Below are 70,607 nucleotides of genomic sequence, written 5' to 3'. Positions count from 1 at the left end.
GGAACATGTTTCACTATCAAATTCTCTTAATCTTTGGACCGCTGCATATTTGATCACTGACCAAAACAGAGTGACCATGAACACACACATTGCACGGTATCCAGTTCCAGGTCGCTGCTAAGACGTTCGTACACAACAAATGCAATTGTGAAATTTGATACCACCATTCGTATGATGTAACAGCAAGGGCACATCACATAAGATTAATGGATTCATAGCATGAAGTGTCTTACCTGACTTTTTAATAGGTTAAGTGAGTCCAGTCATCATTTTTTCTGAGAAAGCTATTCAATCGATCATAGTGAGTGTAGCTACTTTCATAGTATTGATAAAGAGTGCAGTTATCTATTGTGCAGTATGTGGCCTACTTTGACTCATGACTCACGAGGTTTCAAGAAAAAAGGGAGAGGTCTGGTCTTCTGTGAAAGCATTTAAGCCAACAACCTGCTGAACTGGAGAGCTCTCCAGACATTTTGCAGAGTGATAGTTGTTAAGAGCCACAGGGCAGATAACATACCTCACAAAAGACAAGAGGAAAAAAAGCCTCTGTTAAGATTCCATACACACCTAGTGCCTTCAGAAAGTAATCACACCCTTTAATTTTTCCACATTTTATTGTTTTACAGCCTGAATTTAAAATGGATTAAATTTAGATTTGTCATTGACCTACACACAATAGCCCATAATGTCAAAAGTATAATTATGTTTTTAGAAATGTTTCCAATTTAATTAGAAATGAAAAGCTGAAATGTCTTGAGTCAATAAGTATTCAGACCCTTTGTTATGGCAAGCCTAAATAAGTTCAGGGGTACAAATGTGCTTAACAAGTCACATAGGAAGTTGCAGGGACTCACTGTGTGCAATAATAATGTTTAACATGATTTTTGAATGACTACCTCATATCTGTACTCCACACATATAATTATCGGTAATGTCTCTGAGTCGAGCAATGAATTTCAAACAGATTCAACCTCAAAGACCAGGGAGGTTTTCAAATGCCTCACAAAGAAGGGCACCTATTGGTGGATGGGTCAATATAAAAATAAGCAGATATCGAATTTCTCTTAGAGCATGGTGAAGTTATTAATTACACTTTACATGGTATATCACTACAAAGATAGGCATCCTTCCTAACTCAGTTGCCGGAGAGGAAGGAAACCACTCAGGGATTTCACCATGAGGCCAATGTGACTTGTTTAAAACAGTTAGTTTAATGGCTGTGATAGGAGAAAACTGAGGATGGATCAACAACATTGTAGTTACTCCACAATACTTACCAAATTGATAAAGTGAAAAGAAGGAAGCCTGTACAGAATACAAATATTCCAAAACATGCATCCTGTTTGCTATAAGGCACTAATGTAAAACTGGAAAAAAAAATGTGACGAAGAAATTAACTTTATGTCCTGAATAAAAAGTGTTATGTTTGGGGCAAATCCAACACATCACTGAGTACCACTCTTCCTATTTTCAAGCATGGTGGTGGCTGCATCATGTTATGGGTATGCTTGTCATTGGCAAGGACTAAAATGAAACAGGAGAGCTAAGCACAGGCAAAATCCTAGAGGAAAACCTGGTTCAGTCTGCTTTCCAACAGACACAGAGACAAATTCACCTTTTAGCAGGACAATAACTTAAAACAGAAGGCCAAATATACACCTTAGTTGCTTACCAAGACGGCATTGAATGTTCCTGAGTGGATTCAGGCTGTAACATAACAAAGTGTGGAATAAGTCAAGGGGTATGAATACTTTCTGAAGCCATTGTAGACAATTTAGACCCTTGTTTCAGTATGACCATGGGGAGAAATTAGGTTTACTTTGAAGCTGTACAGTAGGCATGTACAGTATAAGAAGTCTGTCTCTGACATCAACAGTTACCTACATGACCTGTTTACACCAGATGAATGCATAACATAAACAATCTTCACTGACGGCAAGCATGTTATATAATCTGAAAGGCTAATAATAATGACCATCCCTCCCCACAGAAAAGGAAGCAAAATAATTGCGTGAAGCAGCACTAAAGAGAAATGTTCACAGCATCACAGATCATTTTTTAACAGCAAGAACTCTTCAGTATGTGAGCTTATTTTGGCAAAAAGTAAAACATGCATTTGAGGATGTGTTGAAACAGCACCCACAGTCTGATGGTTGAACTCATGTCGTGGTTACATAGTTTCCTGGTTACAAATGCTGCAACCATAGGATAATCCAGAAGTCTATCAGTTTGCTTGTGGTGCCATATGCTGCTGTCATTTCCTGAGTGTTGAAATAACAAAATGTTCATATCAGATGGCTAAATATACCAAAATACTGCAAAACTTGCATAACTTTGAGTATTAATAACTATTCCCATGTAAAATAAAAGAAAGGAATGTATTCCCAAAATGTCTTCGCTACAGAAGCCAAATCTCTGGTTTGTATGTGATGTGGACAGAAAGGGGACATCCTTGTTATATGGCAACATAATTCAAGAGTTCAGGACTATAAGGTTCTATCTGCACTTGTCAAAATGTTATTGACATAGCCTTGTTCGGTTCAATGTTCTCTACTCTAAATACCACAATTCATGTTTTTAAATTCAAAAGAATACAAGATAAAAAAAAATTGCTAACACACTTCAAACCAAAGAGGGTTCAGAACTTTAAAGCCAAGTATCTCAGAATATTATTTTGGCAGATAGAACTTTATAGTCCCAAACCCTCAATATTAAAATCTTACATAGGACCAATCACTATATGTCTAACTACATACATCCAGGCACTGAGAAGAAGACCTATGCATACCCCTGCATCCCAATAAGGCACACACATTCAAAGCAAAATAACATAGGCATGAATTAGTAATATATTTTAACAGAAATAATCAGGAAAACAAAAAATATGACTGAGAATTGTCCTCCCTCTATATAGAAATAATGACATTATGTCAGATGATTATTTCTTTTAAGAGTTGGGAGAAAGCAGTAGACAATAGTGTCTTAATTTTGTTTGTTAGTGTTGTCAATACAGTGTGTCAAGAGATGACTGTGGTTTAGTGCTAAACAGAGTGCAAACTGGGAAACATCAGAGCACTAAATAATATTCTCCATTCAAGTCAATGATTTGTCCGTTCTATTCATTCTATGTATATTCATTTAATCTTATCTGATAGGTAAAATCCAGATAAATAACTTTTGGGGGTCCAAGCTTCAATATATTACACAAACGTGTGTTTTAAAACACCCTTTTCCAATATACTATTTGGACATTTTACAAAACTCTTCATGTTCTCAGGAAAACCCTCAATTCAAATATAAATCCAAAAATGTCATGTGACAATGTACTGAAATTCACAAGTACAACTAACCAAGGGGGATATTTTTTCTCTCTGCATTGTTGGGAAGGGCCCGTAAGTAAGCATTTCACTGTATAGTCTACACCTGTTGTTTTACGAAGGATGTGACAAATAACACTTTATTTTGATTTGAGGGATCCCTAATTAATATAAGACAATGAGTGAGAGATGGAAAGACTGATATGGGAAAAGGAAAATGAAAGGTGGGGAAAAAAAGAAGTGCAACAGAAAAAGACAGACAGACAGAGACAGAGGAGGAAGAGAGAGAGGAAGAGAGAGACCCATGCCTGCTCAGGTGGTATTTTCAGCACCACAGTGCGAGTGTGTATATAAATAGACGTGAGGACGGAAATCAATAGGCTCATTAGGTCCTCACGGTATGAACAGTTTGATAGAATCACACAGCTCCCAGCTGTTTGTTTCCAAGCGGTTGTCAAGCCTCCTTCTGTCTCGCAAATAGTTGAGAGATGTTCAGTTCCGCAAAGCAGCCAACCTGCAATGTAAATAAAAGTGTAATTGTTGGTTTATATGAAAATCTTTGGTCTATGTGCATGTTGATCATTGGAATATCACTATGCATAATTAAAAAGGGGATCTATCATAGCACCAACACATCCAGACAGAATCTACACTACTTTACAGTCAAATAATTTGAGAATAGTTTGTCAACACATTTCCTTAATTTAGAAAACAAGCCAAATGTCCCACAGTAACCAGTGAATGCTGCATTGTTAGGGTACCTGCGAGACAGCTGGTCCTCCTTCTCCTGCTGTGAGCGTGAGGAGCTCTCTCCCAATGAGGTGGCTCCTGCAGGCAGCTGGCTGAGCTGGTCCATCACCTCCAGACCACTCTCTTCTGCTATCTGGACGATGAGGTCATCCACCTGGTCCTGGGGCGTGGTCAGTGTGGTGGCCGAGCTCATAGAGTCCTCCATCACCTATAGGCGAGTGGGTTTATGTTGTTTCACAATTAATGCAATTATCCAGAAGGGTACAGTAATGCATGTTGAGATAAAGGGTTTAGTGAACTAGGAAAACTAGAACTAGGAACTAAGAAATTAAATTGATTAGGAGTACAACCATTATGTATACTGAACAAAAATGTAAATGCAACATGTAAAGTGTTGGTCCCATGTTTCATACGCACAAAAAGCTTTTTTCTCTACATTCTTTTTGCACAAAATCTTTTACATCCCTGTTAGTGAGCATTTATCCTTTGTCAAGATAATCCATCCACCTGAAAGGTGTGGCATATTAAGAAACTGATTAAACAGCATGATCATTACATAAGGCGCGCACATTGTGCTGGGGACAATAAAAGGCCACTCCAAAATGTGCAGTTTTGCCACACAACATAATGCCACAGATGTCTCAAGTTGAGGGAGCGTGCAGTTGTCATGCTGACTGCAGGAATGTCCACCAGAGCTGTTGTTCATTTCTCTACCATAAGTTGAGAAATTAAAACGTTTTAGAGAATATGGCAGTACGTCCAACCGGCCTCAAATCAAAATAAAGTTTATTTGTCACGTGCGCCAAATACAACAGTGAAATGCTTACTTACAGGCTCTAACCAATAGCGCAAAAAAGGTATTAGGTGAACAATAGGTAAGTAAAGAAATAAAACAACAGTAAAAAGACAGGCTATATACAGTAGTGAGGCTACATACAGACACCGGTTAGTCAGGCTGATTGAGGTAGTATGTACATGTAGATATGGATATGTAGATATGGTTAAAGTGACTATGCATATATGATGATCAGAGAGTAGCAGTAGCGTAAAAAGAGGGGGTGGCGGGTGGGACACAATACAGATAGCCCGGTTAGCCAATGGGTGGGGGCACTGGTTGGTCGGCCTAATTGAGGTAGTATGTACATTAATGTATAGTTAAAGTGACAATGCATACATGATAAACAGAGAGTAGCAGCAGCGTAAAAAAATAGGTTTGGGGGGGGGTTGGGCACACAATGCAAATAGTCCCGGTAGCCATTTGATTATCTGTTCAGGAGTCTTATGGCTTGGGAGTAAAAACTGTTGAGAAGCCTTTTTGTCCTAGACTTGGCACTCCGGTACCGCTTGCCATGCGATAGTAGAGAAAACAGTCTATGACTGGGGTGGCTGGGATCGTTGACCATTTTTAGGGCCTTCCTCTGACACCGCCTGGTGTAGAGGTCCTGGATGGCAGGCAGCTTAGCCCCAGTGATGTACTGGGCGTACACACTACCCTCCGTAGTGCATTGCGGTCAGAGGCCGAGTAATTGCCGTACCAGGCAGTGATGCAACCAGTCAGGATGCTCTCGATGTTGCAGCTGTAGAACCTTTTGAGGATCTCAGGACCCATGCCAAATCTTTTTAGTTTCCTGAGGGGGAATAGGCTTTGTCGTGCACTCTTCCCGACTGTCTTGGTGTGTTTCGATCATTCTAGTTTGTTGATGACGTGGACACCGAGGAACTTGAAGCTCTCAACCTGCTCCACTACAGCCCCGTCGATGAGAATGGGGGCGTGCTCGGTCCTCCTTTTCCTGTAGTCCACAAGCATCTCCTTAGCCTTGGCTACGTTGAGGGATAGGTTGTTTTTCGTGACACCACACAGCCAGGTCTCTGATCTCCTCCCTATAGGCTGTCTCGTCGTTGTTTGTGATCAGACCTACCACTGTTGTGTCGTCTGCAAACGACACAACAGAGGGAGGTGTTTAGTTCCAGGATCCTTAGCTTAGTGATGAACTTTGAGGGTACTATGGTGTTGAGCTATAGTCAATGAATAGCATTTTCACATAAGTGTTCCTTTTGTCCAGGTGGGAAAGGGCAGTGTGGAGTGCAATAGAGATTGCATCATCTGTGGATCTGTTTGGGCTGTATGCAAATTGGAGAGGGTCTAGGATTTATTGGATAATGGTGTTGATGTGAGCCATAACCAACCTTTCAAAGCACTTCATGGCTACGGCCGTGAGTGCTCCGGGTCTGTATCATTTAGGCAGGTTGTGTTCTTGGGCACAGGGACTATGGTGGTCTGCTTGAAACATGTAATCCGTCTGGCCCCGCAGCCTTGTGTATGTTGACCTGTTTAAAGGTCATCCTCACGTCAGCTATGGAGAGCGTGATCACACAGTCAAACCGGAACAGCTGATGCTCTCGTGATTGTCTCAGCGTTGCTTGCCTCGAAGCGAGAATATAAATGATTTAGCTCGTCTGGTAGGCTCGTGTCACTGGGCAGCTCACAGCTGTGCTTCCCTTTGTAGTCTGTAATAGTTTGCAAGCCCTGCCACACAAGACGAGCATCGGAGCCGATGTAGTATCGACGCTTTGCCTGTTTGATGGTTCGTCGCAGGGCATAGCATGATTTCTTGTAAACTTCCGGGTTAGAGTCCCGCACCTTGAAAGCGGCAGCTCTACCCTTTAGTTCAGTGCGAATGTTGGCTGTAATCCATGGCTTCTGGTTGGGGTATGTACGTACAGTCACTGTGGGGACGACATCCTCAATGCACTTATTGATAAAGCCAGTGACTGATGTGGTGTACTCCTCAATGCCATCGGAAGAATCGCGGAACATATTCTAGTCTGTGATAGCAAAACAGTCCTGTAGTTTAGCATCTGCATCATCTGACCACTTTTTTATAGACCGAGTCACTGGTGCTTCCTGCTTTAATTTGTGCTTGTAAGCAGGAATCAGGAGGATAGAGTTGTGGTCGGATTTACCAAATGGAGGGCGAGGGAGAGCTTTATACACGTCTCTGTGTGTGGTGTACACAACCGCAGACCATGTGTAACCACACCAGCCCAGGACCTCCACATCTGGCTTCTTCACTTGTAGGTTCTGTCTGTAATAAAGCCCTTCTGTGGGAAAGAACTAATTCTGATTGGGTAGGCCTGGCACCCCAGTGGGTGGACCTGACTCTCAAGTGGGTGGACGTATGCCCTCCCAGGCCCATCCATGAATGCGCCCCTGTCTATTTGTTTAACCCATAGATTAGGGCCTGATTAATTTATTTCAATTGACTAATTTCCTTCTATGAACCTTAACTCAGTAAAATCTTTGAAATTGTTGCATGTTGCATTTATATTTTTGTTTAGTATTGATGAGGAACATTTTCTATAAACTTGTGCCACTCACTGAGGTGTGAACATCCAGGTTCTGGACCTGTGTCTCAAACTTGTCCATAACAGCAGACACCTTCTGCAGGTCCATGGAACCCAGCGCTTTGTCCAGTGCCTTGGTGACCTGCGTCATATTCTTTGTGACCTAGGGATATAAAACACAGGAGTGCTACACACAAAGGTAGGACAGAGAGTGCATCTCTATGAAAGTAGCCAGTAGCGAGGATGGCTGAGATTGGGGGTCAAGAGAAAAGATGACAATGACTAATGTGAGACACACAATTGGATGATATTAACATATGATTATGATTAGGCAGAGGGAATAGACTCACCGCTTTCATAGTGACAGCAGTCTGGACCTTGGAGGCAACAGCATCAACACGGGATGCCATGCGCAGACAATTAAGGCCCTCGTTCTTCTTACGGATGGCATTCTCTGCATATACTCTGGCAACTTCCACATTCTTCTGCTGAAGAGCCTGGTGAGACAAACATACACACTAAAAGTCAGTTCAGTTGCCTATGAAAACAAGTTCAGGGGCTGCATGTGTAACAGTAGGAATACTGATCTAGGATCAGGTCCCCCCCCCCCTGTCCATGTAATCGTATTCATTGTGATCTAAAAGGCTAAACTGATCCTAAATAAGCAATCTCTGCTCTGAGACGTTTGATACATATGGCCCCTGGTCGTCTGTTTAAATCCTTAGGGCAGTAATGGACTGGTGGAGCCTCAACCATGATCTTCCACTGCCACCTACTGGTTAATGTGCTGCACACATCTTTAGTCGACCTGTCCAGTCAGACACCAACTGAACATGTAAGGCATATGCCTAATAATTATTCAGTTAAATTAACTATTTAATGACACGAATTTCAACAATAATGTTGTTTATACGCTATTGGGATAGACTGACTGCTGATCCTGTATTACCACAGGAGGATTATGGCACCTTAATTGGGGAGGATGGGCTTGTGGTAATGGCTGAAGCGGAATGGTATCAAATACATCAAACATGGTTTCCATGTGTTTGATGCCATTCCATTTGCTCCATTCCAGACATTATTATGAGCAGTCCTCCACTCGACAGCCTCCACTGAACAATAAATACCACACCCTGTATACCCGTAACCCGAGTCCCGTTCAGTAGGGCCCAGTGTACACCATACATATAGCTAAATGTTTTGCATCAGAAAACAAAAATCTACTACACACAACCATGTTCAAGCCTACATTCTTTCTCAGAAAGCCCTCCCTTTACTCACCTTTTTAACTTTGGCTTGCTCGGATTTTGAATCTTTCTCTGCCTTTTTGGCAAGTTTTTCGAGCTGTTTTGCTGTAAACTGTTAGAGAAGTATAAGCAGACATTTTAAAGTGTAAAATGTTTATTAACTATGTTTAAGCTCTACAAAGACAATGGCTAATTTCTTATATACCTTCAGTTGGAAGAGTGTGTCTGAAAGAAAGAAAGAAATAATAAAATTAGATGAAAGGGGTGATAGATACACAGATACAGCCCAGTGCATTGGGCCTGGAATACTTTGCACTGACAGTGTGCAATGACGACTATGACAGACTGAGGGCAACTAGCTAGTGATCTCGGAGTCTGAATCAAAATCATATAATTGTATAAGTTGTCCACGCGTTCTGATAATTTCAAACTCTACACTACTCCAATGGCGATAACACGCGTAATGCTAGCCACCTAACTACAAATAAATGAAAACGGGAAGTTAGCTATCTATCTAGGCATCCAGACAGTTTAGAAAAATCATCTCTTCAATCCCCATGTTGCTAACCTTACTCGTCTAAACCTTTTTTTGAATACTCGTCTAGCTTCTGGTGACATCTGACATTGCAGTGAGATTTTAATAGCTAGCTACAAAACGTGTATATTTGGTCAAATCTAATATAAACTAATATTAGGCTAGTAGCAAGCTATCATAACATTTATCTTATCGACTGGCTGCCAAGCTTTTCCTTTATGCTAGTTTATGTCGGCTAACTAGCGTTATAACGCACGACATAGATCAAAGTAAATTGACAATCTCGTCAAATAAAAAGTCGAAAACGACTTACCATCCATATCAGCGTGCCTTCACTTGACCCAAAACATGTGTTTTAGTTTGACAACGAGCTAATTTCCTTAATGTTTTTGATATTCTGTTTTTGTGATGAGTCTTTCTTTCCCCAAATGAGGTTAGCCAAAGCCACGCCCCTTTCCGCTAGCGGCGTATTCCAGCCTAAATACGTCCACGTCATTGGTCAAGCGCATGAGAGCGGTGATTGGATAGATTCAGAGAACCTCAGCCAGGCGCTTACAGTCAAAAGCGTGCTGTCAAAAAGCACTAGTTACCGTTGCTAACAACAACATATGAGAAGAATGAACATCAATATCGCCACAGCCAGTAGCGATATTAGGATGTAAATATTGGTGGGGCAAACTAAAAAATACAATTTTAGATGCATGACAGCAAAGCCACAACACAACACTAAAAAAACATGAATTTCACTGTAACGGTGACAAACGGTTAGTGCCTACATAAAGCTGTCCCTAAAGCACAGATTTCTTTTCAGCACGATGGAGGGAATCCTTACCACTGGTACACCAGGCCGTCAGTAGGGTCTTGTCTGGCAGCGAAACAATTTATTCAGCCTCATTTACTGCCTTTTTTAAAAACATAGCTGATATGGCTGACTTTGTTAAATAAATGTGGTTTCTACTGACAACTGAGATGTACTATGGCATAAGGCCCTGGGGATGACGAGAAGATAAAAGGCAATCCCTCATTTCGATTAAGACATTAATGAGAGAGCTAGGATGGACGTAGTCAATATAACTATTTCTTCAGCACTTTTGAAATGTACAGCAACAGAATTCAGAACATGGATTCAGAACATGGGCGTTCTTACAGTATTCTCCTTGTACACCAAGTCAGAACCGTGGGATAAATAAAGGAGGCATGTAAGCAGACAATGAAACGCCTTACAATATTTGATGATTACATTTCTCTAAAACAGACTATAGGATACATGTGCAGCACCAAGTCATAACAGTAGGCTACGTTATGAGGGGAAAGGGGACCAAATTATTAGGGTGAGTGAGGCACATGGGCTACTAACAGCTACACAACATACACTTAGTACTACTTTCTTAGCCATAGTATACATATCTCCCTGGCATATTACATAATTTATGCCGCAGCATACAAGACATTTCTGGACTCACCGTTGTTGTGCTGTGCTCACTTGAACAAGAAGGCGGCACGGTGGTCCAAGTTGTGGGCAAATTTTGAAATTCAACTTTGTCATCAAAGTCTGACATTCTCTGGATTTCTGGTGCGTTTAAGACAACTGGGAACTCTGGGGGAAAACAAGGTTGAATCATGACGTCAGTGATCTTCTCATATGTATATAGTGTATTCTATTCTACTGTATTTTAGTCAATCCCACTCCGATATTGCTCAATCTAATATTTATATATTTCTTAATTCTATTCTTTTACTTTTAGATTTGTGTGTATTGTTGTTAATCGTTTTAAGATACTACTGCACTGTCAGATACTACTGCACTGTTGGAGCTAGGAACACAAGCATTTCGCTACACCCGCAATAACATCTGCTAAATATGTGTATATGATCAATAATATTTGATTTGATTTGATTTAGAAAGAAGCCCGAGTTCCCGACTTGGAATTCCAAGTTGGATGACAGTTCAAAACATATTTTCCCAGCCAGAGCTCGTATTTTTTCAGAGTTTCCGGTTGTCTTCAACTCACTGAAATCTGAGATTTCCCAGTTCCAATTTTCCAGTTGTTTTGAATGCAGCAGAAGTCATGCAGGATTGACAGCATGGACAATTTATTAAACATTTACTGACCCATGGTGTTGCGTGTGAATGTTTATTATTTTAAGCTTGGAAAAGAGACTCTTTCAGACAGATGTTTTAAATTCTTAAACCCAGACTTGGACCACACACCCTCTCCACTGAATAGCAAGCAGTGGAAGCAAAATAGTAATTGCTCTGCATTGCTTGCAGTTAGCCACCGATTCCTTCCAAACCACTCACTGTTGAATTTGCGATTTCCGACTTGTTGTGTAATGTTTATGTCCAATGGCCAATGAGCTCCGATATGTTTTATCTATAATTTCTCTTCATGTGACAAGGATTGAAAAGGATTTGCCAGTAGATTGTCAAGATTGTCATGATGATGACTGCATATCTAGCTTCCTAGATAAGATTTTAAAAGAATGATGTTGACATGATCAGTCCAATCAAAGCGATGGTAGATATAACGTAATTTGACGTCATTTTATCTGTGGCTAATGACCTTGAGCCTTCTTGGATGGGTACTTCTAATGTAAATCTATGGCAGCACCCAAGGGGGCTTGAACTGCCTAGCTCTCCCTTTAAATAAAATAAAATGTTATTAGTCACATACACATGGTTAGCAGATGTTATTGCGAGTGTTGCAAAATGCTTGTGCTTGTAGTTCCGACAGTGCAGCAATATCTAACATGTAATCTAACAATTCCACAACTACCTAATACACACAAATCTAAGTAAAGGGATGGAATAAGAATATGTACATATAAATATATGGATGGGCCATGACCGCCCGGCATAGACGAGATGCAATAGATGGTAGAAAATACAGTATATAATATCTGGGATGAGTAATGCAAGATATGTAAACATCATTATTAAAGTGGCATTAGTAAAGGGACTAGTGATCCATTTGTTAGTGGCCAATTATTTCAAGTCTGTATGTAGGTAGCAGCCTCACTGTGTTAGTGAAGGCTGTTTAACAGTCTTATGGCCTTGAGATATAAGTTTTTTTTCAGTCTCTCAGTCCCAGCTTTGATGCACCTGTACTGACCTCGCCTTTTGGATGGTAGCGGGGTGAACAGGCAGTTGCTTGGGTTGTTGTTGTCCTTGATGATCTTTTTGGCCTTCCTGTGACATCGGGTGCTGTAGGTGTCCTGGAGGGCAGGCAGTTTGCCCCCGACGATGCGTTGTGCAGACCGCACCACTCTCTGGAGAGCCCTGCGGTTGTGGGATACTGTATTTTCACTGCACTCACCTGATTTTCTCTTCTTTTTAAATGTTTTTTTTTTACATTTTTATTAACAACAAATCAATACAGGAAGTACATGAGGGAACACAAGTATATATAAATCATATACAAAGGACAATTGGTCTAGGGGGTACAATATCACATTACACAAGGACCTTAAGGGACATACATACACTTATAATTCTAACAGCTTTTTTGTTAGTAGAGTATTTAATTGTCTTAAAATATAGTTCAATTTATTTTTGTAAGTAAATTTACATTTGTGAATATGAAATTTGGCCAAAAGAATAATGAAATTAATTACATAAAATTGTTTCAGCTTATTTCTATATCTCTCCACAATAGAGTAAAAATCTTCATAAATGTGTTCAATTATAAATCTACTGATGTCTTGCCACAGTTTCCTTACATGAATACAATGCCAAAAAAGATCCAACACAGTTTCTGGGTGGTCATTACAAAAGGTACAATTTGAGTTTATGTTTTCCTTAAACTTCTTCATATAGTGGTTGACAGGAAAATATGTATGGACAATTTTAACGGAAACTTCCAAAGTTTTTTCCAACAGATATTATCAATAAATCCGTTCCAATAAGGCATGACATAAGGTATAGATAGATACAACATTCTGCTGAAACATGGTTCGTATCGCTCTGTTGTTGAATGGAACAACATAAACAAATCCCTGATCTTCTCTTGTCTTTTAACGGCGCGTGCCTGGCTGAGGCTCCCCGAATCCATCCAATCACGGCTCTAATGATGTTGACTAATGACGTGGCGTATGTCGGCTGGGATACGCCCCTATCTAAAAACTGACGAGGCTTTGGCTAACCTCGATTGAGGGAAAAAAAGACGCGCAAAGGGTACTCTGCTTGTTCAGAACAGGTCACGTGAGAGAGGCTTTTCTGTTGCTGAAGTTTAATGGAAGAGGCCATTATTGTTAGTCACATGACATGATGCTTACTTTAACCCTTTGTCCTCCACTTTCCAAAATACACGATCAACCTTCCCAAATCATAAACATAAATTATTATTTAAAGGTATGCTCTGAGAAGGCTCATAGAAGACAGGCTATGTACACACTGCCCACAAAATGAGGTGGAAACTGAGCTGCACTTCCTAACCTCCTGCCAAGTGTATTACCATATTGGAGCCACATATTTACCTCAGATTACACACAAAGAATAAGAACACAAATCCAATTTTGATAAACTCCCATATCTATTGGTTGAAATACCACAGTGTGCAATCACAACATTGTCAATTATTTCCCCTTTTGTACTTTAACTATTTGCACATCATTACAACACTGTATGAACTTTGACATGTCTTTATTCTTTTGTGAGTGTAATGTTTACTGTAAATGTTTTATTGTTTATTTCACTTTTGTTTACGATCTGTTTCACTTGCTTTGGCAGTGTAGACATATATTGCCAATGAAGCCCCTTGAATTGAAATTGAGACAGAGAGAGAGAGAGAGAGAGAGAGAGAGAGAGAGAGAGAGAGAGAGAGAGAGAGAGAGAGAGAGAGAGAGAGAGAGAGGGAGGTGTCCTGTCTGAGTAATGCTCCAGGCATTGACAGACACACCAATAGACAAAGCATGGATACTTGCAGGTTGTGTTGACCAAATGTCAGATGGGGTCTGCAGTGAGCCAGCAAGCAAATGAGGGTAAGCAACCAGGCTTAAGCTCTTTATGGTAGTTATTTGTCTTGATTATTGCAAATTGCACAATCATTAATTAATTATGTCTATGATAAATCTGTATTAAAATAATTACATACATTGAGAGAGAACAAATATTTTGAACATCATTGTTTACTGTCAGTGGCCAATAAACAGATTATAAAGTACTCTTGGGAGCAGATAGCCTACCAGTGTGAACATATGTTCAGTGTTTTCAATGCAAACCCATCCACCTTAAGTGTACACATCTTCTTTTTGATTCACTATTTTCTTGTAAGCTTTCAGAAAGACTTTTGAGTCAGAAAGCTTATGAGCACTATGAAAATATTATACAAAGTTACAGTTTAGACTACCTTTTTGGTTGTTGCTAGGGGACAAAGACATTACTATTCTATTGGTTTTCCTTAAGTTGAAAACAAAAGCATAAATCCCTGCACATTTTATTTTTTTTGGTAATGCTCAAGTAAAAAAATAACTGTAGTATTTCAGGTTTACAAATATTTCAACAGTTAAAATGACTAATACATGAATGAGTAGATAGCAGCTGTTGTTACGAGGTTAATCTTTATTGTTCCTTGAATGATGCTCCCTCTAACACTCTTAAGAAATTAGCACAATCCAATTTAAAGGTGCTTGCATTACACTGATCGATCCTCAAGAACAAAACAGAGTGACACTATTGAGGCACGATATTCCATTGGTATTATTATAACAACCCTAATCACCCTTACTCATATCTACAAATGAAGACAACTCACTCAGATTCCTCACGATTGTGAAACCGTTGAGTGATACTTGAATTGGCTACATATGATACAGGAAATGCTGAAAGTAGAAGTATTTTAGATTGAATTGCTACATTAAAGGCTGCCACATGTTGGTTATTTCACTTTCTGAAGAATATAACTTATAAATGCCTTAATTAGCTTTGAGAAACTAAATGATATGACAATGTTCACTTCTTCATCTTCTAGTTATAGAGCCAAGTAAGCCAACCCCCTCTCCAGCAGAGATTTTGGTTGGTGAAACTTCCTCCCCCTCTTCATTCATACCCCCTGCCATAATTGTCACTGCCCCATCCAAAGAGGACCTCTATGCTCAGCCACCCACCAAAACTATAGAGGAGGCAAACAAGGAGCCACGACCTAGAAGGCAACCAATCTGTGTTGGTAGAGCCATCACTAACAAGGCATAACGATTTTGGAAAAAGTAAGGTCACATAAATACTACAGGCCTGCCATCCCCTTGAGCCATTGATTCCCTATTGATCTGTGCTATATGAGTGCTAGATGTACCAATTGCAGTAATCCATTATAAGTGGTATTAGATATGTACAGATTTGAGGAACAAAGTCATTTCTGGTGCTTTTTGGATGCATTACATATTTGTTGTAATTTTTCCCCCGGCCTCAGAAAAAGTGGGGATATTATTGTACTATTTCGTTTATATGAGGAATGATTCAAGTGGATATCGTCATATGGCTGGGGGGAAAGCAATTTCTAAATAGATGTAAATAAACAAAGTAATTTAAGCGGATCTCACCATCTTGAACCCCGGGAAAGCTTGTAGTCGTCCATTTAATAGACAAAGCACCGAGTGTGTGGTTTCCTGCCAATCATACTGTTTTGAATGTTTCTGGACGTATATTCGCGTACTGGTCGCATTTTCTGTCATCACAGTACAGCAAAGGGCGAATGAACCATCATCTTGGGCGTCCAAATAACAATGGAGAACGCTGCAGATACTGACCCGGACCCCATAAAGCTGAAGTCGATCAAGAACAACAGAACGTTCACAGTACCGCAAAAACACAGGGTAAGCAACATGCATACAGTAGCTACTAGCTAGTGGGCATTTTATTGTTATGTGGGCCACGTATTCTTTAATAAATTACCGGCACCCTGATGGTCAGCAAGGATACATCAAATGACGCCACTTCATTTAGTCGGAATGTATTTAAGACGATTTTATAAGCTGGACACAAGTACGTTGATACGATTGCAAGTCGGGTGCTTTGTCAGTTTAATTTGGAACGTCACTCTCGCAAACCCTGACACGCAGTGACGTTACCGGCCCAAAGGTTTTGTTTTGATGTCCATTCACACCGTCAATGGAATGTCCTGTACTTAGAACTATGTGACCTTAGACAAAGCTGCCTGGGATATCCCTATAAATCCCAGCCAGGTTAATTTGGGCTGTATCAAACGGCACAGTGCTGAGAAAGTGATATGGGGCAATTCCAAGTTAACAGTGACGCTGAGACTCACCTTTTAACTTTAAAATGAATGCCAAGCTAATGCCATTGTTAGTAAAGTTTAACAAACAATACACCTATATGCAGAAGTGAACATTTAACTCAAATACATTTACTTGAGAAACAGTGCAGATCCACATTTTGTAACATAATGACAGTAAAATCTCCTTCAGTTGTTTATGTGACCACGTTTTCCAAAAACTCTTAACTATCTCATTCGAATAAAGATTCAAATATGTCTGCAGAAAGAATGGGATGTCTGCTATGATATGACACCTCGAGTTTGAAAAACTGTATTTTGGTTATTGAACTACTGTAAGTGAAGTGGATCAAAACCCCTTAACATAATTTTTGTTCTTAACTGGCTTGCCTGGTTAAATAAAGGTTAAATAAAACCAATTTACTACAGAAGGCAAATCATTTCTACAAAACCTTATATAAATGTTGATATTAGTTGGCATTTACTTCAACATGATTGTGTTGTGATTTATTTCTAATACCTTTTATATTTCTAAGACTTTGTCTCGTAGATTAACACCCCTTTTCCATCTGTGTGGCCAGATCTTTTGGGGGGAGATGTATATTGGTTGAGATATATATATATAAGTGTACATACACTTAGGTTGGAGTCATTTAAACTTGTTTTTCAACCACTCCACAAATTTCTTGTTAACAAACTATAGTTTTGGCAAGTCGGTTAGGACATCTACTTTGTGCATGACACAAGTAATTTTTCCAACAATTGTTTACACAGACAGATTATTTCACTTAAGATTCATTGTATCACAATTCCAGTGGGTCAACAGTTTACTGTGACTGTGCCTTTAAACAGCTTGGAAAAATATAAATGATGTCATGGCTTTAGAAGATTCTGTTAGGCTAATTGACATCATTTGAGTCAATTTGAGGTGTACCTGTGGATATATTTCAAGGCCTACCTTCAAACTCAGTGCCTCTCTGCTTGACATCATGGGAAAATCAAAAGAAATCAGCCAAGATGTCAGAAAACTAATTGTAGACCTCCACAAGTCTGGTTCATCCTTGGGAGCAATTTCCAAACGCCTGAAGGTACCACGTTCATCTGTACAAACAATAGTACGCAAGTATAAACACCACGGGACCACGCAGCCGTCATACCGCTCAGGAAGGAGACGCGTTCTGTCTCCTAGAGATGAACGTATTTGGTACAAAAAGTGCAAATCAATCCCAGAACAACAGCAAAGGGCCTTGTGAAGATGCTGGAGGAAATGTATCTATATACTCTCTACTATTATTCTGACATTTCACATTCTTAAAATAAAGTGTTGATCCTAACTGACCTAAAACAGGGAATTTTTACTTGGATTAAATGTCAGGCATTGTGAGAAACTGAGTTTAAATGTATTTGGTTAAGGTGTTCAGTGGGGGAAAAAAGTATTTAGTCAGCCACCAATTGTGCAAGTTCTCCCACTTAAAAAGATGAGAGGCCTGTAATTTTCATTATAGGTACACTTCAACTATGACAGACAAAATGAGAAAACAAAATCCAGAAAATCACATTGAAGGATTTTTAATGAATTTATTTGCAAATTATGTTGGAAAATAAGTATTTGGTCACCTACAAACAAGCAAGATTTCTGGCTCTCACAGACCTGTAACTTCTTCTTTAAGAGGCTCCTCTGTCCTCCACACGTTACCTGTATTAATGGCACCTGTTTGAACTTGTTATCAGTATAAAAGACACCTGTCCACAACCTCAAACAGTCACACTCCAAACTCCGCTATGGCCAAGACCAACGAGCTGTCAAAGGACACCAGAAACAAAAGTGTAGACCTGCACCAGGCTGGGAAGACTGAATCTTCAATAGGTAAGCAGCTTGGTTTGAAGAAATCAACTGTGGGAGCAATTATTAGGAAATGGAAGACATACAAGACCACTGATAATCTCCCTCGATCTGGGGCTCCACGCAAGATCTCACCCCGTGGGGTCAAAATGATCACAAGAACGGTGAGCAAAAATCCCAGAACCACACGGGGGGACCTAGTGAATGACCTGCAGAGAGCTGGGACCAAAGTAACAAAGCCTACCATCAGTAACGCACTACGCCGCCATGGACTCAAATCCTGCAGTGCCAGACGTGTCCCCCTGCTTAAGCCAGTACATGTCCAGGCCCGTCTGAAGTTTGTTAGAGAGCATTTGGGGGATCAAGAAGAAGATTGGGAGAATGTCAGATGAAACCAAAATATAACTTTTTGGTAAAAACTCAACTCGTCATGTTTGGAGGACAAAGAATGCTGAGTTGCATCCAAAGAACACCATACCTACTATGAAGCATGGGGGTGGAAACATCATGCTTTTGGGCTGTTTTTCTGCAAAGGGACCAGGACGACTGATCCGTGTAAAGGAAAGAATGAATGGGGCCATGAATCGTGAGATTTTGAGTGAAAACCTCCTTCCATCAGCAAGGGCATTGAAGATGAAACGTGGCTGGGTCTTGACAATGATCCCAAACACACCGCCCGGGCAACGAAGGAGTGGCTTTGTAAGAAGAATTTCAAGGTCCTGGAGTGGCCTAGCCAGTCTCCAGATCTCAACCCCATAGAAAATCTTTGGAGGGAGTTGAAAGTCCGTGTTGCTCAGCAACAGCCCCAAAACATCACTGCTCTAGAGGAGATCTGCATGGAGGAATGGGCCAAAATACCAGCAACAGTGTGTGAAACCTTGTGAAGACTTACAGAAAAGGTTTGACCTCTGTCATTGCCAACAAAGGGTATAGAACAAAGTATTGAGAAACTTTTGTTATTGACCAAATACTTATTTTCCACCATAATTTGCAAATAAATTCATTAAAAATCCTACAATGTGATTTTCTGGATTTTTTTTCTCATTTTGTCTGTCATAGTTGAAGTGTACCTATGATGAAAATTACAGGCCTCTCATCTTTTTAAGTGGGAGAACTTGCACAATTGGTGGCTGACTAAATACTTTTTTTTCCCCACTATGTATGTATGTATGTATGTATGTATGTATGTATGTATGTATGTATGTATGTATGTACACTGCTCAAAAAAATAAAGGGAACACTTAAACAACACAATGTAACTCCAAGTCAATCACACTTCTGTGTTATCAAACTGTCCACTTCGGAAGCAACACTGATTGACAAATTTCACATGCTGTTGTGCAAATGGAATAGACAACAGGTGGAAATTATAGGCAATTAGCAAGACACCCCCAATAAAGGAGTAGTTCTGCAGGTGATAACCACAGACCACTTCTCAGTTCCTATGCTTCCTGCCTGATGTTTTGGTCACTTTTGAATGCTGGCGGTGCTTTCACTCTAGTGGTAGCATGAGACGGAGTCTACAACACACACAAGTGGCTCAGGTAGTGCAGCTCATCCAGGATGGAACATCAATGTGAGCTGTGGCAAGAAGGTTTGCTGTGTCTGTCAGCGTAGTGTCCAGAGCATGGAGGCGCTACCAGGAGACAGGCCAGTACATCAGGAGACGTGGAGGAGGCCGTAGAGGGCAACAACCCTGCAGCAGGACCGCTACCTCCGCCTTTGTGCAAGGAGGGGCAGGAGGAGCACTGCCAGAGCCCTGCAAAATGACCTCCAGCAGGCCACAAATGTGCATGTGTCTGCTCAAACGGTCAGGAACGGACTCCATGAGGGTGGTATGAGGGCCCGACGTCCACAGGTGGGGGTTGTGCTTACAGCCCAACACTGTGCAGGACGTTTGGCATTTGCCAGAGAACACCAAGATTGGCAAATTCGCCACTGGCGCCCTGTGCTCTTCACAGATGAAAGCAGGTTCACACTGAGTACATGTGACAGACGTGACAGTCTGGAGAACGTTCTGCTGCCTGCAACATCCTCCAGCATGACCGGTTTGGCGGTGGGTCAGTCATGGTTTGGGGTGGCATTTCTTTGGGGGGCCGCACAGCCCTCCATGTGCTCACCAGAGGTAGCCTGACTGCCATTAGGTACCGAGATGAGATCCTCAGACACCTTGTGAGACCATATGCTGGTGTGGTTGGCCCTGGGTTCCTCCTAATGCAAGACAATGCTAGACCTCATGTGGCTGGAGTGTGTCAGCAGTTCCTGCAAGAGGAAGGCATTGATGCTATGGACTGGCCCGCCCGTTCCCCAGACCTGAATCCAATTGAGCACATCTGGGACATCATGTCTCGCTCCATCCACCAACGCCACTTTGCACCACAGACTGTCCAGGAGTTGGCAGATGCTTTAGTCCAGGTCTGGGAGGAGATCCCTCAGGAGACCATCCGCCACCGCATCAGGAGCATGCCCAGGCGTTGTAGGGAAGTCATACAGGCACGTGGAGGCCACACACACTACTGAGCCTCATTTTGACTTGTTTTAAGGACATTACATTAAAGTTGGATCAGCCTGTAGTGTGGTTTTCCACTTTCATTTTGAGTGTGACTCCCAATCCAGACCTCCATGGGTTGATAAATTTGATTTCCATTGATAATTTATGTGTGATTTTGTTGTCAGCACATTCAACTATGTAAAGAAAAAAGTATTTAATAAGAATATTTCATTCATTCAGATCTAGGATGTGTTATTTTAGTGTTCCCTTTATTTTTTTGAGCAGTGTGTATATATATATATGTATGTGTGTGTGTGTGTGTATTTATGCATGTGTATATGCATAATATATGAATGTTAAAGAAGAAAAACACATCTATGCCTAAAATATTAACTTTCAGTTTTCATTTGACACCAAATTTGATATGCTCCTCCTATAAACTGCACATGTTGGTGCTCATGGGTCCTTTACAAGGAAATTACCTCTGTTGAGTTGCCAAAATGATAAAGCTTTATAGCAAAACTTTAAAAGCTACATTGTCACACCTTTCCCCACATTTATGTATAAAGAAATGTTGCAATGTCATTAGCAATAATTGCAAAGGAATTGATCCATTATTGAAAAAGCATGCATTTCCTCTCTTCTGTCAGTTTGGGAACTGTAGGAGTGTGAAAGAATTTGAGAAACTGAACCGAATCGGCGAGGGAACATATGGAATTGTGTGTAAGTTAACCTTGATCTGTTAACACAGGATTGGCGGCTGTTCTTAGAAAGAGATTATTAGATGGTGTAATTCACAGTACTGTCCAGAGCAACACAGATTAGGCCTACGCATAGGCCTTATTTAATTACCGGTAAGAACACTTCATACTGTACAACTGTCCAAGTGCCTGTAAGCCTAGGTTAAAACACTGTATCCCATTCACAGACAGAGCTCGAGACACCAGGTCGGATGATATTGTAGCACTGAAGAAGGTCCGGATGGACAAGGAAAAGGATGGTAGGCTTACAGCTGGGTTCTCAGCCACTTGCCTTGCTTCAGTTGCTTTTAGCAAAGTATACAATAGTTTTCAGACATTTCCATCATATTATTAGGTTATCTCTGTTATTTATGGCCTTTGTTATGTTCTGTGTTTGTTTGACTTGGTGTTGTTCTACACACAGGGATCCCTATCAGTAGTCTGAGAGAGATTACCCTGTTGCTCAAACTCAGACACCCCAACATAGTGGAGTTAAAGGAGGTGGTGGTGGGAAGTCACCTGGAGAGGTGACAGCGTATACTCCTCACAGTACACTCCTCACAGTACACTCCTCACAGTACACTCCTCACAGTACACTCCTCACAGTACACTCCTCACAGTACACTCCTCACAGTATACTCCTCACAGTACACTCCTCACAGTACACTCCTCACAGTACACTCCTCACAGTACACTCCTCACAGTACACACACACATTCCCTCTAATTATACTGGAACCCTTATTCAATATGCAATGATAACATCTTCAGAAATGATTAAGCCTAGACCTACTCTTTCTTAACAGATAAAAACATTTGTTCACTTACTTTTATTTAATGCTTGTGTAACAGTTTACACTTTTACATTAAGTTGTCATTTCTACAGTAACTCAACTTTGTTGTTCCATAGTATTTTAGTTTGGGTGTATTCAGTATTTACCTGTCCCATCTTGGTTGACTGTATTCAGTAGCCTACTCATCAGTAATTGACCTGTGTGTCTCTGCTCAGTCTCTTCCTAGTTATGAGTTACTGTGAGCAGGACCTGGCCAGTCTGCTGGAAAACATGCCAACACCGTTCTCAGAGGCACAGGTACAACAGTGAGAAGTATTATGTATTAATGTCCTCTTGTCTTGTTTTTCTACTGTCTTGACATTACACAACATTGATTATTTTAGAGAACTGTGTGTTGAAATGTCTCACTTTCTTTTCTCCTTCAGGTGAAGTGTATAGCTCTGCAGCTGCTGAGAGGTCTGGATTATCTTCACCTCAACTTTATTCTGCACAGGTCAGAGACGTTCACTGTCAGGCTCCATATCTCAGACTTGTGCTGTTATTTAGGATGGAATCTCCAGGATGGAATATCCAGTCTGTTGTGGGATATATTTATTTGATTGTAATAATGGATCTGAATTCTGTAATGAATTTGTAATGTGTACTCTTGAGTGCAATTTTTCAATGCTTAGACGGTTGTGGTCTTTTAGTTTGCTGTGATTCGTATGGTTACTTTATTAAATGTCATGACTATGTGGCAGGGATCTGAAGGTGTCCAATCTGCTGATGACAGACAAAGGCTGTGTAAAGATTGGTGAGTCATCACCATACAACCGCTGTGCTCCTGGATTACGTCTGTATGCATGTACTGTACTACGCATGTCCTTTCCCTGAACAACAATACCTCAATGATTTTAAATTTGTACTGTTGTAAACAAAATGCTTTAATTGTACTGTTTTCACTTCTGATAGTGAATGTTTTACATACTGTAACATGCATAACAATTAGCAATGTGCAGAACAATTATTTTGACATAGTTTATAACCAGTTTACAGCATTATTCAACAGCTGTCGGTTATTGTGTGTGTAAAAACATGCTTCTGTCGATGGTTGATTGTGCTAATGTTTCCCTCTCTGTCCAGCTGACTTTGGCTTGGCTCGTTGCTACGGTATCCCCCTACAGCCTATGACGCCCCGGGTGGTGACATTGTGGTGAGTCAGTCCTTTAACCTCAACTTTCTCCTCAGGCACTGATCCCTAACCCTCCCTGAGCCTCATCAGCTCCTGTTATTTCTCTCGCTCCAGGTATAGAGCCCCAGAGCTCCTCCTAGGGACCAAGACTCAGACCACAGCCTTAGACATGTGGTAATTTGTTTTAAGTCTCTACTTGGTCCATACACAAAAGATACATGGGTCACAGATCCTTTTAAACGTATTTAGAGTTGTGTCACTATCACAGAGCTCCCTCTTCCAAACAAGTTTTAACATATAGAGTTGTCTACTTTCAGTTAGTGAACTTTACTCTGTTCCAAATGGGATCCTGTCTGTTCTAAATATGATCCAATCCTCTGTTCTAGCAGAGAATCTCCCATCCCATCTGTACATCAACCCTCCAGAGAGTATTTTCATGGCACAGTCACCAATGTTTATTACCATACCATTTGTATGAACATACTGTATCTCGTATTTATCCAGGGCGGTGGGCTGCATCCTGGCTGAGCTGCTTGCACATAAACCTCTGCTGCCAGGGGGTTCTGAGATCCAACAAGTGGACCTCATAGTGCAACTGTTAGGTACCCCTAATGAAAACATCTGGCCGGTAATGAAGGTCTCCTAGTGCTGAGCGATAAACCAAAATGTTGTTTCTTTGTTGTATTTTTATAGACTAATTGACCTACATGCGTTCAATTTGAATTCCATTTAATTCAGGGGTTTTCTGTGAGCTCAATGCGCACATTGCGCTGCAGTTTCTCTAGAGATAAATCAGATCATGCCCAAACTGTGTGACGTAGTAGGGAGTTGTAGTTTCCAACAGGCCAATATTCTACATAGTTTAGTGCAGAAAACTTGATAATTAACTACAATGACCATAATCCATTACATGGCTACTTGTCCGGTCTGTTTCTTTTATGCCTGCTACATAAAAGACAGAAGAATGCACGATCAAGAAGGGATACATAGAGAGCAGTTGCTTCGCGAGGTATTGCCTTATTTACTTTGAAGAACTACTAAAATAGTGATTTTGTCAGACAGCATAGGCAACAGATCTATAGAGATGAGATGATGACTTGGAATGAAATAAGTCATCAAATAAAACAAATGTAATATACACAACAACTGAAATATTTGATTAAAGTAATGTTTATAATGATGGTTAATAAGTGATAAGCAGTGGTGAGCAGTCACTACCATGATAATGTTTTTATTCATTGTTTTATTCTGTGTTGTTATAGCATTCAACCCGTATAATGCATAGGGAATTTAATGTCTAAAAAACATTTTCAAATTGAAATTTGTTGTTTTATAATCTAACCAAAACCGACCCCAAATCAAACCAATCACTCAGTACTACTTTCTCCTAAACAATCGCAGAATTTAGGATTTTACCATTCCATAAGTTTAATTTGAGTCACTTCAATGTTGATTAATTTTACAATATGCAACAACCAATGATAGTTTCTCCTCAAAAAAGGATATTGTTGGTTAACCCCCGTCTGTTGTGTTAAAATTTTGAAGGGCTTCACTCGTCTTCCCCTAGTTGGACAGTACAGTTTGAGGAAACAACCATACAACAATTTGAAGAATAAGTTCACCTGGTTGTCTGATGCAGGGCTGCGTTTACTCAACCTTCTCTTCATGTACAATCCTCTACGCAGGTAACTACCAAAGAACAAACCTGCTCAGCATTATAAATACATACATCATACATGAAGAGACCTGTATACAGTTCTACACATTGCGTCATTCACATATTTACACAGAAACCTTCCATTAACACATGTGCAGTATACTTCCTTTCACTCCTCCATGGCTCACAAGTGTTTCTCTCTTAGGGCCACAGCTAAGGACTGCTTGGAGAGTTCCTACTTTAAGGAGAAACCTTTGCGTAAGTGTGGCCTCAGGATTATATGACAGAAATGATTGGATCAGTGTTTGTGAAATTAAAGAAGTGATTAAGGTCTCTCTCTTTTTAGCTTGTGAGGCTGACCTGATGCCAACCTTCCCTCATCATCGCAATAAAAGGGCAGCCCCAGCTGTAGAGAGCCAATCAAAACGCAATAAAGTGTAACTTCATTAACATCCTTGATCGCAGTTTAAATAAATGAATGAATATCTTAATGTTTACTACTACACAGATTATGCACCTGGTTGTAAAAATGTGTTGTCATAGAATGCATGTACCTGGCAGTAATTATCCAAATCAATGGGGTGATGGTAAGCTTTCAAGTATTCCACAGTTCAGTCCTCAGTTACTGCATGCAAAATCCTATTTCTTTCACTGTGTCTGATGAATATCCAAAAGTATGTGATTAACATGCATAAGTTCAATTTAATTCACCAATGTTGCTTTTTTTTAAAATGGATGTTGGTTAACCTTTGGCAGGTTCACGTAACCAATAGGATTTGGTTTGCTGTATGTACATAGACATTTTTTATCCCATGAAATTCAATGAATATTGTAGCTTTAGTTTTTAATAAACTGCTTTTTCAAATGAATGTGCGTGGAAAGTTTAGTTACATCAATTGGAAAGGCAGCACATGTATCTGTTTAAATTACCTGATTCAAAACTTGTGGACAAAAATATGGGTAGAAATGAATAAAGGTTGTAGTCTTTATTAGCCAGTGATCTGCTATATACAGTCAAGGTCAGAAGTTTACATACACTCAGAAAAACAAGTTTTTCAACCACTCTACAAATTTCTTATTAACTACAGTTTTGGCAAGTCGGTAAGGACATTTACTTTGTGCATGACACAAGTAATTTTTCCAACAATTGTTTACAGATAATTTCACTATCACAATTCCAGTGGGTCAAGTTTACTGTGACTGCCTTTAAACAGCTTGGAAAATTATAAAATTATGTCATGGCTATAGATTCTGATAGGCTAATTGACATGAGTCAATGAGAGGTGTACCTGTGGATGTATTTCAAGGCCTACCTTCAAACTCAGTGCCTCTTTGCTTGACATCATGGGAAAATTAAAAGAAATCAGCCAAGACCTCAGAAAACAAATTGTAGACCTCCACAAGTCTGGTTCATCCTTGGGAGCAATTTCCAAACGCCTGAAGGTACCACGTTCATCTGTACAAACAATAGTACGCAAGTATAAACACCATGGGCCCACGCAGCCATCATACCGCTCACGAAGGAGATGCGTTCTGTCTCCTAGAGATGAATGTACTTTGGTGCGAAAAGTGCAAATCAATCCCAGAACAACAGCAAAGAACCTTGTGAAGATGCTGGAGGAAACCGGTACAGAAGTATCTATAGCCACAGTAAAACGAGTCCTCTGGTCTGATGAAACAAAAATAGAACTGCTTGGCCGTAATGCCCATCGTTATGTTTGGAGAAAAAGGGGGTGACTCGCAAGCCGAAGAACACCATCCCAACTGTGATGCACGGGTAGGCGGCGCTTTGCTGCAGAAGAGACTGGTGCACTTCTCAAAATAGATGGCATCATGAGGAATGAAAATGATCTGGAAATATTGAAGCAACATCTCAAGACATCAGTCAGGAAGTTAAAGCTTGGTTGCAAATGGGTCTTCCAAATGGACAATGACCCCAAGCATACTTCCAAAGTTGTGGCAAAATAGCTTAAGGACAACAAAGTCAAGGTATTGGAGTGCCATCACAAAGCCCTGACCTCAGTCCCATAGAAAATGTGTGGGCAGAACTGAAAAAGCGTGTGCAAGCAAGGAGGCCTACAAACCTGACTCAGTTACACCAGCTCTGTCAGGAGGAATGGGCCAAAATTCACCAAATTTGTGGGAAGCTTGTGGAAGGCTACCTGAAACATTTGACCCAAGTTAAACAATTAAGACAATGCTACCAAATACTAATTGAGTGTATGTAAACCTCTAACCCACTAGGAATGTGATGAAAGAAACAAAAGCTGAAATAAATCACTATTATTCTGACATTTCACATTAAAATAAAGTGGTGATCCTAACTGACCTAAAATAGGGAATTTTTACTAGGATTAAATGTCAGGAATTGTGAAAAACTGAGTTTAAATGTATTTGGCTAAAGTGTTTGTAAACTTCTGACTTCAACTGTAATAACATGGATAATGTAAAGTTGAAATGGAATAATGACAAACATCTTTTATTTTTGAATTCTGGATTTACTAAGTCAGGTTATCAAGGATATGTGTAACTGCAGTGAGATCCCCTCTGGGACCAGAACCGACACCCCCAACTATACAGACATAGCAATACTTGACAATATGATCATGTCTGTCACGGAACTATTATTTTCAATGCACAAATCCAGAAATAGAAAAGGGCTCTTGTCCCCATCTTCAGTCACATAACATGTCAGGGAAATACTGAAATGTAAACACCTCTCCCACTCAATGATCAGCTGTGTCCTCAGTCACTCATACAGTCAACAAATCTTGAAGAGATAAAAATAAATAATCGTAAGTAACACTGCCTGTAAAATAGGGGCAGCTCTAGTGGGGACTGGGAGAGGGGGCAGCTATGGTCAGTCAACTCAATTAATTTAAAAGCAGAGCGCTCCTACACAAGACATACATTAAGGCTGCGTTGAAACAGGCAGCCCAATTCTGATATTGTTTTCCACAAATCGGTATTTTTACCATTCACATCCGATCTTCAGAGCTGATCCGATTAGTCAAAAGACCAATTAGTGGAAAAAAAGCAGAATTGGGCTGCCTATTTAAAACGCAGCCTATGACTTACACACATGCAAGACAAGAGCTATGTTAAATGCAATTGTTCAAAAGCTTTTCACCCTTCCTTCATAATGATTAACAACTTAAAGTGCAGGATGGCAAAAAAATATATAGTCTCAGTCTTCAGGACTGCAATAGTGTATGATCGGAGGGAAATGGTATGAGGTTAAATGCTCCATCATTCTTGCCAATGCAGGTTAGTCGAACAAATCCAAGTTTGTAGTGTGGTAGTACTGTAGCTACTACTTGACAGGAGGTTGTATGAATGGGGCTTGAGAGGAGAAACAGGGTAAGGAGTAGTGAAGCCCCTGGCTGACCAGGACCTCTTAGCCCTCCTGTCCAAAGTCCTCTGTGAACTTCCTGACCTTGAACAAGTCTTCACTGTTGACTGTCGGACGCGTGGTGGACAGTGACCGCAGCATGTCAGACTGGAGGGCAGAGGGACAAAGCATTAGTATTGTTCAGTATTTGTACAAATATGATTGTGTAATGCCTGAATGTGTAAGCAAAATGTGAGTGTCTGTTGTGGATGTTTCTCACCATGCAGACAATGGGTTCCAGCAGCTTGTCGCTAGGCACATCCATCCAGGTTAATTCTATGGCAGCTGGGTCCCCAGGCGAACACGGGGTCAGAAGGTCATCCACCATCAATTGACTGTTGGCACGGGATGGCCCTCGCACCTAAGAGTACCACAACAAACAAATTCTGAAATATCTTTAATACAGTGCCTTGCGAAAGTATTCAGCCCCCTTGAACTTTGCGACCGTTTGCCACATTTCAGGCTCCAAACATAAAGATATAAAACTGTATTTTTTTGTGAAGAATCAACAACAAGTGGGACACAATCGTGAAGTGGAACGACATTTATTGGATATTTAAAACTTTTTTAACAAATCAAAAACTGAAAAATTGGGCGTGCAAAATTATTCAGCCCCTTTACTTTCAGTGCAGCAAACTCTCTCCAGAAGTTCAGTGAGGATCTCTGAATGATCCAATGTTGACCTAAATGACTAATGATGATAAATACAATCCACCTGTGTGTAATCAAGTCTCCGTATAAATGCACCTGCACTGTGATAGTCTCAGAGGTCCGTTAAAAGCGCAGAGAGCATCATGAAGAACAAGGAACACACCAGGCAGGTCCGAGATACTGTTGTGAAGAAGTTTAAAGCCGGATTTGGATACAAAAAGATTTCCCAAGCTTTAAACATCCCAAGGAGCACTGTGCAAGCGATAATATTGAAATGGAAGGAGTATCAGACCACTGCAAATCTACCAAGACCTGGCCGTCCCTCTAAACTTTCAGCTCATACAAGGAGAAGACTGATCAGAGATGCAGCCAAGAGGCCCATGATCACTCTGGATGAACTGCAGAGATCTACAGTTGAGGTGGGAGACTCTGTCCATAGGACAACAATCAGTCGTATATTGCACAAATCTGGCCTTTATGGAAGAGCGGCAAGAAGAAAGCCATTTCTTAAAGATATCCATAAAAAGTGTCATTTAAAGTTTGCCACAAGCCACCTGGGAGACACACCAAACATGTGGAAGAAGGTGCTCTGGTCAGATGAAACCAAAATTGAACTTTTTGGCAACAATGCAAAATGTTATGTTTGGCGTAAAAGCAACACAGCTCATCACCCTGAACACACCATCCCCACTGTCAAACATGGTGGAAGCAGCATCATGGTTTGGGCCTGCTTTTCTTCAGCAGGGACAGGGAAGATGGTTAAAATTGATGGGAAGATGGATGGAGCCAAATACAGGACCATTCTGGAAGAAAACCTGTGGCCAAGTCAAAGTCCAGACCTGAATCCAATCGAGAATCTGTGGAAAGAACTGAAAACTGCTGTTCACAAATGCTCTCCATCCAACCTCACTGAGCTCGAGCTGTTTTGCAAGGAGGAATGGGAAAAAATGTCAGTTTCTCGATGTGCAAAACTGATAGAGACATACCCCAAGCGACTTACAGCTGTAATCGCAGCAAAAGGTGGCGCTACAAAGTATTAACTTAAGGGGGCTGAATAATTTTGCATGCCCAATTTTTCAATTTTTGATTTGTTAAAAAAGTTTGAAATATCCAATAAATGTCGTTCCACTTCATGATTGTGTCCCACTTGTTGTTGATTCTTCACAAAAAAATACAGTTTTATATCTTTATGTTTGAAGCCTGAAATGTGGCAAAAGGTCGCAAAGTTCAAGGGGGCCGAATACTTTCGCAAGGCACTGTAGCAGAGAAAGAGAAACACCTTTAGTGTAGTGTACAAGAGTCGACTACAATAGAGAGACTATATCATGGGCAATGTTTCATCTAATCTGCGTGTGGCCACGCAGCTCCCCAGGACTGCCACGCAGCTCACCAGGACTGCCACGCAGCTCACCAGGACTGCCACGCAGAAATATCAGCCCATGGAGAGAAGCACAAGATTGAACTTCACTCAACTTTCTAGAGTTTTCCCCTCTTAACACTATCAACCTTTCTCTTTTACTGTGATCGAATCAACTCAATATTAGCCACTTTCAATGCAACATACTTAAACAAAACGAACTACGGAGGATGTTTTGTTGTAGGTAGAATACTTCGGAGTAGGATTCTATTACACACGACCCAGCCCATACTCTACACAGACCTGTGGGGCATAGCCAATCAGAGCTGCAGTAGGCCTTTATGCAAATAGACCATTGCAATATATATGGATCCGTGCTATTTACTATGAACAGGACTGTGTTACCAGCTGTGGTCTTGAGTAAATGGGCTTGTTTTGAGATCAAAGCAAGAGCTCCCTGTAGCCACGTGTGCACATTTTGTTCATATCTTTTGCTAGGGGCAGTGTTGTATTTTGAGACAGGCTTGAATAAGCTAGGTAGCCAATAGACAGAGGGTATCATAATTGGTCTGATTCTCTTTAAGAATGATATGGGAATAATAATGCATTTGATTTTGTAAAGTGGTTTCTTGTATCAAAAACAACATTTTCATTCACCTTGTCTAAAGAACAAGTGGATAAACAGGTTCATGTCAAGCCCTGCATGTTTTTTTCTTCTTCAATGGAATGTAAGCCTACATTGAATACCACACATTTGCTGCTACTGTAGGATAAATTATAATACAGGTATTTAAACGTTAAAATGTTATGGGATGTATTTTCTCCATTGTTTTTGATGGTAAGCCAGTCTGGTAGACCTACATTATGAGCACATAGTCACAGTAGCCTAGTTGGCCACGGTTAAAACTAACTTAAAGCAGGTTCAGCCTCAGTGTTCACAGTAAATGCATGCTGGAAGTTGCACAGAATTTTCACAAATTCAGACCCGAAATTTGGTCAGCAAGGAAAAAATTAGAGGGAACATCATGGGTATAAATTACCTTTTTGAAGTGTGTGGCTGACTGCACTTTCCTGACAGGCTGCATGAGGGCATCTCGCACAATGACGCTGATGTCAGCCCCGGAGTAGCCTTCTGTCTTTTTGGCGAGCTGACGAAGGTCTGCGTCACTCAGGCTGTGGGGTGTGTTGCCCAGGTGCAGCCGGAACATCTGTGACCTGGCGGGCTCCTCTGGGAGAGGGATGTAGATACGCTTCTCAAACCTGACAGTGACATAATTCTCATGAGAATGCTTGACGATGACTATTGTATCCATTAGGAAATCATTTTTGCTTGAACAATACAACACAAAACATTTCCCATTTTAGGTGCTTATCTACTGTTCTACAAACATTTCAAGAAAACTCCAGGACTGGTCTTCCACTCAATGGAATCTACATTAATAGGTACAGACAGTATAAACAAATACTCAGGCTTTATCATTACTTTTGTGAATCTGTTAAACAACAAACATACTGTATATCCCATCCCAACCTGCCCCCTTATTGATCACTGACCTTCTACGGATGGCAGCATCCAGAACCCAGGGAATGTTAGTGGCCCCAAGGGTGAGGATTCCATCGTTGTTGTTGCCCACACCTGCCATCAGAGAGTAGGAATGAAGACTATGTAAGCCTGTTGCTTATATAGAACATGTTAAGCATTGAATCGGAAAGGTCAAGTCAACTGATGCAGTAGACTTTTAAGTTCAGATCCAACAAACACCCCATCAAAGAGGACTTAAGTCTTAAAGCTGCCTTGGCAGAAAGTGGGGAGTGGGTATAGACTGTAGACTAAATTCTCACCTTGCATCTGTACCAGGAACTCGGTCTTAATCCGCCGGGCTGCCTCACTCTCATTCTCATTCCTGGAGCCACAGAGCGAGTCCACCTCGTCAATAAAGATGATGGAGGGCTTGTGCTGGCGGGCAAGATCAAACAGGTTCTTCACCAGTCTGATGGATAGAGAGAGAAAGAGAAGCACAAACATTCAACAGGATACTTATGCTCGCTTTGAGGCAAGCAACACTGAAGCATGCATGAGAGCGCCAGCTGTTCCGGACGAGTGTGTAATCATTCCCTCCATAGCCGATGTGAGCAAGAGCTTTAAACAGGTCAACATTCACAAGGCCGCAGAGCCAGACAGGTTACCAGGACGTGTACTCAAGGCATGCACGGACCAACAGGCAAGTACCTTCACTGACATTTTCAACCTCTCCCTGACCGAGTCTGTAATACCTACATGTTTCAAGCAGACCACCATAGTCCCTGTGCCCAAGAACACTAAAGTAACCTGCCTAAATGACTACCGTTCCGTAGCTCTCACGTCTGTAGCCATGAAGTGCTTTGAAAGGCTGGTCATGGCTCACACCAACACCATCATCCCGGAAACCCTAGACCCACCCTAGACCCATACCGCCCCAACAGATCCACAGAGGACACAATCTCAATCGCACTCCACACTGCCCATTCCCACCTGAACAAAAGGAACACCTATGTGAGAAAGCTGCATTGGCTACAGCTCAGCGTTCAACACCATAGTGCCCACAAAACTCATCACTAAGCTAAGGACCCTGAGACAAAACACCTCCCTCTGCATCTGGATCCTGGACTTCCTGACGGGCCGCCCCCAGGTGGTAAGGGTAGGCAACAACACATCTGCCACGCTGATCCTCAATACAAGGTCCCATCAGGGGTGTGTGTCGAGTCCCCTCCTGTACTGTTGGCCAAGCATGAATCCAACACCATCATTAAGTTTGCTGACGACACAACAGTGGTAGGCCTGATCAACGACGACACAGACTATAGGGAGGATGTCAGAGACCTGGCAGTGTGGTGTCAGGACAACAACCTCTCACTCAACGTGAGTATGACAAAGGAGTTGATCGTGGACTACAGGAAAAGGAGGGCCAAACAGGCCCCCATTCACATAAAAAGGGCTGTAGTGGAGCAGTTTGAGAGTTTCAAGGTCCTTGGTGCCCACATCACCAACAAACTATCATGGTCCAAACACACCAAGACAATCATGAAGAGGGCACTACAATGCCCTTTCCCCCTCAGGAGACTGAAAAGATTTGGCATGGGTCCCCAGATCCTCAAAAGGTTTTACAACTGCACAATTGAGAGCATCCTGACCGGTTGCATCACTGCATGGTATGGCAACTGCTATGCATCTGACCATAAGGCGCTACAGAGGGTACTGCGTACAGCTCAGTACATCACTGGGCCTAAGCTTCCAGCCATCCAGGACCTATATACTAGGCATGTCAGAGGATGGTCCAAAAAATTGTCAAGACTCCAAACACCCAAGTCATAGACTGTTCTCTCTGCAACCGTTTGAGCTCCAAGTCTAGGTTCAAAAGGCTCCTTAACAGCTTCTACCCACAAGCCATAAGACTGCTTAACAATTATTCAAATGGCCACCCGGACTATTTGCATTAACCCCCCCCCCCCCCCCCCCCCCTTTGTTTTGACACCGCTACTACTCGCTGTTTATCTATGCATAGTCACTTTACCCCGACCTACATGTACAAATTACTTCAATCATTGACTCGATACAGGTAGCCACTGTATATAGCCCGATTATTGATATGAAGTGCGTTTTTTTAACTCTAGTTTATTTAGTAAATATTTTCTTAAAACTGCATTGTTGGTTAAGGGCTTGTAAGTAAGCATTTCACAGTAAGGTTGTTTTCAGCGCATGTGAGAAATAAAATTAGATTTGGCACATGAGTATCAGTGAGATTTTGGGGGATTTACATAAACAGTAGAATTACAAATAAGAAATTATGTCTCACTTCTCACTCTCTCCAAGCCACTTGGACATGAGGTCTGATGATGACACAGAAAAGAAGGTGGAGTTGTTGGCTTCTGTGGCTACTGCTTTGGCCAGGTAAGACTTTCCCGTCCCAGGGGGTCCAAAGAGAAGAATCCCTCTCCATGGAGTGCGTTTGCCTGCAACCAGAGATACATTCAAGCATAATGAACAAATAGACAGAATACACATACAGTATTATCATTATGGTGACATGTCCATGCAGAAGATGGTGAGAAAGAGAGTATATATGTGAGGGGTAAAAGGCAGTCTAACCTGTGAAGAGGTGAGGGAATTTAATGGGCAGGATTACAGCTTCCTTCAGGGCCTCCTTAGCTCCCTCTAGCCCAGCTACATCGTTCCACCGGACATTGGGCTTTTCCATCACAATGGCACCTGTACCATGACATGGATCAGTTTAGCATCAAAGTTAATTTCCCTCATGAACATCAGACACAGTTTAGACAGCTGGTGTGTGAAAGAGGAGACAAACACACACTCACCCATCAGTTGCTCCTGCAGTTTCTTTCTCTCTGGGTTTTCACCCTCGCTGTCACTGTCACTCCTAAAAGGAATGTGTAATGTGAAAAACTATTTGGTGCCGGTGACTATGTGGCACTTATTTGATTTCTCTCGACTCAACCCCATTCGATGTGTGGAACGGATGTGGGTGGGTCTATGTCTACATAAGGGTGCTAATTTTAAAAAACTCACAAAAGCTCTGACGAAGGCCGTCAGGCCGATGCGTAATCTTATTTCAGATCAGTGATACTATCAAGAGCAGTGTGCGGTTTCCTTTTTCCTTCATATTGTCTGTTTGGCAAATTGTTATTTCCTAGGTATGCTTGTGTTAATGTAGGACAGTGTCTGTGTGAACAGATGTGTGACAACATACTTATCATTACTCTGTGCTTCCTTGACAGGCTTCTTCCCTGTTTTTTCTTTGTTTTTCAAGAAATCTTTGAGTTTCTCGGCCCGGTCTAGGTACTGCATACACTTCCCACGTATGCTCTCCTTTGCCTTGTCACTGTGTGCCTCATCTGGAAGAAGAGATCAAAACACATTACTTTTTGCCTTCAAAAACAACAACCTAATTTCTACTCTGAATACTTAAACAAATTGGACTGTGGACAGAAAAATATTACATTTCACACTCACACTTGATAGCATGCAGGAAGTACTCCACTGCATGCTGGTAAAGGCGCAAGGCTTCCTCATAGTTCTTGTTCTTGTCCTCCTCTGTGGCTTTGGTCACAAGATCTATCGCTTTCTGTGTGAGGGAAGAGAGGAAGGGATGAACCATATAAATGAAACAGGGGAGTCCAGGTTCAGACCATGGGTCAAACCAAACAAATAAACTGTAGATTTACCTTTAAGGTTGGAATCCATAAACTGTAACAGATTATATGACATTTACAGACTAATAACTACTAGTACTCACTAGACTTGACAAGCAAACTATTTGTTTGCAAGACATTCCTCGTAATAGTTATTCGTGCCAATGGTCAAACTACCAACAGTGGAAAATGTGGTGTTATTGTTGTAGCTACATTATTCAGTTCAATAACAAGTTAACTGGTAACTATTAAGCAGAATGTATAATAGTGTAGCTAGTAAACTAATGGTGATAACGTTAGCTAGATTTTGTTGACACAAGTTAGCAAGTAACGTAGCGAACGTTAACTAGCTAATGTTTTGCTACCTGTAATGTTGACGTTGTCATTTCATCTCACTCTTTTTCTCTTCGCCCAGCGTCTCTGATGCTAATTCAAGGTATCTTTCAAAATGTGGTTGCTATATTTTCAGGAGAGGGGTTGCTACAAAATCATGACAAAGGTAGCTTCGCTAGCCTATATTTGACAGCCACTGCCCAGGCAACAGCAACAACCGTAGCTAGTGGTAACTACAGACGTTCATGCAGCGTCTGCGTCACTCTTGAAAGAGAAGAAAAACAGAAGTACTGACGCCTAGCGGACAGGATGATCACTGAGTCAGATTATTATTCTTTTTTTTAAAGAGGAGTGGCACGTTATTGCGAAATCCATTTTTTTTATTATGCTGTTCTGAACCAGCTTTCTTTCCATTGCAATGACAGACATCAAATCCATTTGTTACAGTTGGACATTAACATGTTTAATTCTTATAGATATTTACATTTTAGATTATTACATTACATCTTAATACAGGCTTGGAAGTCTAAAATACTTTGCATATAACAGGTTTGCAGCAGCAGGGTTTCTCCTGTGCTTTCTCTGCTAAATGATTGTGTGGAACGCAAGCTGCCACATGTAACTTTGGTTAAAAACCCTTTCTCAAAAATAAGCTTTTCTTTGCAATAACAGTATATAGCTCAAAACTAACAACCAAAAGAGAAAGATATGACAGTTTGACAATGTGAAATGCTAATTAAGATACATTCATGGGTAAATTAAGGTGGCGATCAAGCTAGAAATTGAACAGTTCAGGTATTGATAAAAATGTCCATTATTAGAAGTAGGCCTACAGAGACTGAATTGGGATAGAGTTCAGTCATACAATTGGCAGCATCCACTAGGCCCCACTTACAGTATCCGCTTACATACTGAGACAAGCTGTTAGGGTGATCACGTGGTAGAGCAGGGTCTGAAAAAGAGCTTTGACATATGTAGGACTCAAGAGGTCACATACAGCAAGATGATAAGCTTATACAGGGATAAAACAAAATAAAAGAATAGCATCCCATTTGTGCTAGTAAACACATCCAAAGCTTTCTTTCACTAAATGGACATGATGAGGTACCATATTACAGCTGAAATGGTGTTTTCTCAGATATCATAGTGCTGAATGAACATCTTTGAACGTTCTTTATAGGTATATATTTCGCTTATTTTAATCATGTACTGGATGGAAACATTCCCCAGAACACTTAGCAGACAGCTTGTAGCTCAGTGACTTTACTGTGGATGCCTATTGACAGTAAATATTATGTTTACATGGTGTGTATGCAACACTTCCTCAGGAATCACAGAAAAATATGAGGTCAGAAAAAGGCAGAGAAGCTTAGGTATGACCTCATGAGCTTTAATAGAAAGCATTGGCTTAGGGCTAATGCAGAAGGGAATGATAAAGGGAAGTGGTGTTCTCAGGCAGCATAGGACAATGGTTTGGCAGTGTGACTAGCCTACTGGAGGGCAGGTTGACTTTGAGGCAGGTGACAGGGGTCACTGGCGCTATGCCATGCTTTTGCTAATGCTCAAAAACAGCATCACATTTTCATAGTCAAGTCATGCTAAACATAGGATATACATACAAAATAATTAACTGTGTTTGTCTGGAAATAGCATGTTAACAGTATAAGAATAATACTATTGCTGTGCATGTTGTTGAAAGCTTACTTTGCTTTAAAACCTATTACCTTTTGAAAATAAAAAATACTTTTACACACACTAAAAATAGCATTTATGACTACATGTAACAAGGCACAGTTGGCAATACTGATTATAACAGTCATTTTGGATAATGTGCTAGATAATCAGTTTTTGGGTAACAGGCACTCTATAAAGCCAACAGAAATGCAAAAGTATAAACCCATTCATTCTGGCAGTATGCTCTAGGCCACTCACACGCAGTCATCAACTTGGAAACCCAATTGACACATGCTCATATGAACAAACTCGTACTCGTGTACTCGTGTTCATCACAAAATCACTCATTTGCCTGACAAGAACAGAGTACATACATAAAAAATTGCCAAAAGTACATTGGAAGGCTGTGTTGAATGATACATAGTAAAAATAAGAATATTTATGGATATGTTCCTGACTTCAGCCTCTTCCCATTTCACGTCAGCAGGCCCAGACGAGTCAGTTTGGCAGACAGGAAGGAATGAAGAACAAACACCATGGGCTTGGGGCCAGAGTGCAGGTCAAACACCTGAAAGAAAGAGACAAGATAAAAAATACAAACAGTACATTAATCAATACAGTCAATGGACTTTTAGACCATTACACTCTAACAGTGATGTAGTTTACCATTTCACCCTCTGGACCCCCAAAGTCCAGATAGAGGTTGCGGATCCCGTCATCTGCAGACATCTTGAGCTTCTCGAAGGGGTATCTGAAGAGCACAGCACCCCCTGCAGTCTCTCCTGGCTCCCGGGTCACAGTGAAGCCCTTCTCATAGTGCAGTATGAGGCGAACGTCCTGCCTGTTCAGCATGCAACCTGAGGTACAGAGGGAGGGAAGTGTGAGAACAGTACTGCACAAAGTAAACGTGTGTGTGTGTGGGTGTGTGTAATTGGAACAGTATGTGCCTGTGTGAAAGAGTTTATGAACATGTTTGTGTTGCAGTGGAATAGGGAAGGAAAAGACTGAACATTTCCAGCACATACTAGCAGCCAACTATTGTTCTCTATTGAGTGGAAACATTCCCCCAACTGACTATGCTTCTTCCTTTACAACTTTTTTCCCCCACTGGTGTTTTTGGTACATTCACTTTTTTCAGTCACCACTTCCTGTATCACTGTGAGAAGTGAATCATGTGATTTCAAAGCCTCACTCAATAATATATGCAGATAGTTAGACAAACCAACATTAGACATACAGACAGACACACACACTCACCAATGGAGACCTCCTTAATGAGTTCTGCGGCAGCATGCGCCCCCTGCACCAAGGCCCGGGTCCACGAGGACAGGTCCCAGTGTGTCTCCACCCGGAACACATGGGACTCGATGCCCCGCCCTGTACCCGTCCGAGTGGCAAACACCAGGTCTGCCCCCTGTGCCGGGGAACTGCGGGCACTGCCAGAGTGCACCAGTCTACAGAGAAACAGGAACAAACCACAAGGTTATATCAACTCACTGTTTGCTCCTCCCACAAGTGATTTTTAAAGAGCTTACAGTGATTCAAGTTATGATAACAAAATGCCAACACATCGCAGAGTGAAAATGGCAGAGAGAGAGAGAAAGAGATAGAGACAGACAGACAAAGAGAAATACAACCTACATTCTAATTCTGGCTGGCAAACTTGTTGTCCTACCTTGTGGCAAGTAGTGGGTGTGTGAGCATGGGTGTGGACCAGGCTTCGCGGTTCCATGGCACTGATTCAAACAGCAGGATATCTTTCTCTGTCAGTGCCATGACGATTGGTCGGAACTGGTGCCGCCCACCATCCAGCTGGACCTACACCATAAAGAAAGAGAGACAGCATGAGAGAAGTGTGTCAAAGTGCAAAGTGCTGATGAGAATTTCCACGTCTGATTGTGTAGTTGTGTGGGTGTCATGCTAGGTGGGCCCAGAGGAAAGTTAACGCAACGGCACCTTCCTTTGGTTCTGTCTCAAAGTGCTTCCTGTCAACCCCCAACATGGCCAACAAAAAACACACACAGACAGTATCTATACATTTAACATGGTGTACTGACACTACACCGCTACCCACTTTGTGGACCATTGCTCCCATGCAGCTATGCCCTGTGGACTATTGCTCCCATGCAGCTATGCCCTGTGGACTATTGCTCCCATGCAGCTATGCCCTGTGGACTATTGCTCCCATGCAGCTATGCCCTGTGGACTATTGCTCCCATGCAGCTATGCCCTGTGGACTATTGCTCCCATGCAGCTATGCCCTGTGGGACCATTGCTCCCATGCAGCTATGCCCTGTGGACCATTGCCCCCATGCAGCTATGCCCTGTGGACTATTGCTCCCATGCAGCTATGCCCTGTGGACTATTGCTCCCATGCAGCTATGCCCTGTGGACTATTGCTCCCATGCAGCTATGCCCTGTGGACTACTGCTCCCATGCAGCTATGCCCTGTGGACCATTGCTCCCATGCAGCTATGCCCTGTGGACTGTTGCTCCCACGCAGCTATGCCCTGTGGACCATTGCTCCCACGCAGCTATGCCCTGTGGACCATTGCTCCCACGCAGCTATGCCCTGTGGACCATTGCTCCCACGCAGCTATGCCCTGTGGACCATTGCTCCCATGCTGCTATGCCCTGTGGACTATTTATCCCATGCCGCTATGCCCTGTGGACTATTTCTCCCATGCTCTGTGGATTATTGCTCCTATGCTCTGTGGATTATTGCTCCTATGCTCTGTGGATTATTGCTCCTATGCTGCAATGCTCTGTGGATTATTGCTCCCATGCTGCAATGCTCTGTGGATTATTGCTCCCATGTTGCTATGCTCTGTGGGATATTGCTCCCATGCTGCTATGCTCTGTGGGCTATTGCTCCCATGCTGCTATGCCCTGTGGGCTATTGCTCCCATGCAGCTATGCTCTGTGGGCTATTGCTCCCATGCTGCTATGCTCTGTGGACTATTTGCTATATTCATTTTGTTCAGCTGTTTCTCTTTCCCCCCCATTGTTGACCTTTCTTCAATTGTGTTGTCTCTAGTGTTCTTTTTAATTATGTGTAACGTGTGCTGTGACTTGTGACACATGTAAACTGCACTTTAAATCAATTCTGATTCGGACAACATATAAGACTCTATGGGCTATTGCTCCCATGCTCTGTGAGCTATTGCTCCCATGCTGCTATGCTCTGTGAGCTATTGCTCCCATGCAGCTATGCTCTGTGGGCTATTGCTCCCATGCTGCTATGCTCTGTGGGCTATTGCTCCCATGCAGCTATGCTCTGTGGGCTATTGCTCCCATGCCGCTATGCTCTGTGGGCTATTGCTCCCATGCTGCTATGCTCTGTGGGCTATTGCTCCCATGCAGCTATGCCCTGTGGACTATTGCTCCCATGCTGCTATGCTCTGTGGGCTATTGCTCCCATGCTGCTATGCTCTGTGGGCTATTGCTCCCATGCTGCTATGCTCTGTGGGCTATTGCTCCCATGCTGCTATGCTCTGTGGGCTATTGCTCCCATGCTGCTATGCTCTGTTGGCTATTGCTCCCATGCTGCTATGCTCTGTGGGCTATTGCTCCCATGCTGCTATGCTCTGTGGGTTATTGCTCCCATGCTCTGTGGGCTATTGCTCCCATGCTGCTATGCTCTGTGGGCTATTGCTCCCATGCTGCTATGCTCTGTGGGCTATTGCTCCCATGCTGCTATGCTCTGTGGGCTATTGCTCCCATGCTGCTATGCTCTGTTGGCTATTGCTCCCATGCTGCTATGCTCTGTGGGCTATTGCTCCCATGCTGCTATGCTCTGTGGGCTATTGCTCCCATGCTGCTATGCTCTGTGGGCTATTGCTCCCATGCTGCTATGCTCTGTGGGCTATTGCTCCCATGCTGCTATGCTCTGTGGGCTATTGCTCCCATGCTGCTATGCTCTGTGGGCTATTGCTCCCATGCTGCTATGCTCTGTGGGCTATTGCTCCCATGCTGCTATGCTCTGTGGGCTATTGCTCCCATGCTGCTATGCTCTGTGGGCTATTGCTCCCATGCTGCTATGCTCTGTGGGCCATTGCTCCCATGCTGCTATGCTCTGTGGGCTATTGCTCCCATGCTGCTATGCTCTGTGGGCTATTGCTCCCATGCTGCTATGCTCTGTGGGCTATTGCTCCCATACTGCTATGCTCTGTGGGCTATTGCTCCCATGCTGCTATGCTCTGTGGGCTATTGCTCCCATGCTGCTATGCTCTGTGGGCTATTGCTCCCATGCTGCTATGCTCTGTGGGCTATTGCTCCCATGCTGCTATGCTCTGTGGGCTATTGCTCCCATGCTGCTATGCTCTGTGGGCTATTGCTCCCATGCTGCTATGCTCTGTTGGCTATTGCTCCCATGCTGCTATGCTCTGTGGGCTATTGCTCCCATGCTGCTATGCTCTGTGGGCTATTGCTCCCATGCTGCTATGCTCTGTGGGCTATTGCTCCCATGCTGCTATGCTCTGTGGGTTATTGCTCCCATGCTGCTATGCTCTGTGGGCTATTGCTCCCATGCTGCTATGCCCTGTGGACTATTTGCTATATTCATTTTGTTCAGCTGTTTCTCTTTCCCCCCCCATTGTTGACCTTTCTTCAATTGTGTTGTCTCTAGTGTTCTTTTTAATTATGTGTAACGTGTGCTGTGACTTGTGACACATGTAAACTGCACTTTAAATCAATTCTGATTCGGACAACATATAAGACAGCACATTTAAAAGACTACAGAATATCACAACGGAAAGTTCAGAACAAACACAGTGACCCATTTATAAAACTTTCACAGTACACATGCACTATTATACAAGGCTGAACAACATTACACAATGCTGTATGAGTGAATCTGTACACAAGTGTATTTGACAGCAGCATACGGTACTTCAATTTGATTATTTTGCTCAATATTTAGTGTGTTTGTGTAATTTATTCTAAAGGCCTATATGAGTGCAGTACCTGTTCTGCCAGCCAGCTGATGTGTTTGAGTTGGGGGTGTGACCCAGTGGTGCTGGAGCCCAGATAGGAGTTGATGTGGGCCAGAGTCTGGGGCAGCAGGGCAGCAATGTTGGTGTGGATGGCTGTGAACCAGGAGTGGGCGCTGGGGCCATCCTTACAGCGCATCACTACCGTGTGCTGGCCATCAGGGGAGTGCAGCTCCAAGAGCCTTTGGGAGTCAACAGTCCTCATCATTATCTTACTAAAACATACCAAACCAACATTCTCATTATGTTTCCTATTTTCCCTCTTATGCCACATTTCAATTGCACGCACACAATGCAGGTCTTACCTGTTCTCCAGGTCAGGCATGGTCAAGTTCCTGCTGATAAAGCACATTTTGAGGAGGATGACCTTCCTGTCCTTGGCCCCACTGTGTTTGGGGGACCCAGAGTCCTCACTGCCACTGAAGTTGGGGGACTGAGGACGCACCCCATCCCACGGCAGGTCTGCCACCAAGGAGGGCTTCTTAAACAGTGGGGAAACCTCTCTGATATATTTAACTACAGAAACGCAGAAAGACACAAAATAAAGAACATTAGTGATTAATTATGCATAGACCTCAAGTTGTACAAAAGTGTGTCTAAACGCAACACACGAGTGATCATGTTTCAGACTGTGGTTGAAAAGTTGCAACGCTCAATTAAAGAGTAGTACATGTCTTATAAGGATGTATTAGTCTCTTGTGGAGTTGTTCTGAGTAGGAGAGTTGGAAGAGTAGTTGTGTGCTTGGCAGGTCGGCTGCTTGGAGAAGAATGGCTTTGACTGAAATCATGAATTCACTTTCCAAATTTGGTCCTGCGGCCTATTCCACTTCTCCTCTCTCTCTCTCTCTCTTCTTTACTGGTGTATGTTAGTCCTCTGAGTCGCTCTGCTCTGACTGAGAAACTCGATGTGAGGAGCTGAAAGGATGAGGTCATTGTTGCATGTAGGAGAGGACTAGGGTTGTGAAAGTAATTGGCCCAAACATATAGTATGAATATGGGTGCACTGTGTGTGTGTGTTTGTGTGTAATTTGACGGAAAGAGGGAGGTAGTGGTGAGGCACGAGGTCAAGGATTGGAACCCATTTCCAAGATAACTACACTGCTCTTACTAACCGTGTCAGTGAATATTTCTGCAAGTCTTTTGGTGTGTATATGTACCGTATGTGTGTATGTATGTGTTTCACGAAGCGGCTGGACCTCTAGACATGAGCTAGAGCATGAGGAAACCCCTACCCAAACCCAACCCAGAAAGAAATCAAGATGGACAGAGCCTGCTACAGTCACACTGCGAATCCTGATGAAGCAAAATAAAGATTACACTCACTGCTATAGTGGCATATGCCCAATACACACCGCCACACGTTTTAGTGAGGAGTAATAAATGCCGAATCAAGTTAACGTAATTATGCTCAGTCAAGACTTCTTCCAGTCACAACACCACTGCAGTGTTCCAACGTGGTTATCAATATAATGGTATATATAAATACAGGTTCTGTCTGTGTGTGGCATTCCTACGTCCCCACTGTACTGTAGCTCTGGTATCTGTATGGATATTCTTTAGCAATGATACGTTGAGCTATAGGTGACAAAGACGTTATGACACTGGCTCGCATTCAGAGGGAAGATACATATTGGAGAATTGGAGATTTAACACTACATCTCCATCTGCCAACACTCTCTGCTTGAGTAAGTGCAGACTGCAGTGGAACAAGGAGGATGTTTGGGCTAGTTGGTGTTTTATGGCAGAGTAGCCTGTTGAACTGAACGAGGAGAAAGTGTGTCCCACACCCAACATGGAGTTAAAACTTTGTGAAAAGTTCTGAGTCAGATAGTTGGTTCCAGAAGCTGCTCTCACTGTCCCTCTCTGGTGCTGTTTAAAGATCTCATTATAACTGTCAGCATTGTCACTCAGCTCCAGTTCAGATTTTAATTAGGGCAGTACACAGAGGACAGTGTGTGTGTGTGTGTGTGTGTGTGTGTGTGTGTGTGTGTGTGTGTGTGTGTGTGTGTGTGTGTGTGTGTGTGTGTGTGTGTAAGAACGAAAGAAAGAATGAAAGAATAAAAGAAAAGAATAGTGAGAGAGATGAGAAGAGGTGCATAGAGGTGCCATCACACATAGCTGGAGCTAGTTCGTCTCTCTCCCTCCATACCTCTATGCCCACAGCAATGCAGAGGAATGAGACAGAGAGGAGGAAGCGGAGAAAAGCCAAGGGAATCTGTCTGACTCCAACTTATATTTGGCTGAAGGAGTTGAGGTTCAATCCCCCATGGGTTGATCAGGCATACATTTTCTGTCTTCTTCTTGTAGCCTTCACCCGGGTATGGCTTTAAGTGATCGGTTACACCACAGACCCTTACCAATGTTTTTCTTTTGACCAAAATCCCCCTGTGGTTTGTCCAGCTTCACCCTCTTTTCTCTCCCCCTCCCCCTGCCACAGACTGTGTGCTGCCAGGCCTTTAATGAGAACAGTGTGTCAGACTCCCCAGATGGGGGGGGGGGTTGTAGAAGGCTCTGGAGAGACTCCCTCTGCTCCCCTCAAATATACACACCTGCCCCCCATTCAAAAAAGCTCCCTCTGCTGCTCCCATTCATACACACACACACACCTATCCCCTTCCTCGCCTCTTTTCACCCTGACCTGGATCACAAAAGGATGGCATGCCAGTTGGCAGAAGCATTGTATATTTCCAGTAGGTGGATAAAAAAAAACATTCTAGAAAGTACACATGCTGCTACACTGTCCATGCAGTGAATCACACAAACAAATGTCTTAGGTAGGTTATGGTCAGATATTTATGTGGATATCCATCTCTGTTTACAGACACAGACAACTTGAAAAAACGATGAGACAGAGACTAGAGAGCAAATGTGCTTTCCCACTGATATTAATCACATACTTCATATGTGGTGGCTTTTATGACGCATTGCAGAATCAAGTGAAATGTTCAATGGTCATTGGTCAGTAAGTTTTGGCTTGTGAACAAAAGAAAATAACTGTCTCTAATCGGGCCTGTCCCCATTTTATGAATACAGTCTTTGTCTCTTTGTAGTGTTCTTATTCTTCCTTTTAACCAGACAATGGCCTCCTCCGCTATCCACCAACGAGAAGACAAACTAAACAAGACAGCCATGAGGCAATGTACTAACTGAATGGCGTTAGTCAATGTCCATTACAGTGAGCTCATGTTTATTATGAACGGCAAAATAAAGCAGATATCGTATTAGTTAGAAACACAACATCCAGGCCTGTGTAAGAGTTCTACACAGACCTTGGGAACAACCTGGTTGAGGAATGTGAAGTCACTAATTGCTGTAATGTCTAGCGTTTATGTACTGTGTACATTACATATTGGTCTGGAAATTGAAAACTCATTCTGACCTTCGGAGGATGAGGAGAATGCAGACAGATTGGAATTGTGGTCCATTTGCAAACGCCACAACTCACTCCCTGTCATTCTAACAAACAGTGACAGGCAACTGGCACATTCCTTAAACAAAATCACAGGTTTTCCGCAATGGAGAGACAGAGATTACACAAACTTATTTCGGACTATTAGGCCTATTTCAGACGAGAAGCAGAAAATACAACTTTATTTTTGGGGTCATAGTGAGAACTCATTTGACTTGCTAAATGACACAAACTGCATCACACTAACTACATCCAACCTTATTCCGTATTCATGCTGAGTTCATTTGCAAACCATTAACCACCACACAGTGCATTTCAGCCCTTGACCAGTTGTTTCCAAACCCTGGGCTTTACACTGAAGTGCTCTTAAAATCAATATATGAGCACACAAACTTGATGATTCACCGCTTTAGCATACAATGACCTATCTAAAACAATCCACTGCCACAAATACAATATAGCTAATTTTGTAACCACAGTGCAATACTTTCGTGTTTACAATAGACCTAAAGATAGGCTACGTTGAGTCAGTTGACACCGCCCCCTATAAAATCCCATCAATGGTTGTAAAGTGTGAACTTGTTACATTGTAGCCTATGCGCTGTGGTCTGGCAATGTGTTAGAAAGTAAACATTGTAGCCTAAAACCATGGCCTGAATTCTGGCTACGTTGAAAATAAATGAAAAAGTAGCCTGGTCATCAATCAGTTCATCTAACTGGCTGCTCATTATCTTATTTTAGGTATTTTTATGTGTCTATTTCCTGATGCAATATTCTGCCCACAGCTGCATCCTAGGCCTAGGCTGCATCTTCTAAGAAAAAGGCAGAATTAAGTCGCATTTGGCTATAAATCGAACATTGTTTTGTCTACTACTGAAGGCTGTTGTCAGACTGACTGGCCTTCTCAAATCCCCGCTATTGCGTTTGGAAACTTACCCTCAAGCGTAACCTCTTTCCCGGCCTTTTTTAGAGCCTGCACCGCTAGATCATGCGTAGCCTCCCTGAGGTCATTTCCATTGACTGACAGGATCGCGTCGCCGACCCGAAGAGCTCGACTCTGATCAGCTGCAAGTCCGGGGAAGATCTTGGATATGAGGATGGGCATTCGGTTTTCCCGACCCCCCTTGATACTGATCCCCAACCCGCCAGACTCTTGTTTTACAACTCTAACTTTACGCACAGCTTCTGATGCGCCGGATTCTAAATTGATGGAAGTTTCGCCATGCCTGGAACTGAAGCTAGATCCAGGACTACCGTAACTGGACCCCGGGCTGCCAAAATCAGAGTTCGTACCGTTATCACGATTATACTTGCCAGGGCTGGGGCTATTAAAACCGTCGTAGTGACCCCGGTTGATGCCCCCGCGCGCTGGGCTACCGCTTCGTCCTAGCGCACCATGGTTCGGATGTAGTTCTTGGTTTGAGATTTGACCACGGTTCGAATTTCCCGACGCTAAACCCGGGTCGTTTCCGTTAGACGTTCCATTCCGCAGGCCCGCTGAATTGGTGTAATCCAAGTTGTTCCCGTGTCCGCTTATCTCTGTTTCGGCCGCTAATGTGAAAGTCTCGCGGGTCAATTCGGCCGCTACCCGAATCCAGCGGTCCCGGAGCAAAAGATCTAATTGACCATTTTTGTCCGCTCGTGTCCAGACAGCCATCCTGGTAGTACGCGGTAGATTTCAGACTAAACTCATGATGAACTTTTCCTATTTTCAGAGTGCGTAGGCTACCCAAGCACTATCCTACACTACATTTGACACACCCACTTACGCACAGATTGCAGGAAAATGTTTCAACAAAAAAAGTGGAAGGGAACAAATGCCTCTGACGGCCTCCCTCTTCATTAGGGGTGCTGAAGCGGGCCGCCTGCTGAGGAAAAACTCGGAGCCGGATGACAGAAACAGCCAATGAATGGGACCTCAAATTACTTATTCATGAAAGAGGCGGGGTGTCAAGAAATTCCCAGACATGTAGGCCTACTTTTTTAAAATCTTCTGAAGGCTAGTCCATCTCTCTTCTCACTATAGGGCTCTATTATCCCGTCTATTAAATTGTAACACTTTATAATATAAGTGTTTATAATTGATTAACGAATGGTAATAGCATTTAACATGTAGGCTATAGCATATTAGTGAACAATTCATTGACATTTTCAACTATCTAACAAAGCTTTAGATCTTCTCGTGGTAGCTCAAGGTCAACAAGCAGACTAGACTACTACCGTTTTATAGAAATATACCTACAGTCTAAGGCTTCCCTAGCCTTCTAAGGGAGCAGATGGACAGATCCACACTGTAGACATAGGACTTCCTTTTTACATTAGATTTATTGCAGTTGAGGTTTACTGGGTGTTTCGAAAATTTGAGCAGATCGCACAGGACCATCGAGGGTGAGAGAGGGGGCTTAATGTCATTCTAAAGCAGCAGAGATAGGAGGCTGGGAGTCCAGTCCAGTTTGGTGCCAATGGGACAGGTCCCTTCCAGGACCATTTTCACCCCTCTAGGACCCGATTACATTCAGACAGTCGGACAGACGGTGCCACCATGCATCATCAAGTTGGACCACAGATAATCCAAGCACATTCTAAACTAAAAAAAGACTTATAGTGAAATAAATATGTCTTCTATTCAGCCTGCCATAGTGTCATTTTAACATCCCAGAAAAAAATCCAGTGTTCTGAGAAGGTGTGTCAATGCAAGATGTATTATGTTGGTGTTAAAAGAGTATATTACATTCATAACTAAAACAAGGCAACTAGGGAGCTAAATATTTACCCTACATTTACCCTATTTACCTTAAACTCTTGGCTCCTACAGTAAATAGATCTCCTCTTTCCGATCATCCTCATCAATTACCCTCTCACCTCTTTCCTCCTCCCTCGTATTTTGCCTTTCCTCTTTGCTTGTGCATTAGACCAGGGAGTGAAGTCAATATATGTGTGATAAGGCAGACTTATATGTTGTCCCTAGGCCACGTCTTATGAACCTCTCTACGGAGGAGGCAGAGAAACAACCCTTAACAAGCACTTCAGCAGGGGGAGGGGGTACTTGCAGGCTGGGGGAATGGTGGGGTGTTTTGAGTGGGTTAGTAGTGCAGCACAGGGGCAACCCTGCTAAGGAAGTGGGGTAAACCAACAGTCAATCTGTTCACTTGTCTTTTCTCTTCAAGGTGGGTGGCTGTGGTGATGCGTGAGGCTGGGGTTGTGGTTTGGGTGTAGCACTCTCCCTCTTGGGAGTGTTGTTGAGGATGTCCAGGCTCCGGCGGCTGGACGAGATGACATCAGCCACAAACTTGGTGCAGTCCGCACAAACATCCCGCAGGCTGCAGCCACTGGTGTACAGGTGGGGGAACTCCTCCTCCACAGACCGGCGGGAGAGAGTACACAGAGATCTGTGGAGAGGGAGTGAGGTGTTATAATCCATCAGGGGAGTACTCAGTATATAACATGACGAGGAATCTTCTGGGCCTGGAGTTTTTCCAGATCAGGTCACATGGTTTGGAACAACTCCAAGCCCTTCCCATCTGTAGCGGTTTGCAGGGGGATGTTAAAGATGGACCGCGGAGAAATCAGATGGGTAATTACTACATAAAGGCTGCTTAGAGATCTGAATGAAGCAGAGACATCATATAACATATGCTGAGAGATCTAGAGGAAGGACAGTGATTAGATTGAGCATGTAAGTTACTATTGGCCAGGGTGAGCAAAGACTTCTTCTGCTAAGTTAAAGACAGTTCAGTGGCCATGAAGACGGACAGACAGATAAGACTCACTTGTAGACCTCACTCTTGCGACCATGGCTCTTTGGGCTGCTGTGAAAGCCCACAGTGTAGACTGGGATGTGGGCCATCTTCTTGGAAGGAATCTTCATCTGTGGCAGAGGGCGAGGGAAAGCAGAGAGTTAAAATAGGCATGGTTGAGGTGGAGGAAGAGGAGTAGGACATTTAAAGAACTAAGTGAGATCATATCGGTAGAAAGTGAAGAGGAAATGGCAGACTTGATATGATTAAGAAATATGATAAAAGACAGGGCTGTGTGTATGAGGGAGAAACAACGTCACAAGACATCAGCCTCAGCCACATACCACAGACACGACACCCAAACCATAAACTCGTACAACTCAGAAACTCACTGTACACAAACACAAGCAAGGAACCACCAAACATAACCATACACACATATAGCATCGCATACAACAGAACACACAACAGAACCTCAAGGCACAATCACAAAATGTATTCAGAACTGAATACATTAACTTACAAAACACAGAACTACACAGCACAGACAAACTACAATCTCACACAACAAACTCAACAGCCCAGACCTCAAACCTACATAGCACAGAACCACAAATCCAAATGGTCTGGTGACTAAGGCACAGATCACAATAATTGACATAATTAAAAGCACAGAATAATATTATGAGCCAACACAGAATATCTTAGATACATTTTGGTTGTAAAATAGATATTTTCAATAGAAACAACATTAACAAAAAGCACTGTAGAAAACATTACACATTCAAAGAACATGAATTTGCATTTACACAGACAAAGAAAAAGGGACTTTAGGATACCTTTGCACTGCAGAATCCACAGACAGACCTGAAGGAGAGAGAACCACAGGGGCAGAGTTAAGAATCCCCTGAATTACACTACCAAAAACACATAGAACTCTATTCAATCAAACCCACAATGGTATGTCAAAAACAACATTATTATTGTGCTTCATGAGCAGAGAGGGACCAAGTTTAAATGATTTGATTATGGTGTTATTACAAAAGGAGCATGTACTCATCTAATACTACATACTGTGTAGTGTGTACTCACCTTTTACAGAGCAGGCAGGTGGATGGCCAGGAAAAGAGGGGGAACTTAATTCTGCAGCAACAGCACACCTGGGAGACACATGCATATACTGTCGATAGGACCTCACTCATATGGCTTTGAGAGAATGTTATCATACTAGAACCTCGCTCATAAGGCTTTGAGAGAACGATATCGTTCTTTAGATAGAACCTCGCTATTAAGGCTTTGAGAGAACGCTCCCAAAGGATGTGACGTCACTGCTTGTACCTTGCCTCTCCTCAGATTGTAATACAGTTCCTTGTTCTGCAAGTACTTCTCCATCTCTGCTTTCACCAGCACACGACGCACATTGATGACCTCATCCACTGTTAAAGCAAGACTCTCCACTGGGTGACTGAATTCCTCCTTACAGAGAGAGATGGGAGGGAGGTAGTAGGTAGAGGAAGTTAGCTAGTATAATACAATGGGCAGGTTGAAGTGGAGCAGAGAGCACCCAGTGTGGAGAGGTTATCAAAGATAATGGGCCACTCACCATCCACTGGTGTTTATTGCCATTCCGAGAACTGGAGCCGGTCTCAGCTCCCTCTGTGGTCTCATTCACTGAGCTGAGAGAGAGACGAGCAGGGGAGGGTGGCACCCAGCCTGGCACAGGAAGAGAGGCTGGGAACAGGGAGATGGAGACACATGAGAGAGAAGTTTTGAATCACAGTCCATGTTGTTCTATTGAGTCAGATCTCTGATCATCCAAAAGTGTATGCTACATAAATTAGCCGTCAATTAGATAAATGAGTCGTGACATGTTTTATCTATTTGGTTTTGGTGGGGTTTAATACATGCTGCCAGAAACACTTGCAAATCAGATCACAGTGGATCTTTGATAAGTATGATACGAGTCAGTTTTTCTAACATTCAAGAGAGGAACTAAATTGGGGTCAGAGGAAATAAAAAGTAGGCTAGGTATTAGTAGAAATACTTTCTACAGGATATAACCTCTAGGACTAAGTACCAACCTAGGTATTGGTACTTGAAAGTCTCACCTGTCTTTATGCAAAATGAAAAGGAAGAAGGCGCTATGTAACCCTGAGAAATAAATGTGTGGACTCCTATAGCGTCTAACCAGACCATAGGAATCTACAGCCTTGTTAGAGCTAGGATTAGAGCGAGTTAGAGCCGGGTTAGAGTGAGGATCAGAACACTAGAAAACAACAGCAGGCTACATGTAGGCTAATGTAAATCAGCTGCTTATGATGACATTGTTGACATTTCTGGCATGTGTGTGACGAGAAAGGGTTGACATCCCCCTAGCGGTAGAACAGGAGACATCACTGAACCACCTTTGTCTTTGTTCTCTCCTAGCTACAGTCAACACATATTTCACAAATTAAGGGGTGTATAAGGTGGTTGTGATATGAAAGAAAAACATGTATCAAACCCATTAACTGCTGTCCTAGCATTTTACTGCGCTAGTTCCTATCTGTACGTCTTCATAAGGTGATTAGTATCCATCACAAAACCCTTCAAATGAAACAACACAGCAGTAACGCTGTAACGGCTCTCCTCTTCGTCTGATGATGAGGAATAGGAATCATCGGACCAACACGCAGCGTGGTAAGTGTTCATAGTAAATTTAATGAAATAAACGGAACACTGAATGACAAAAAAACAACAACAAAGAGAGTGAACGACACGAAACAGTCCTGTAAGGTGAAAAAACACAAAACAACTACCCGCAGGGTAGCCTAGTGGTTAAAGCGTTGGACTAGTAACCGCTAGGTTGCAGGCAGTTAACCCACTGTTCCTAGGCCGTCATTGAAAATAAGAATTTGTTCTTAACTGACTTGCCTAGTTAAATAAAGGTTAATAAACATTTAAAAAACACAGGTGGGAACAGTCTACCTAAGTATGGATCTCAATCAGAGACAACGATTGACAGCTGCCTCTGATTGGGAACCATACCAGGCCAAACACATAGAAATACAACACATAGAACAAAACATAGAATGAAAAACATAGAATGCCCACCCCAACTCACACCCTGACCAAACCAAAATAGAGACATAAAAAAGGAACTAAGGTCAGGACGTGACAAACACCTTTTAACCTGAGCAAGAAATTAGTGTAAGCAATTTACGGAATGGTTTGACACACATTAGGCCTATATGTGATTACCTCCTGACATTGAATAAGATATAAACACTATACCAAACTTTATAACAAACTTTGTTGCAAAATCCTCTATTGCATTTTTTAAAAAACAGTTTAGACTGATGTTTTTTCAATTGCAATTATCTGATTTTTTGTCAGGCTTGCTTTCTAACACAAATAAATATTTGACATGACAAAAATACCAATATATCTGTTTCATAAACCATAAGTAGTCTAATGAGTGGCTCTGCAGTATCACATGAATACATATTACAGTAAATGTCTCCCTCTGCTGACCAATACCTGAAACTGTCTGTAGTGAAAGGAGTCTCAGTGAGCATACTGACCTCTGTGCGTGGAGGGTGGCCCAGCCCCTGAGAGCACGTGTAACCATGGTCTCTCACCCCTCCGCATCACGGCCCCTTCCAGATGGGTGCAGTCGGACAGTGAGGGGAGCGTCTCCCCCCTGAGCTCAGCCAGGTCGTGTTCTGAGAAGGAGCGGTCCCGTTTCATAGATGTGGGAAAACTCTCAGCACGGCAGAGCTCCCCACTGTCTGGAGACTCCTCATCCTGCAACAGCAACAAGACAGGAGGACAACAGTGAGGAGGATGAGGTAGAGGAGGACAAGGAGGGGGGAGGAGAAAATGGAGGGGGTGATGGAAGTGGAGGAGGTGATGGAGGTTGAGGAGGTGATGGAGGAGGAGGAGAAGGAGGTGATGGAGGAGGAGGTGATGGAGGTATAGGAGGAGAAGGAGGTAATGGAGGAGGTGATGGAGGTGGAGGAGAAGAAGGTGATGGAGGTCGAGGAGGAGGACGAGGTGATGGAGGTGGAGGAGGAGGAGGTGATGGAGGAGGTGGTGATGGAGGTGGAGGAGGAGGACAAGGTGATGGAGGTGGAGGAGGAGGACGAGGTGATGGAGGTGGAGGAGGTGATGGAGGAGGTGGAGGAGAACAAGGTGATGGAGGTGGAGGAGGAGGACGAGGTGATGGAGGTGGAGGACGAGGTGATGGAGGTGGAGGAGAAGGAGGAGGAGGAGCAGGAAGGAAAACATAACTGATGTTGTAGTTGTTATTTCTCAGTAAGAGGTAGTGCATTTAAATGAGAAAACAATATAGTTTCTCTTCTATTTTCCGTCTAACCTCCAACATGTTCATCTCCTCCATCTCTTGAAGAGTAGGGGCTTTGAGCAGAACACGAAGACGAGAAGGGGGGCGGGACCCTAGCTCTGAGCCTGACAGGTCAATGCAGGAAGTAGATTTGAAATCACACGGGCAAGTGTGCGCCAGACAAGGCAGGGAGCCAAACGCTGACGAATGAAACAACACACAAACACTGAACTCTCAAACACATTTCACTTAGAATACATTCCACAATATGAACATACTACATGTATAGCTCAAAGTATTAATGTAGTGACAGTGATGTCCATACATCTTTTGGAGCTGGGTGGGTCCACAGGTTTCAGTTTGCGCTCTTGTTTGATTTCAGCCAGAACACGTTCATGGAGGGACTGCTTCTCCTGAGGAGGAGGGGGCAGGTTTCGCTCTGACGCCTAGCATGCAACACAACAAAACACACAGGCAGACTGAGAACACAGGAGAAATAGACACAGACACACATTACCCAGTCTCAGACTATGACACCTTGTGACACACAAGGTACTGCCACAGTCACACTACAGTCACGTCAACAAAACAAATTGTAGTGAAAGGGACACTCACTGGTTTGAGTGGAGGGCGAGACCTGATGAAGTCCAAAATAAGCTCATGAGCATTTCTCTTCACCCGCGTCGGGATGTCACCATCCACCTACAGAGAGAACATGAGTGAGGTCTGGGACATAAATACAGGAGAAATAACTACTTGATCCACTGATCAAGAGTCTTCTTATCAGTATCAATACCCAGCTCACCATGACTTTCCGCAGCTGGAACTTGCGGGTGCGGATGTCCTGCATGAGCATCTCAAAGGGTGTGAGGCTGAACTCAGTGGGCAGTGGGTCAAACTCCTGGTCCTGTACCTTCTTCAGCTTCACCCCCTGTCTCAGCTCCTTCATCAACTGGACCCAGAGACGAGTCTGAAACACACACATACACTCATGTACCTCACACACAGACCCCATCAACCCAATGAAGGATCATACAGTATATACACATATCCTCATATACACACACAACGACACAGACAAATACACACGATCCCTGCTTCTCACCCAGTCTGTGTGTTTAAGTGCATCAATCTCAGCTCTATCTTCCTGAGAATCCTCTGTTTTGATTTTCTTCAACATCTACAGAGAAATGATAGTACACTGATAATAACACCACTATTCAGTTAACAATGATTTCAGTGCTTTACATGTGAGTGATCTGTAATCTCTGGTATAAACAAAATCAGGAACATACCTTCTTGGTATCTCGGATTTTGGTCAGGAAAGTTTGTAGCTCCAGAGTCTCAACAAACAAGGCTCGGCACACGGCCTGGTAGTGCTCAGGGGCAAGTGCAGGGTTGGCCAGTCTGGAAGCGCAAAGTGTCATCACCTGGCGTAATGTACCCACTGGCCTCATAGGCCCCTCTTCTCCCTCCTCTTCCTCCTCCTCCTGACCACTGTAGCCCTCATCTGTAGTTCCGTTGCCACCACCACAGTCAGCCCCCAGGCTGTGATCTCCCCCTGCCATGCGCTCAATGAGCCGCTCCAGCTGAGGACTCAGCTCCCGCTCCTCACTGTCATCCAGACCCCAGTCCAAGGCCTGGTAGATTGCCACGCCCAGAGACTGGACCAGCTGAGGAGACAGATTCAGGTGATCGAGGAAATAAATAGCAGTGGACAACAAGCTGTTAGGATAGAGAGGACTGGAGGGCTGCTTGAAAGATATATATGAAGACTGCCCATGAGAAGAGAGGAAACTGACATTTACCTGTCATGACAGTGTGTTGTATGTTACAAGGTGGGGATGATGGGTTCAGAAACTCACCTGGCGCTCCGCGATAGGTGGGAGGGGAGGTCCGTCTGTGTCATCTATGAAGACAAAAAAGTAGGCATGCAGTCGCATAACTAACGCTGTTTTATGCTTGCTGTCCTCCCTAATAGGGTCTAGAGTTTTCCATCCATCTCACACATTTTTGATACAATACATGGTTAAAACGATCAATTCGATCTATGAATTTGAGAGCGGTTACATTTGTCCAGCCCCACCCCACAGCTGTTTACCAAAAAAGTGTCAGGGTGTCCTCTGTGTTGTTGTTTGAATCCCAGATTGCCCCTTTGACTTTGAATTGTATGGGTATAATTAAGCAATAAGGCCCGAGGAGGTGTGGTATATGGCCAATATACCACGGCTAAGGGCTGTTAGCATGCACAACGCAACGCGGAGTGCCCGGATACAGCCCTTAGCCATGGTATATTATTCCCCTCATCAATCTACAATAACAAAGTAAAAACAGGTTTTTCAAAATTTTGGCTAATTACATTTTTTTAAATCAATGAAATACCACATTGACATAAGTATTCAGACCCTTTACTGAGTACATTGTTGAAGCACTTTTGGCAGAAATTACAGCCTCAAGTCTTTTTGGGTATGACGCTACAAGCTTGGCACACCTGTATTTGGGGAGTTTCTCCCATTCTTCTCTGCAGATCTCTCAAGCTCTGTCAGGTTGGATGGGGAGCTTTGCTGCACAGCTAATTTCCAGTCTATCCAGAGATGTTCGATCGGGTTCAAGTCTGGGCTCTGGCTGGGCCACTCAAGGACATTCCGAGACTTGTCCCGAAGACACTCCTGCATTGTCTTGGCTGTGTGTTTAGGGTCGTTGTCCTGTTGGAAGGTGAACCTTCTCCCCAGTCTGAGGTCCTGAGCACTCTGGAGCAGGTTTTCATTAAGCATTAGTCTCCCGGTCCCTGCCGCTGAAAAACATCCCCAAGCGGGCTAAAATCCAAGCGGGCTATCATGTGATTTTTACTGAGGAGTGGATTCCGTCTGGCTACTCTACCATAAAGGCCTGATTGGTGGAATGCTGCATAGCTGGTTGTCCTGCTGGAAGGTTCTCCCATCTCCACAGATGAACTCTGGAGCTCTGTCAGAGTGATCATCAGGTTCTTATTCACCTCCCTGACCAAGGCCCTTCTCCCCTGATTGCTAAGTTTGGCTGGGCGGCCAGCTCTAGGAAGAGTCTTAGTGGTTCCAAACTTATTCAATTTAAGAATGATGGAGGCCACTGTGCTCTTTGGGACCCTCAAAGCTGCAGACATTTTTTGGTACCCATTCCAAGATCTGTGTCCCGGAGCTCTATGGACAATTCCTTCAACCTCATGGCTTGGTTTTTGCTCTGACATGCACTGTCAATTTTGGGACCTTATATAGACAGTTGTGTGCCTTTCCAAATCATTTCCAATCAATTGAATTTATGATAGGTGAATTCTAATCAAGTTGTAGAAACATCTCAACATCTCACAATGGCTCAATTTTGAGTCTCAAAGCAAAGGGTCTGAATACTTATGTAAATAAGGTATTTCTGTTATTTATTTTTAATACATTTGCAAAAATGTCTAAAAACCTGTTTTTGCTTTGTTATTGTGGGGTATTGTGTGTAGATTGCTGAGGATTTTCTATATTTTTTATCCATTTTAGAATAAGGCTGTAACATATCAAAATGTGGAAAAAGTCAAGGGATCTGAATTCTTTCCGAAGGCACTATATAGTAGAAAATGCTGACAAAATGCGCCATTTTCCCACCATTGATCCCGTATCACTCTAGAATGCGCATTTTTCATTTTATAGTCGTCAAATTCTATATATCTCATGTGCTGCAGTCACAACTCAGCTAGCCAGCAATGGCTCAGTTTTCTGTGTGTACAGAGAAGCGCACGGCTCAGATGACATTAATGACACCCGGGAGGCCAGAAACCACACGTTCAGCACATTAGTGCTGCAGAACCCAAGACTAGTGGAGAGGCCTGGGTGAGGGGTCAGTGCTGCTCCTTCTGTCCAGAACAAAGTGCTGAAAGCAGGACTAGGTCCCGATTAACAGAGCCTGTCTGAATAGATCTGCACCGTGGACAAAGAGTCGGCCTGACACATAGTCATAGTACTGTTCTCTCTCAGGAGGGTGAAGACATTTCTGTTCAAGCCCCTCAGAAGCTGAGTAATAGATCCTTTTTGAAGCAGTTAGACAGGTTTCATTATGTTTGGTTAGGTTCATGTAACCAATGACACAGACAGTCGCCATGTCCGAGTACCCATACTAGCATGCTACATACTTAAACTGCATACTCATTTGGCGTTTGATCAAGTAGATTCAGAGAGTCGAAAAGAGAGATGCCCAACTCCGCGGAATATCTGTCTCCCTTCAGCAGTTGGCTTTTTTCATTGTTTCGCCAACCAAGCAAGGAGTTTTTGTATGGAGGTCAAAGAGAGTTTTGAATTTGGTCAACAACAAAAATGAATGGCTTATTTGCTAGGTGAGGTTAATTTGATCGAATAGAAGTTTCGTAATGCTTAAGTTGTTAGGAGTCTACTGATATAAGTAGGACACGTGACTTCCTGGCAACTTTGAGAAAAAACACTTTATTTCGGAGTTGTCTCAAGATGACAATGCATATTCATGGTATGGGGCTAGTAGCATAGCATCTCTCTCCAGTGAATACAGGCGGTCGACATCAGCAATCTTCACTGAATATTCAAAAAAGGATTACAAGAATGAGATGTATCCACCAATCCAAAGAAAGGATAGGCAGGAGATACAGTATACAGCCTGCCGGCCGCTTTGTGGACAACGGCTCCTATTGTTTGGGTGTAGAGACATGTCTTGACAGCATATGCATAATCTTTGGTAGAATTCACTCGTCTTTTTTCAGACTCACGTGTTTGACAACAGCTGATAATCAGATAAATTGACGCGCCTAGATGACGCATTTGGAGTATTATTTTCAAAATGTCACATATGCTGGAATGGGTATTCAGACACGACCAGTGTGTCGGAGAGAACATTCTTTCATCATGTGTCTGTCAGTTGATGATAGTTATTTCTCTTTCAGGCAATGTTTTCAAGATTCCATCTCTTTTGGAGCTGTTTTATGTTTGCTGCCCCTGTGATTTCCCCCACATTCAAAATATGGACCTGGAATCTGTTGTCATATAAATATGGGGAACAAGACATAAAAAAAAAATTTAAACACAGAGGGAGTTAAACATTTTTAAAAGTGCATCAAAGAAAACTATTACAGTCAAACAGTGCAGCCAGAATAACAGCAAAGTAGCTGCATTTGATCATTTTCTAGTGACATTTATTTGGATACATCCATAATGATGAGCTAATGATACGCAATTTCACATGACATAGAAGATGTGCTCTCTCGTCAGGACACTGTTGTTCAGAGGAGCCCACAACACAGCTACAATAACTTCAAACTGAAGCTGGAAAGACAGCAAACTAGCTGAATTTAGTTTAATTTGACCTGTTTTCTATTTACATTTCTTTGTTCAGTACCAGTCAAAAGTTTGGACATCTACTCATTCCAGGGTTTTTCTTTATTTTTACTATTTTCTACATTGTAGGATAATAGTGAAGACATCAAAACTATGAAATAAGTTCATGTTTGATTTTAGATTCTTCATTCTTGGCATTCTCTCAACTAGCTTCATGAGGTAGTCATCTGGAATGCGTTTCAATTAACAGGTGTGCCTTGTTAAATGTTGGTTTGTGGAATTTCTTTCCTTCAAATGTGTTTGAACCAATCAGTTTTGTTGTGACAAGGTAGCGGTGGTATATCAAGAACTTTTACAATTTCTTCAAGTGCAGTCGCAAAAACCATCAAGTGCTATGATGAAACTGGCTCTAATGAGGACCGCCACAGGAAAAGAAGACCCAGAGTTACCTCTGCTGCAGAGGATAAGTTCATTAGAGTTAACTGCACCTCAGATTGCAGCCCAAATACATGTAACAGACACATCTCAACATCAACTGTTCAGAGGAGACTGAGGCCTTAATGGTCAAATTGCTGCAAAGAAACCACTACTAAAGGACACCAATAATAAGAAGAGACTTTCTTGGGCCAAGAAACACGAGCAATGGACATTAGACCGGTGGAAATCTGTCTTTTGGTCTGATGAGTCCAAATTTGAGATATTTGGTACCAACCGCCGTGTCTTTGTGAGACGCAGAGTAGGTGAATGGATGATCTCCGCATGTGTGGTTCCCACCATGCAGCATGGAGGAGAAGGTGTGATGGTGTGAGGGTGCTTTGCTGGTGACACTGTCTGGGATCTATTTAGAATTCAAGGCACACTTAACCAGCATGGCTACCACAGCATTCTGCAGCGATACACCATCCCACCTGGTTTGCGCTTAGTGGGACTGTTTTTCAACAGGACAATGACCCAACACACCTCCAGGCTGAGTAAAGGCTATTTGACCAAGAAGGAGAGTGATGGAGTGCTGCATCAGAAGACCACAATCACCCGACCTCAACCCAATTGAGATGGTTTGGGATGAGTTGGACCACAGAGTGAAGGAAAAGCAGCCAACAAGTGCTCAGCATATGTGGGAACTCCTTCAAGACTGTTAGAAAAGCATTCCAGGTGAAGCTGGTTGAGAGAATGCCAAGTGTGTGCAAAGCTGTCATCAAGGAAAAGGGAGGCTACTTTGAAGAATCTAAAATATATATTTTAACACTTTTTTGGTTACTACATGATTCCATGTGTTATTTCATAGTTTGATGCCTTTATTACTATTCTACAATGTAGAAAATAGTTTTGAAAAATAAAGAAAAACCCTGGAATGAGTCGTACTGTATATCTCCATAAAAATGATGCCAGCTGATTCATGATTTCGACTGGCTGAGAAAAGCTGCCTGCTTGTCTGTCTCGTCCAGACTCCCTACATGTTTATTACATAGCGGGAGATCGAATTTCAATGTTGAAACAATGTTGCTGTCAGCGATTGGGTTCAGAGTTATTTCGGAGTCAGGCGCAGGACACAGGTATTGAGTAACATACATGTAACTGAGTTTACTCAAAATATCAAGCAAAATTCCAAATAGGAACATACAAAGAGCACTAGCACAAAACACAACCACTAACGACATAAACAATCACGGACAGAACAGGAATGTATGCCGGAGGGTTAAATAAGGAACGTGATATGTAATAGAAACCAGGTGTGTGTGTAATACAGACAAAACAAAACGAAACTGAAACATGGATCGATGGTGACTAGAAAGTCGGTGACGTCAACCGCCAAACACCACCCGAACAAGGAGTAGGGCCGACTTCGGCGGAAGTCGTGACAGTAGCGCGTCAAGGAGGGGTACTGTCAGACAGAGAGAGAGTGTCAGGGACGACCCGGAGGACGGGACGCAGGGCGATCCGGGTGGAGACGGTGAAACTCCTGTAGCATTGAAGGATCTAGGATGTCCTCCACCGGTACCCAGCATCTCTCCTCCGGGCCGTACCCCTTCCACTCCACTAGGTACTGAACCCCCCTCGCCCGACGCCTTGAGTCCATGATGTCTCGTACGATATACGCCGGGACCCCCTCGATGTCCAGAGGGGGCGGAGGAACCTCCCGCACCTCAGACTGCTGGAGTGGACCAGCCACCACCGGCCTGAGGAGAGACACATGGAACGAGGGGTTAATGTGATAATCAGGGGGGAGTTGTAACCAATAACAAACCTCGTTCAGTCTCCTCAGGACTTTAAATGGCCCCACAAACCGCGGACCCAGCTTCCGGCAGGACAGGTAAAGGGGCAGGTTTTGGGTCGAGAGCCAGACCCGATCCGCCTCACTGCGGTGGCAGTCGGCACTCGCCTTTTGCCTCCTGACGGCCCTTTGTAGCCGCACATGGGCAGCGTTCCATGTCTCCTCTGAGTGCCTAAACCATTCATCCACCGCAGGAGCCTCGATCTGGCTCTGATGCCATGGTGCCAGGACCGGCTGATAACCCAGCACACACTGAAATGGTGATAGGTTGGTAGAGGAGTGGCGGAGGGAGTTTTGGGCCATCACCGCCCAGGGGATGTAAACCGCCCACTTCCCCGGCCGGTCCTGGCAATAGGACCGCAGAAACCTACCCACATCCTGGTTGACTCTTTCCACCTGCCCGTTACTCTCGGGGGGAGAAAACCTGAGGTAAGGCTGACCGAGACCCCCAGACGTTCCATAAACGCCCCCCAGAATCTAGACGTGGATTGGGGACCCCGGTCAGAAACTATATCCTCAGGCACCCCGTAGTGCCGGAATACGTGGGTGAACAGGGCCTCCGCAGTTTGTAGAGCCGTAGGGAGACCGGGCACAACGACCAGGATCGTGGCGTTACCCCACGACGGGGGAAGATCCGTCACGAAATCCACCGATAGGTGTGACCACGGTCGTTGTGGAACGGGAAGGGGTTGTAATTTCCCTCTGGGCAGGTGTCTAGGTGCCTTGCACTGTGCGCATACCGAACAGGAGGAAACATAAACCCTCACGTCCTTCGCTAAAGTGGGCCACCAGTACTTCCCAGCAAGGCAGCGCACCATCCGACCGATGCCAGGATGACCAGAGGAGGGTGACGTGTGAGCCCAACAGATCAAACCATCGCGGACATCAAACGGAACGTACAGACGCCCAGCTGGACACTCAGGGGGAGTAGGCTCTGCACGTGACGCCCGCTCGATGTCCGCGTCCACCTCCCATACCACCGGTGCCACCAGGCGAGAAGCTGGAATTTTGGGAGTGGGATCCGTGGACCGCTCCGCTGTATCATACAGCCGGGACAGTGCGTCTGCCTTAACGTTCTGGGAACCTGGTTTGTCTGAGGATGGTAAGGTGGTGGTTGAAGATATCCCTCTAGTGGTGTGGGGGCTGTGCTTTGGCAAAGTGGGTGGGGTTATATCCTTCCTGTTTGGCCCTGTCCGGGGGTGTCCTCGGATGGGGCCACAGTGTCTCCTGACCCCTCCTGTCTCAGCCTCCAGTATTTATGCTGCAGTAGTTTATGTGTCGGGGGGCTAGGGTCAGTTTGTTATATCTGGAGTACTTCTCCTGTCCTATTCGGTGTCCTGTGTGAATCTAAGTGTGCGTTCTCTAATTCTCTCCTTCTCTCTTTCTTTCTCTCTCTCGGAGGACCTGAGCCCTAGGACCATGCCCCAGGACTACCTGACATGATGACATCTTGTTGTCCCCAGTCCACCTGGCCGTGCTGCTGCTCCAGTTTCAACTGTTCTGCCTTATTATTATTCGACCATGCTGGTCATTTATGAACATTTGAACATCTTGGCCATGTTCTGTTATAATCTCCACCCGGCACAGCCAGAAGAGGACTGGCCACCCCACATATGCTCTCTCTAATTCTCTCTTTCTTTCTCTCTCTCAGAGGACCTGAGCCCTAGGACCATGCCCCAGGACGCCTGCTACCTCAACCTCCTGGAGAACCACCCCAGCACCGACCAGCAGTGTGCCCTCTGCGGCCACAGTTGGTGCAGGGAATGGTCCCCCCTCCGGTCCCACTCATAGCAGCCCCTCCTAACTCCATCGGTGTGGGATCCAAGGTGCTGGGAAATGGAACGGGCGGACCCCGATCCAGACATCCGCGGGAGGCCAATAGGTTATCCAGCTGGATAGACAAGTCCACCAGCTGGTCCAGGTTGAGAGTAGTGTCCCTGCAGGCTAGCTCCCTACGAACGTCCTCTCGTAAACTACACCTGTAGTGGTCGATCAGGGCCCGCTCATTCCATCCCGCACCAGCTGCCAGAATTCTGAAGTCCAGTGCGAACTCTTGAGCGCTCCTCATGTCCTGTCTGAGATGGAACAATCACCCTCCCGCCGCTCTCCCTTCAGGTGGATGATCAAAAACTGCCCGGAAGCGGTGGGAGAAGTCCTCGTAGTCATCCAGAGTCGGTCCTTCCCTTCCTTAGATGGCGTTGGCCCACTCCAGGGTTTTTCCAGTCAGGCAGGAGATGAGGGTGCTCACTCTCTCGCGTCCGGAAGGGGCCGGCCGAACAGCTTCCAGGTAGAGCTCCAGCTGGAGTAGGAACCCCTGGCACCCGGCAACTGATCCGTCATACGCTCCCGGGAGCGAGAGCCCGAATCCCACTGGGTCCTGACGACGTAGGGGTGGACATCGGTGTAGGTTGAGGTGTGGGCGGAGGTGATGAAGTAGGATTGACAGGAAAGCCTCCTCTCTCCCATCTGTCCATTGTTTGCGACACGCGATCCATGGCTGTCCCTAGCCTGTTTAACATGGTCGCGTGCTGCTGAACACGCTCCTCTACTGGGAGAGAAGGGCTGGCTGCACCTGCTGACTCCATTTGAATGGTCCGTGATTCTGTCAGCGATTGGGTGAGGAGTCAGGCGTAGGACACAGGTATTGAGTAACATAACTGAGTTACTCAAAATATCAAGCAAAATTCCAAATAGGAACATCCAAAAAGCACTAGCACAAAACACAACCACTAACGACATAAACAATCACGGACAGAACAGGAATGTATGCCAGAGGGTTAAATAAGGAACGTGATATGTAATAGACACCAGGTGTCGATGGTGACTAGAAAGCCGGTGACGTCGACCACCACCCGAACAAGGAGAAGGGCTGACTTCGGCGGGAGGCGTGACAGTTGCAAATGTCAGAGAGACAGACAGCAAGGTTTATACAAACCTCCGCTGTTGAAAATCAAATGCTAGTCTAAAAGAAATTGGAGATAATGTCTAGATGCTTTTTACAGTGGAGATCAAGTTTATAAATTGCCTGGCTGGGCTGATGAGCCAGTCTATTGCTCAGTGAAATGGAATAGAGTAAATAGGCATTTCAACTTCATAGTTTTAGCTGGTGGTAACTTGTGGAATAGACACCGGCTGGAATGTGGTTTTAACCAATCAACATACAGGATTAGACCCACCTGTTGTATAATATAAAACACACCCTTAGTAACCTTGACCCCTTAACCAATAATCCCTGTAGCCTACTTCATTGCCTTCATTACTCACTCATTTGCAGAGGTTAAGTAGCCTAATTGTGATGACCAAACAGGTTGTGATCTGTGATTAAAGTAAACTGTACATAAGTAAACTGCAGTGTTGGGGAGTAGTGACCTATGTAGTTCAACTAGTAATTTAACTACATATTCCAGTAGCTTGTTGGTAGTTCAAATAATTCAAATCTAGGTAGTGTTTTCAGTAGTTAATTACTTTTCTTGCCATGCAGTGGTGTAGCTAACTACTGGAACTACACACTACTTCTTTTGCCAAAATAAAATATGGGTGAAGTAGTTAATCATTTCATTTCTTTTTCGGCATCAGACCAGCCTAATTTTCATTTGAAACATTGTTTTTGTGTTTAACCATCATTAAGTTTGCTGATGACACAACAGTGGTTGGCCTGATCACCGACAATGACGAGACAGCCTATAGGGAGGAGGTCAGAGACCTGCCGTGTGGTGCCAGGACAATAACCTCTCCCTCAACGTGATCAAGACAAGGGAGATGATTGTGGACTACAGGAAAAGGAGGACCGAGCACGCCCCCATTCTCATCGACAGAGCTGTAATGGAGCAGGTTGAGAGCTTCAAGTTCCTTGGTGTCCACATCACCAACAAACTATCATGGTCCTAACACACCAAGATAGTTGTGAAGAGGGCAAGACAAAACCTATTCCCCCTCAAGAGACTGAAAAGATTTGGCATGGGTCCTCAGATCCTCAAAAGGTTCTAAAGCTGCACCATCAAGAGCATCCTGACTGGTTGCATCACTGCCTGGTATGGCAACTGCTCGGCCTCCGACTGCAAGGCACTACAGAGGGTAATGCGTCCGGCCCAGTACATCACTGAGGCCTAAGCTTCCTGCCATCCAGGACCTCTATACCAGACAGTGTCAGAGGAAGGCCCTAACAATTGTCAAAGACTCCAGCCAACCTAGTCATATTTTCTCTGCTACCGCATGGCAGGCGGTACTGGAGCCCCAAGTCTAGGTCCAAGAGGCTTCTAATCAGCTATTACCCCAAAGCCATAAGACTCCTGAACATGTAATCAAATGGCTACCCAGACTATTTGCATTGCCCCCCCCCCCCTTTTACGCTGCTGCTACTCTCTGTTATTATCTATGCATAGTCACTTTAATAACTCTACCTACATGTACATATTACCTCAACAAACCGGTACCCATGCACATTGACTCTGTACCGGTGCCACCTGTATATAGCCTCCCTATTGTTATTTTATTGCTGCTTTTAATTATTTGTTACTTTTATTTCTTGTTCTTTTTAGGTATTTTTTAAAACCGCATTGTTGTAAGTAAGCACTTCACTGTAAGGTCTACCTACACCTGTTGCATTCGGCGTATGTGACAAATACAATTGTATTTTATTTGATAATAACCTAAATTGCACATTCTGTTAACATGCAGTACTATATTTGGTATTTGGTATTTTATTAGGATCCCCATTAGCTGTTGCAAAAGCAGCAGCTACTCCTCCTGGGGTCCACAAAAAACATGAAACATAATATAGAATGACATAATACAGAACATCATTAGACAAGAACAGCTCAAGGACAGAACTACATACATTTTTAAAAAGGCACACGTAGCCTACATATCAATGCATACACACAAACTATCTAGGTCAAATAAGGGAGAGGCGTTGTGCCACAAGGTGTTGCTTTATCTGTTTTTTGAAACCAGGTTTGCTGTTTATTTGAGCAATATGAGATTGAAGGAAGTTCCATGCAATAAGGGCTCTATATAATACTGTACGTTTTCTTGAATTTGTTCTGGATTTGGGGACTATGAAAAGACTGGCATGTCTGATGGGATAAGTGTGTGTGGCAGAGCTGTGTGTAAATTGACTATGAAAGCAATTTGGGATTTTCAACACATTAATGTTTCTTATAAAAAGAAGAAATGATTCTGTCAGTCTCTCCTCAACTCTTAGCAAAAGAGAAACTGGCATGCATAGTATTTCTATCAGCCCTCTGATTACAATTCAGAGCAAAACATGCCGCTATGTTCTGGGCCAGTTTCAGCTTAACTATGTCTTTCCTTGCAGCAGTGGACCACACGGCTGGACAATAATCAAGATTAGACAAAACTAGAGCCTGCAGAACTTGCTTTTTGGAGTGTGGTGTTAAAAAAGCAGAGCATCTCTTTATTACGGCTAGACCTCTCCCCATTTTTGCAACCATTGAATCTATATGTTTTGACTATGACAGTTTACAATCTAAGGTAACGCCAAGTAATTTAGTCTCTTCAACTTGTTCAACAGCCACACCATTCTTAACCAAATTCAGCTAGCACTTAATGAATGATTTGCACCAAATACAATGCTCTTAGTTTTAGAGATGTTTAGGACCTGTTTATTACTGGCCACCCATTCCAAAACCGACAGCAACTCTTTGTTAAGGGTTTCAGTGACTTCATTAGCTGTGGTTGATGATGCGCACTGTATATGGTTGAATCATCAGTATACATGGACACACATGCTTTGTTTAATGCCAGTGGCAGGTCATTAGTAAAAATAGAAAAGAGTAGAGGGCCTAGAGAGCTGCCCTGCGGTACACCACACTTTACATGTTTGACATTAGAGACGCTTCCATTAAAAAGAAAACCCTTTGAGTTCTATTAGATAGATAACTCTGAATCCACGCTATGGCAGAGTTTGAAAAGCCATAGAACTTAATTTTTTTCAACATCAGGTTATGGTCAATAATACCAAAGACTGCACTGAAATCTAACAGTACAGCTCCCACAATCTTCTTCTTATCAATTTCTTTCAACCAATTATCAGTAATTTGTGTCAGTACAGTGCATGTTGAGTGCCCTTCTCCATGAGTATGCTGAAAGTCTGTTGTTAATTTGTTTACAGAGAAATAGCATTGTATTTGGTCAAACACAATTTTTTATAAAAGTTTGCTAAGAGCTGTATGACTCCAAAGTGACTGTTCTTGCAATTTGTAGTCTATGACATTTCAAATTTACATATGATACGTTTTCACAAAGTAGTTTGGATGTAGGGAAGTACTTTTAAAAGTAACTTCCGTTAAGTAAACAATTTTTTTCCTAATAATAGCTTTAATTGGTAGCTCGGTAAACTATATTTTCAGAGTAGCTTCCCCAACACTGGTAAACTATAACCATACTGACCAACTGCATCAACAATGCAATATAATTGACTCATCAGCAAGGACACAAATGTCCCATACATATGCAGTATGTCCTTTGTTGTGCTCATTAAATTGACTGACTTTATTCTGTAAATGACTCCATAAGTGTAGACAACAAAACTATCCAAGAAACACCCCAGCTCCCAAGACAAGAGGAACACAGGGACCCTGTAGTGGGATATCAATCACTGTCAGTGCTATTAATTATGATTTACATTGTTCATTATAGAATTTGGTCATTTCTCAATAGTAATAAAAACAAAAAAGTATTTATATATTTGGGACAAAAATGTGGCCTATACAGTTATGTCTCAGCAACTGATCAATAGCCAAAACTATTGGATTCGTTTTTGTCCAATGTGTTGTGACATAATTTCTGTGTTTTCTTTAGGCTACTTTTATTACCGCTATATGAATTCACCTTATCACTCACTATGCTAATGTTCTGTTTCATTTTAAATAGGCTACTTTGGCCTATACAATTTGGCCTAGCCTATTTAAAATGAAACAGAACATTAGCATAGTGAGTGATAAGGTGATTTCATATTTTTCTCTCAGTTTAAGTAATATCCATAGTCACCCTTAATGTTACAAAATTTCGTAATCTACTAACCTGCTATCATTTTCCACTCCCAGTTGTATCCTTTATCTTATCATGTCATAGCTCGGTTCGTTAGGCTATGTCAGCAACTCTGACAGAGTTTTCCTTTGGGCCCCGGCCCCGCAGTGCACTCAGGACAGTTATTTTATTGGGATCCTTTAACCGAATCACTTGTGAGTGGGAAACAGATCACAAAGCTACCTCTAACTCTAAACCTTCTTTAGCAGATACAAGGGGGGATTTGTACTGTATGAATAATTGATAATTTCGTCTATTTGTATAATCCAAGCCAATTCTGTTTGGGGAGTGCTACTGACGCATTTATCGTGAATTTCCCATTCAAAACAATATTGCGTGTTGAAATTACAACATACAAATAGTGAATCAATATCAAATTAATTGAGAAATAACTGAAAGGCCTATAATAAATGAGACTATATTGTAGGCCTAGGCTGGTGTTAATTAGGGTATTTTGGTACCGCAAAGGGCAGTCAGGAAGTTAGGTTAGCTAACAGAGCTCTCTTACGGTTGTTGCAGGGCTGTTGTTGTAGGGAAACCATCCCATCTCTGAGTAAGAGTATTGACGACGGGTCCTTCACACGGGAAACTCCACCTGTCACAGTGGCCGGGCGCGGCACCCTCAGCCCGCTGCAGCATTGATAACACACAGCCCAAGCCTGCTCCTCGTTAATGGGCTGCTCGTAGGATTTCAACACTTCTTCAAGAGACAGTTCCCTGGGGTCGCTCAGGTCCCGAGCCTCTGCCCTGTCCGTGGGTGCGGACACCCTTGAATCGCCATCCTTGCCGCTTCTGTTTGTTGACCTGGCCATGGCTGCGGTAAACTACCGATCCCATTGCTCTGTGGCCATTATCTTTTCACGCCGGGTTCCTTCCTTCCCCACAGCACGCCAACCCAACTGCCACAGCTGCGAGTTACTATAACAGCAAATTAAAGCGATCTTTGATCTGCAGGAATGTCAATCAGCGCCAAGGAAAGGAGAGGAGGCAGGAGGAGGAAACCATACGCTAGTGGCGCAATCAACCTGCAAGGAGAAAATCTTGTTGAAAATGTTTGACCACCAACCAGACGAGTACTGGTAAACAATGACGAAGCGATAGATAAACCCTTGAAGATGATTGTAATTGAGAGAATAGACCATACACTCAGTTGAGACAGTCCGGTCACACAGATTATCCGCTCCGCTGCAGTGCATCTCCGCATCCCCTGTGCTCCGCCCGTCTCACGTAGCCTGAGCGTCATCCAACAAACCCACAAATCTGTCGAAGTGGCGACCTCGACGCTGTGAGAATGTCAGCCCTCACATACATATTGTTAGATAAACAAACAGAAGTAGAGGATACATCACATAAACAATTAATTCATGAAACTCAAGCCTCCGATGTTTAGGCCCAAGGAAATCATTCCGATTGTAGCCCAACATTACATAGCCAGAGCTTGCAAAGGGTTTTTAACTCTCAGTAGTTATAGACTGTTCATCATTAGTTCATATAGGATAGTCTATAAATCAATAAAACATTTGTAATAAACATTGTATGAAAATGTGTCATAACTTGAATAGGCCTTAAACCATTCACAAGCCCTACATACACCCTTTGTATACACTTTATAAAGAGTATATTAATATTACAGTTATAAATTGACATTTTTTTCCTTTGATTTATCCATGCACCAGTTGGTCCAAAAATAAATAGGGCTGCATTCCCCCTCAAGCAAAGTCACAAGTTGATTATGAACAGAGAAATCCATATGGTTAAAGAGACTCTCCATAACTTTAGTTAACTTTTCTATTTTTAG

At 43.0% G+C, this 70,607-nt stretch overlaps 5 protein-coding genes across 10 annotated transcripts; 1 reads left to right on the top strand and 4 right to left on the bottom strand.

The window, feature by feature from the left end:
* Positions 1-595: 595 nt before the first annotated feature.
* On the bottom strand, positions 596-9,691 carry chmp1a (charged multivesicular body protein 1A). Its single transcript, XM_021595259.3, has 7 exons — positions 9,508-9,691; positions 8,865-8,884; positions 8,694-8,771; positions 7,763-7,909; positions 7,447-7,575; positions 4,079-4,275; positions 596-3,831 (listed from the first exon to the last, which is right to left on the bottom strand). Exons 1-7 carry the CDS (start codon positions 9,512-9,514, stop codon positions 3,810-3,812), a joined length of 600 nt encoding a protein of 199 aa, XP_021450934.1. The 5' UTR covers positions 9,515-9,691; the 3' UTR covers positions 596-3,809.
* A 4,249-nt stretch (positions 9,692-13,940) lies between these two features.
* cdk10 (cyclin dependent kinase 10) lies at positions 13,941-25,987 on the top strand. Of its 6 annotated transcripts, XR_016490461.1 has the most exons (16): positions 14,076-14,174; positions 15,164-15,398; positions 15,869-16,004; positions 21,408-21,480; positions 21,686-21,757; positions 21,922-22,024; positions 22,506-22,587; positions 22,716-22,783; positions 23,031-23,083; positions 23,413-23,482; positions 23,576-23,635; positions 23,966-24,089; positions 24,418-24,470; positions 25,007-25,146; positions 25,324-25,376; positions 25,465-25,987. XR_016490461.1 is itself a non-coding variant. In XM_090215063.1 (15 exons), the coding sequence occupies exons 3-15, from the start codon at positions 15,915-15,917 to the stop codon at positions 25,557-25,559; spliced, it is 1,083 nt and encodes a 360-aa protein (XP_090071189.1). In that variant the 5' UTR covers positions 13,941-14,174; positions 15,164-15,398; positions 15,869-15,914; the 3' UTR covers positions 25,560-25,987. The 6 variants fall into 6 exon arrangements, 3 of the variants coding, with proteins under 3 accessions (XP_090071189.1, XP_090071192.1, XP_021450806.1); XM_090215063.1 differs by lacking the exon at positions 24,418-24,470 and having other exon boundaries at positions 13,941-14,174; XR_016490462.1 differs by lacking the exon at positions 15,164-15,398.
* A 1,608-nt stretch (positions 25,988-27,595) lies between these two features.
* Positions 27,596-36,329, bottom strand: vps4a (vacuolar protein sorting 4 homolog A). Its single transcript, XM_021595047.3, has 11 exons — positions 36,070-36,329; positions 35,526-35,637; positions 35,263-35,407; positions 34,871-34,932; positions 34,644-34,763; positions 34,351-34,507; positions 32,360-32,508; positions 32,072-32,153; positions 31,558-31,777; positions 28,730-28,870; positions 27,596-28,617 (listed from the first exon to the last, which is right to left on the bottom strand). The coding sequence occupies exons 1-11, from the start codon at positions 36,088-36,090 to the stop codon at positions 28,516-28,518; spliced, it is 1,311 nt and encodes a 436-aa protein (XP_021450722.1). The 5' UTR covers positions 36,091-36,329; the 3' UTR covers positions 27,596-28,515.
* Positions 36,330-36,399: 70 nt separating this feature from the next.
* Positions 36,400-48,019, bottom strand: sntb2 (syntrophin, beta 2). The gene is made up of 7 exons (XM_021594966.3): positions 47,048-48,019; positions 43,008-43,218; positions 42,677-42,884; positions 39,387-39,529; positions 38,969-39,165; positions 38,378-38,568; positions 36,400-38,279 (listed from the first exon to the last, which is right to left on the bottom strand). Exons 1-7 carry the CDS (start codon positions 47,766-47,768, stop codon positions 38,187-38,189), a joined length of 1,764 nt encoding a protein of 587 aa, XP_021450641.2. The 5' UTR covers positions 47,769-48,019; the 3' UTR covers positions 36,400-38,186.
* Positions 48,020-48,417: 398 nt separating this feature from the next.
* LOC110516219 (protein spire homolog 2) lies at positions 48,418-70,057 on the bottom strand. Its single transcript, XM_036973930.2, has 15 exons — positions 69,318-70,057; positions 56,038-56,081; positions 55,468-55,845; positions 55,278-55,352; positions 54,978-55,142; positions 54,788-54,874; positions 54,498-54,618; positions 54,206-54,372; positions 53,412-53,634; positions 51,452-51,579; positions 51,187-51,324; positions 50,941-51,008; positions 50,688-50,715; positions 49,882-49,979; positions 48,418-49,500 (listed from the first exon to the last, which is right to left on the bottom strand). Exons 1-15 carry the CDS (start codon positions 69,619-69,621, stop codon positions 49,257-49,259), a joined length of 2,268 nt encoding a protein of 755 aa, XP_036829825.2. The 5' UTR covers positions 69,622-70,057; the 3' UTR covers positions 48,418-49,256.
* Between the last annotated feature and the right edge of the window lie 550 nt (positions 70,058-70,607).

Source organism: Oncorhynchus mykiss, chromosome 1 (genome assembly GCF_057628025.1).
Source record: "Oncorhynchus mykiss isolate SJ-2025 chromosome 1, ASM5762802v1, whole genome shotgun sequence".
NCBI classification, from domain to species: domain Eukaryota; kingdom Metazoa; phylum Chordata; class Actinopteri; order Salmoniformes; family Salmonidae; genus Oncorhynchus; species Oncorhynchus mykiss.
Note: the sequence above shows the minus strand (reverse complement) of the source record. Positions and strands in the feature narration are given on the sequence as shown.

What these genes read in the sequence shown, in the direction of transcription:
- chmp1a (XM_021595259.3), bottom strand. An exon ending in ACACACTCTTCCAACTGAAG is followed by an intron (nt 8,772 to 8,864) that starts GTATATAAGAAA and finishes CTTCTCTAACAG; the next exon opens with TTTACAGCAAAACAGCTCGA. An exon ending in GAGGACCAGCTGTCTCGCAG is followed by an intron (nt 3,832 to 4,078) that starts GTACCCTAACAA and finishes TTTACATTGCAG; the next exon opens with GTTGGCTGCTTTGCGGAACT.
- cdk10 (XM_090215063.1), top strand. Translation starts at nt 15,915, where the DNA reads ATGGAGAACGCTGCAGATACTGACCCGGACCCCATAAAGCTGAAGTCG. An exon ending in CACCGTTCTCAGAGGCACAG is followed by an intron (nt 22,588 to 22,715) that starts GTACAACAGTGA and finishes TTTCTCCTTCAG; the next exon opens with GTGAAGTGTATAGCTCTGCA. An exon ending in CTTTAAGGAGAAACCTTTGC is followed by an intron (nt 25,377 to 25,464) that starts GTAAGTGTGGCC and finishes CTCTCTTTTTAG; the next exon opens with CTTGTGAGGCTGACCTGATG.
- vps4a (XM_021595047.3), bottom strand. Translation starts at nt 36,090, where the DNA reads ATGACAACGTCAACATTACAG. An exon ending in CTTCCTGCATGCTATCAAGT is followed by an intron (nt 35,408 to 35,525) that starts GTGAGTGTGAAA and finishes CTCTTCTTCCAG; the next exon opens with ATGAGGCACACAGTGACAAG. An exon ending in GAAGCACAGAGTAATGATAA is followed by an intron (nt 34,933 to 35,262) that starts GTATGTTGTCAC and finishes CATTCCTTTTAG; the next exon opens with GAGTGACAGTGACAGCGAGG.
- sntb2 (XM_021594966.3), bottom strand. Translation starts at nt 47,768, where the DNA reads ATGGCTGTCTGGACACGAGCGGACAAAAATGGTCAATTAGATCTTTTG. An exon ending in TCAGCTGGCTGGCAGAACAG is followed by an intron (nt 39,530 to 42,676) that starts GTACTGCACTCA and finishes TTTATGGTGTAG; the next exon opens with GTCCAGCTGGATGGTGGGCG. An exon ending in GGGGTCCAGAGGGTGAAATG is followed by an intron (nt 38,280 to 38,377) that starts GTAAACTACATC and finishes TCTTTCTTTCAG; the next exon opens with GTGTTTGACCTGCACTCTGG.
- LOC110516219 (XM_036973930.2), bottom strand. Translation starts at nt 69,621, where the DNA reads ATGGCCAGGTCAACAAACAGAAGCGGCAAGGATGGCGATTCAAGGGTG. An exon ending in AGGAGATGAACATGTTGGAG is followed by an intron (nt 53,635 to 54,205) that starts GTTAGACGGAAA and finishes TTGCTGTTGCAG; the next exon opens with GATGAGGAGTCTCCAGACAG. An exon ending in CGCAAGAGTGAGGTCTACAA is followed by an intron (nt 49,501 to 49,881) that starts GTGAGTCTTATC and finishes CCCTCTCCACAG; the next exon opens with ATCTCTGTGTACTCTCTCCC.